Source organism: Leopardus geoffroyi, chromosome X, assembly GCF_018350155.1.
Source record: "Leopardus geoffroyi isolate Oge1 chromosome X, O.geoffroyi_Oge1_pat1.0, whole genome shotgun sequence".
NCBI lineage: Eukaryota > Metazoa > Chordata > Mammalia > Carnivora > Felidae > Leopardus > Leopardus geoffroyi.
In genome coordinates this window covers 99,711,697-99,774,527 of record NC_059343.1, presented here as the reverse complement: position 1 = coordinate 99,774,527, position 62,831 = coordinate 99,711,697, and the positions used below count along the sequence as shown (strand labels likewise).

General features: G+C 39.2%; 1 protein-coding gene and 1 pseudogene across 6 annotated transcripts; one reads left to right on the top strand and one right to left on the bottom strand.

Annotated features, from left to right (window-relative positions):
* Positions 1–4,997: 4,997 nt before the first annotated feature.
* CUL4B (cullin 4B) lies at positions 4,998–46,088 on the top strand. 6 transcript variants are annotated; one of them, XM_045470587.1, is made up of 21 exons: positions 4,998–5,226; positions 10,713–11,252; positions 13,589–13,704; positions 24,322–24,425; positions 24,851–24,920; positions 25,690–25,763; positions 26,553–26,715; positions 26,862–26,951; positions 27,243–27,325; positions 28,267–28,334; positions 29,747–29,865; positions 30,457–30,649; positions 35,418–35,522; positions 35,978–36,088; positions 36,538–36,629; positions 37,714–37,821; positions 38,920–39,033; positions 40,073–40,178; positions 41,287–41,459; positions 43,109–43,261; positions 45,992–46,088. In XM_045470587.1, exons 1-21 carry the CDS (start codon positions 5,163–5,165, stop codon positions 46,085–46,087), a joined length of 2,742 nt encoding a protein of 913 aa, XP_045326543.1. In that variant the 5' UTR covers positions 4,998–5,162; the 3' UTR covers position 46,088. The 6 variants fall into 6 exon arrangements, with proteins under 6 accessions (XP_045326543.1, XP_045326545.1, XP_045326544.1 ...); XM_045470589.1 differs by having other exon boundaries at positions 4,999–5,187; XM_045470588.1 differs by having other exon boundaries at positions 5,000–5,226; positions 36,538–36,623.
* LOC123595535 lies at positions 32,761–32,858 on the bottom strand (annotated as a pseudogene).
* Positions 46,089–62,831: the final 16,743 nt, after the last annotated feature.

The following is a 62,831-nucleotide window of genomic DNA, read 5'->3' as shown; positions in this document are numbered from 1 at the left end:
CTTTTGGTATTTATCTGCACGTTTTCGGGCTGGGTTGAAGCCTATCCCACACACCAAAAAGGCAAGAGAAGTAACCAAGGCCTTGCCAAGGGGTATCATTCTCAGTTAACCAGAGGCTCAGAGAATGGCCCAGCTTTCATGGCTGAGGTGGCACAACAAATAGCCAAAACCCTAGGTATCCAATGGAACTTACAGCCTACCAGCCCCAGAGTTCAGGGAAAGTGGAACGTATGAACCGGACCCTTAGATCAGCCATGGCAAAACTATGTCAGGAAACTAACTCGCCCTGGCCAGATAACACTACCCCTAGCTCTTCTGTGAATACACTGTGCACCCTGGGGGAAAAAGGATTCTCCCCATTCGAGATCCTACATGGAAGACCCCCTCCACTAGTCAAATTCAAGGGGGACCTGAAAGCTAGGGAATTGAGAAATACAAAAACGACTAAACGGACTAGGGAAAACTGTATTTGAGATACATAGATGGGTGACAGACAGGATGTCTATTTCCCTAGGAATAACTGTACACCCCCACAAACCTGGGGATCAGGTTTGTATAAAAGATTGGAAAAAGGAACTGCTTAAACCTACCTGGAAGGGACCTTCTTGTGCTAACCACACCCACAGCTCTCAAGGTGCAGGACTAACCTGGATCCACCATTCTGGAGTAAAGGCAGCCCACCTGTCACCTGACAACCACTTGGAATGAAAAGTAACTGCTAACAGAATGATCCTCTACAGACCACCCTTAAGGAGACAACAGACTATACGTGGCTGGCAGCCAACACCTGAGAACCTCTCTATAACCAGAAGCTTGAGGAAATCACCACGCAACTTAAATGAACTATACCAAATCGTTCTCTCCCAGATTTCATTGTCATCCCCACCTATTTCTCTTTCCATACTCGTTGCTATACTCTTTGCTGTAGGGCTGGACCTGCTAACTGCCCAAAGGAGAGGACTGTGTCTCTTCCGAAATGAAGGTTGTTGCTTCTGTGTCATCCAATCAGGGGAAGTCTGAGGTACAGTCCAGCAGTTAAAGGAGTGAATCAACAAAGGAAGACAGGAACTAGCAGATTCATGGAACTCTTGGAGCACCATATGGATGCTCCAGTTGGATTATTCTAGCTGTTGCTACTCTCCTTTGTATGATGAAGAACCCTAGCTGCCTCACCCCTTCCTTTGACGTCCCTGTCCAACAGGAGGAAGCCAGAATGGTCTTCGCCCCTCCTTTCATTCCCTGGGCCCCACAAACTGATTTTCTCTAAGTGCTACCGCAGCTGGAGAATCAAGAGGGGGGAATGAGAAGAAAAGCTTGCTAGTAAAAACAAGATAAAAGGGTCCAGCCAGATGCCCGAGGCTGGATTCTCCCCTTGCATACTTTTGGCTTCTGTAATCTTGTTTGCCTCCTGTGTCCACCAACTGCCCAGTTAGCACCACTGATAAGGGCCCCTTCCCCTTTTTCTTTTGTCTCTCAACCCCCTACCATCCCAGCCATAAAGGAGGCTGATGCCAAGGTTTGGGGCTCAGGCTTTGGAGGTGACTCCACTGGGCCGGCACCGGTGCTCAGTAAACTGTCTTTTCTGATTCCTCAAGTGCCTGTGGCTTGTCTCTTCCTGGGCGCCAAGTATATGCTGTAACAGCCACAGCTCCAAGTAGGGGATACGAGTAAGGCCTGGTGCTAAGAAGCCTAGGAATTACTGTACCATAATTGAGACTGGGATGCTGCCTTAATTCCCCTCCATAGCACTCCAGGGGGATCAGTTAGGACAAACTAAACTATTCACTGACAACTAGTTTACTTGCTGATCCTGAATATGTCTTAGTCTTTCTCACCTTTAGGATTTAAACATGCACCCTAGTTTCCTTCTTTGTGCCCCTTGCCTCCTCCCATTCTCCTTGCCGGGTTAATTCCCACTTACCCTCATGGATTTAAATTGAATTATTTTCGGGGCACCTGGGTGGCTCAGTTGGTTGAGCTTCTGACTTTGGCTCAGGCCATGATCTTGCAATTCATGAGTTCCAGTTCTGCGTCAGGCTCTGTGCTGACAGTTCAGAGCCTGGAGCCTACTTCAGATTCTGTCTCTCTCTCTCTGCCCTTCCCCTGCTCATGGTCTCACTCAAAAAATGAAATAAAATGTTAAAAAATTTTAATTAAATTACTTTCTTTGGAAGCTATTTGTAACTCCTCACGCCCACCTTTTCTCTACCCCACCCCACCCCACCTTCCTAGGCTGTGCAGGTGTCTCTCTTCTGTGCTCCTAAAGCAGCTTTTATCACTCTGTTCTCTAATTGTCTGCCTCACCCACTAGGCCAATTGAGAACTGTTTGAGGGCAAGGGTTGTCTTTGTATACTCAGTGACAGGTCCTTAGGCAAGGCTTGTTCAGTGTTTGTCTAGATTTGGCTAGGAGAAGGAACTGGTTTCTACCTCTAGTGAAGATCAGCCATTGGGCTGAGGGTCCAGCCAAAGAATGGACTGATTCTCTAGAACCAAATTGCTACTGTCTCCTTAAATGTGCATTGCTTGCTGCTGGATCCTGCCTGAACTGAATCCAAGCTTGGTCTCCTATTGGGCTCTGTTATTTGGCTCATCTCAATAAAGGAGTTATTTTTTATTCCTCACTTTTTTTTCTTCTGGTGAGTGGGACCCTGAACGTCTTTTCCTAACTTGTCTATTACTTGAGACAATTTTATGGCATGTCTCCTTACTAAACTAGAAATTACAGGAAGTACCTTATTTGGGTTTGGAGAAAAAGTGTGTTTGGTTTACGTCTGTGTGCTTCGTGTCCTTGGCAAGTCATTTAAACCTCCTTCTCTGAGTCTGTTTCTCATCTGTAAAATGGGAATGGCACCTGACCTATCTCACAGTGTGGTTATGAGGATAAAATAAGATTGTGTGTGAAAGTGCTTTGAAAAACTGTAAAATCAACCACAAATGGAATTTCGTATTAGTTCTGTATTCCCTTATGACATCTAGCACCATGCCTTGCCCAGAGTAGTTGCTCAATACATTTTTGTTGAATGACCAAATGAATTGGCAAGAAAAATGCTATTGGTGGGAATAAAGGACATTTAATGGAATCAGGAAAAACAGATCACTTGGCAATAGAAACATCCATATGGTGAATAATTCAGAGTTGGGCATTTATAGATAGTCCCAAATCTACATTCTCAATGTCTGGTCTTTGTTTTGTTTATAAAAAATATTTAAATTTCTTTGAATAAGCTTTTGGCAGCTGAGATAAACTTGACTAGATCTTAAATATGCAGTCATCACAAAGCAGGATTGGCCCCAGGCAATACTGTGAGGTCAGCAAAATGTACTCTCAGAAATCTTTCCTCCCCTGCTGGTAACTTTACCCACCCACCCCCCCCCCCCCCCCCCCACATACCCCATTGCAATGCCTTGTCCTTGTTCTGTTTACCTCCAGGCATTTAGGACTTTTGTATTATCCTTTGTTCCCCAGAACCATTCACCTTAAAGGGTCAGAAACTGAGTCTCCCTGGCTAATTTGCATTTGAAAAAGGATTCTTAGAGAAGGAGACTATTTTTATCAAAAGGAATGAATAAATAATTGTGAAATTTCGGGCATTAAAGAGTACAAAGGCTTATCAGCTTCATTCAAATCATGATGGTACTTAGTTCATCTACAGCTGTGGTCTCAATCTTGGAGGTATGTAGATTCACCCTGAGAACTTCTTAGAAATAATGATAGTTGAGGCCCTACTCACAGAGATTCTAATTCAGTTGGACTGGTTTCAAACTTGGGCAAAGGTGTGTTGTTTTTTTTTTTTAAGTCCCCAGGCAATTCTGTTGTTTACTTGGAGTTGGGAACCACTGGTTTAAGCCTAAATTGGCCTTGCTCTGGAGAAAAAGAAAAGCCAAATGCTATTGGAATATCAAACCTTGAAGCGGGACGGGGTGGGGGGGGTGGGGACTATGATAGTCATTGATAAAGTGAAGGGAAAGTTAAAAATAGGCCCAGCAACTCCACAATAAACAAGTGCATGGCAGCACCAAAGAAAAAAGTCATCTGTGGTTGATCCAGTCCCCTACCCCAAACCCACAGGGAAAATGGCCTGGCCCTAACTTTCAGTCCTGAAATCTGCTTTCCAGATGGTTCACGGTAGGACTATAGGTAAAATCTCTGTGCTAAGGGGCTAAGTCCTCAAATGTTTGATGTACCCAAGTCAGTAAGTCTTAAGTTGATGAGATAATTTTACGTAGAAGATAAATGATTTGTTAAAAATATGAGATCTGTGTTATATTTATTTACATTGCACTGAGCACCACAGGTTTAGCATTTTTTATCAAGTTTCTTGCTTTATAAAGCAACTCTAGGAGGGGTGCCTGAGTGGCTCAGTCGATTAAGCGTCTGACTTTATTTTTTAATTTTTTTTAACGTTTATTTATTTTTGAGACAGAGAGAGACAGAGCATGAACGGAGGAGGGTCAGAGAGAGGGAGACACAGAATCTGAAACAGGCTCCAGGCTCTGAGCTGTCAGCACAGAGCCTGACGCGGGGCTCGAACTCACGGACCACGAGATCATGACCTGAGCCGAAGCCGGCCGCTTAACCGACTGAGCCACCCAGGCGCCCCAAGCGTCTGACTTTGGCTCAGGTCCTGATCCCATGGTTCGTGGGTTTGAGCCCCACGTCAGGCTCTGCTGCCAGCTCAGAGCCTAGAGCCTGCTTCTGATTCTTTGTCTCCCTCTCTCTCTGCTCCTCCCCTGCTCACGCTCTCTCTCTCTCTCAAAAATAAACATTAAAAAAAAAGCAACTCTAGGATGGGCAAAGGGTGTAGAGTTGGATCATCTTTGCTTAAGCTTTGACCTCCCCAGTCGTCTCCTAGCAGCCCCTTGCTGTTGAGAGCATCACAGAGCCCTTATTATGACATTATGTTGACTACCTCACCACTGCCTGGTTTAACTTTTCTGTACTTCCCTGCTTCAAAGATGGTCCTTCAGAAAGGCCGATAGGCAGCATGGACTACGTTTTACCCACCAGTTGTCTTTTCTAGACACATTCTTAAACAATGCTTACTGCAGAAATATCTTTAGTATTCTCCTGAGCAATCACTATCTCCTATTTAAGGAAGATTCCACCTGTGGACAACAAGGCTTCCAGGGGTGTCTATCACTGACAAATCACTGCTCTGAGATGTCTGGAGAAGACACAAAACAAAGTAACTTGGGGAATTCCCGTGATCAAAAAAGGGAATCAGGTTATACTCTTTTTTAAAGTTTTTTAGAATTTTAGTTATTTTGAGACACAGAGACAGCATGAGCAGGAGAGGGGCAGAGGGAGGGAGAGAGAGAGAGAAAGAATCCCAAGCAGACTCTGCACTATCATTGCAGAGCCTGATGTGGGGCTAGAACTCACGAACTGTGAGATCATGACCAGAGCCAAAACCAAGAGTCGGACGATTAACTGACGACTGAGCCACCACAGCACCCCTCTCTTTTAGAGACATGCCTGCCAAAATAGGGGAATGGACATTAGAAAAACTTGTCCTCTGTTTTTGTATATCTTTCTTTATACATGTTTACCTTTATAAGAAGCTACAGGTTTATTTATTTGCTTGATTAAAAGAATACCAGTAGTAACTCTACTTCATCTGGCAGCACTGTAAAGTTTAATTAATGTTTCTAAGGTATGAGTTGAACTCACAAGATGAAAGATTCTATATATGGAATATGTGTTAAATGCCCAATCTGGTTTAGTCTGATAATGGCCATAATTGTATGGTGTTCTACATTGCAGTCTTGATTATTGTGGTTTCAGTGAGTTCAACCTTGAGAAATGTATTTTAATGTTGAGAATGTGTTTAACAACGGTTGGCAAAAGTTTGGGTGTACTTGATTCTTGATGTAAAAGATGTTTTACAAAGAAATATGGAAGGTTTTTCTTTTTAAATTGGTTCAAGGGTCCAAGAAGACACAAAATTCTGGTCCTCACACATCATATAGTAATATCTAAGTTGGTTTGTGCCACAAAATCTAAATGCTAAATAAAAAAAAATCATTATTAAAATTACATCTCCATATTAAGATATGCTAAATATGTGAGGATTGAGCTGGCACAAAATAAGGTTGTTAAGATATCAAAAGGAAGATTCGTGTTAATCACCAAGATAAAAAAGAAAAATATTTTTCCACAGAACTCATTTAAGGATATTTCATGGAAAACTTAAATAGTAGGTAGGACTGCTGGGTCATTCAGAGTGAGCTAGTGCTCAAGAGCCAAGGATCTGTGCTTTTAGAGCTAACATGTAACTTGGACAACCGAAGGGCTTAGATAATCTTGTCAGATTGGGAGCTATTATTACCAGAGTGTAGTTGAATATTAACAAGACTCAGCTATGCTTTATGTTAGTATAAAAGTTTATCTTTGTATGGCAAAAGCAGTTTTCTACCTTTATGTCCATTCCCTTTCTGTTGTACTAATATTTGTAATTTTAAAAATAGCCAGCACTTCCATAAACCCTTTAAGAAATATAATTACATGAATTAAAACAAGGCCCATTTTTTTGGTCTTGAAAAGTACTTGGTTAAAATGCAAATCCTTCTAGAAAATGTATCAATTTGGGCCATTATCAGCTGGCCCATCCACACACCCTTCTAAGAAATTATAACTACACAAATTGGAACAACCTTGCTCATTAAATCCGGAAAATTAGCTAATCTTCCCTTGTAAAGATGTAAAGACACGGCATTATTTTCTCATTCAATGAAATTTTCAGTATTTACTTTGCATTTACAGTTGTTCAGCATCGTGTGAAATATGAGACACACTAAAGGAAGGTTTAATGCTTTAGGATACCTTTCCTGGCTTTAAGAGTTGACAGTCATTTTAGGCAGCCAGAACAAAATGGTACATTCAAAACAGATAGGAATCCATTCCCCCTCTTTTTGGCCTCCATCTCTGTTCTCTATGGTCCTAGGGCCTAAGTTCCATTAGAGCCTTGCTCTCAGCCAGTTGTCATCAAACAGCACAAAGCTGATAGTGGTTCCAGGTGGTACCTCTTCTAGGAGGATTTGCATTTTAACTACAGACTTATGAAGATCTAAATTTTTTAAATAAATAAATAAATTGGGGCGCCTGGGTGGCTCAGTCGGTTGAGCGGCCGACTTCGGCTCAGGTCATGATCTCGTGGTCCGTGAGTTCAAGCCCCGCGTCGGGCTCTGTGCTGACAGCTCAGAGCCTGGAGCCTGTTTCAGATTCTGTGTCTCCCTCTCTCTGACCCTCCCCCGTTCATGCTCTGTCTCTCTCTCTCTCAAAAATAAATAAACGTTAAAAAAAAAAAATTAAAAAAAAAAATAAAGTGGGCTTGTATGACAGCTAGAAAATTGATTCATTCTTAGAGTTCTGATTTGTCTCTCTAAAACTATTAAATACAAACTGCTTTTACTCCACCCACAGTCCTGTTACTCCCCTGCTTTTAAAAGCCTAGCTTGCGGGGCGCCTGGGTGGCTCAGTCGGTTGAGTGTCCGACTTCAGCTCGGGTCATGATCTCACAGTCTGTGAGTTCGAGCCCCGCGTCGGGCTCTGTACTGACGGCTCAGAGCCCGGAGCCTGTTTCAGATTCTGTGTTTCCCTCTCTCTCTAACCCTCCCCCATTCATGCTCTGTCTCTCTCTGTCTCCAAAATAAATAAACGTTAAAAAAATTAAAAAAAAAAAAAAAGGCCTAGCTTGCTCCCTCCTTTCCTCGCTGTCTAACCTATCCCACAGAGTAGACCAGATTTTTGGCTTTGTGTGCCAGAGGAGAGAAGGAAACATTCTTCCTCTACCCTTCAAGGTCTTCCAGCTGGATTAAGAATTAAATTCACAGGAGACAGATTAATAGGAGGAAAAAAACCCCAAAGTTTTATTACGTGGGCACAGAGATCTCGAGAAATGACCAAGGCAGGCAGTTCTTAATACATTTTAGACAATGAGACAGTAAATTTGTGAGGAATTGAAGGGATAAAGAAAACAGGTGTTTGAGAGCTTTAATTAAATTACGGAATTCTAAGCGGAATTTAGGTTGAGGTAGATTAGAAAAACGTTGGTTTCTGCAGCTTTCTCAGCTTTACTGGTGATAAGGATGTCTTTTTCTTTCTTAGTACAGGGAGCATATTTGCCTTATGGGAGATTTGTTTCTTGTTTTCAGGGGGACAGAACAGGGTCTGCGTGTTCTTGTGCCAGTGGTTTCCCAAGTAGCTTCAATTCAAAATAATCAATATGCCATTGTGTTACATTTTGGGTGGACTGCTCTTGGCCTCTACCCAGGCACTCTTTTTTTTTTAATTTTTTTTTTCAACGTTTATTTATTTTTTGGGACAGAGAGAGACAGAGCATGAACGGGGGAGGGTCAGAGAGAGGGAGACACAGAATCGGAAACAGGCTCCAGGCTCTGAGCCATCAGCCCAGAGCCTGACGCGGGGCTCGAACTCACGGACCGCGAGATCGTGACCTGGCTGAAGTCGGACGCTTAACCGACTGCGCCACCCAGGCGCCCCTACCCAGGCACTCTTGAGCCTCATTTTCCTTACTTCTAACGACATCTTACTTGGTAGCTTCATTGCACTTTCCGTATTTCCATAAACAGGCCAGGTCCTTTCACAACTCCCTGCTTTGCCCATTTGCACTGCCCAGAATGCCTTTGACCTTCCCCCTCTCTCCTCTTTTTGGCAGTTCCCACTCTGACACCCAGCATAAACAATTCCTATGTGAAACCGATTATTCCAAAATTCTTCCCAATTTCTTGATTCACGTGTTTCCGGAGCACTTTGTACATATGTTATACAACTGTTAGGGAAATTAGTTTTGTAACCCTTTTCCCCTACTGGCTTCTCAATGGTAGGGACCTGATATCATGTGTGGCATAAAGTCTTTCAGTTGGATGTTTCTGCAATTAGAATGATCAACAGGTTGGCAGATTTAGTTTTATTTGACATTGTGCCCCCCCCCCCCCCCCCCCGCCCCATGCCCTCAGGTTAAACAAAAACTCCCAGCAGGAAATTTACAAGGTTAGTGCTGCTAATTTAACCACATTTAGAGGTTTGTTCTTAAGAGTAATCTATTTTGGAATTGGGGCTTGTGGAATATATTGGTAGAAAACATTGATTTTTGCCAATATCATTCTTCCAAAATGTGTTCTTTGAAACAGTTCTGAATTGAGATTTGGTAAAAGTCGCTTTGTTTGGTCTGTAAATTATTGGATTAATGACTGAGGTGGTCGTTGTGTATTGTGTGTGTGTGGGGGGGGGGGGTGTTAGTTACCTGCTTGTTTCTTGGACCTTAGAATGCACCCTAACTCTGGCCAGCCATCTTAGAAAATGCTCCTGGTAGGAAGGTAAAAAGACTTTACAGCTACGTTACTGAAAAAGGTATCAAAACTCAGGCCCTATTCAGTGTTGGGTCAGCAGTGTCCTTGACATAAGAGAAACAATTTATAGCTCAATCGAAGCAAAAACTCATTTTCTTTGTATCTAACATCTTTTTCCTTTCCTATTTTAACGTCAGGACATTCCTTCTTAGCAGCAGGCATAATGCCATGATCATATTTTCCTTCATTTCGGGTTACTCCCCATGCCTTACAACCCCTCCTTATTCCTTTATCTCTTTCAAAGTTTCCATTCTCGGTTCCCTTACTTTTTACTCCCTCCCTTCCTGTCTTCCTCCTCCTCTTTTTTCCCAGCTAGCTCACCCCGCCCCTCACCGTCACCACCTTCCCTCCCCTTCAGGCTCCTTCCCGCTGCTTCTCCCGCCACCTTCCCCCTACCCCGCCCGCCTCGCGTTCAGAAAGCTCCAATCAGGAGCTCGGGAGGTGTCTAGAAAGCCCGCCCCCTCCTCCCTTCCCACTTCTCTTACCCCCCTTTTCTCCCTCCCCCACCCCCCCCACTCAAGTCCTGCGGACCTGGGGGCTTCGGGATCTGGGCGCTATGAAAAGTGTCTGCCCAGTCACTTCCGGTAAGGGCGCTGCAGCGCGAAGCTTCCCGCGGGACCGTTAAGGAGGGGGTGGGAGTTACCGGCGGACCGGGGGAGGAGAGTGCTGCCAAGGAAGGGGAGCGGGAGAGGGAGGGGGAGGAACAGCGAGAGCTAGGGAAGGAGCACGAGCGTCTTGGGCGCCTTAGCTGCCGCTTTCCCGCCGCCTCCCCAGGAGCCAGCACCCCCGCCCCTCGGGCGCCTTGCAGTGCTTCTCTCCACCCCCCACTCCCGAGGACAGACGCCGCCCCTCCCTCGCCGCCGCGTGACCGGAAGTGGCGCCATCTTTAGCCTCTTGTGCTATTGACAATAACAAGCCTTGGTTCTCTCCCCCTCCCCCCTCCCCCTAACCACGGCATCTCCCCTCCCAGAGAGAGGGAGAACAGGAGGAGGAGCTGCAGCCTCACAGACTCACTGAGTCGCTCCAGCAGAAAGGGGGGAGAGAGACCGAAAAGCAGGGGAGGGGGACGGCACCGCCGTTTACCTGTCTGCCTCCTCATTCGCTCTCCCCCCTCGTTCTGCTCACTCCTGGTGTCAGCCTATCCGCCTTCCCAAACCCTCCCATTCCCCCGGTGTAGCCCCCCCCTTCACTTTCCTTCTCGTCCTCTGTGTTTCTCCTCTCTTTCTTCCCTTCCCCCTCTAGCATTGCCACCTTCTCTCCTACACGCACGCAGGCATATAAACGTAGGTTTTTGATGCTCCTCTGCCTGTTGACCCCGCTATTTTCATGTTTCCAACAGGTTTTTCTTCCCCCAATCCCTCAGCTGCTGCTGCTGCTCAGGAGGTCAGATCTGCCACTGATGGTAATACCAGCACCACTCCGCCCACCTCTGCCAAGAAGAGAAAGTTAAACAGCAGCAGCAGTAGCGGCAGTAATAGTAGTAACGAGAGAGAAGACTTTGATTCCACCTCTTCCTCTTCCACTCCTCCTTTACAACCCAGGGATTCGGCATCCCCTTCAACCTCGTCCTTCTGCCTGGGGGTTTCAGTGGCTACTTCCAGCCACGTACCGATACAGAAGAAGCTGCGTTTTGAAGACACCCTGGAGTTTGTAGGGTTTGATGCGAAGATGGCTGAGGAATCCTCCTCTTCTTCCTCCTCATCTTCACCAACTGCTGCAACATCTCAGCAGCAGCAACTTAAAAATAAGAGTATATTAATCTCTTCTGTGGCTTCGGTGCATCATGCAAACGGCCTAGCCAAATCTTCTACCACCACTTCTAGCTTTGCTAACAGCAAGCCTGGCTCTGCTAAGAAGTTAGTGATCAAGAACTTTAAAGGTAACCAAGGCCAAAATCCATAATCACCTACTAAGGATTTGACACTTGAGCGGTCACGTGCTCTGTTTATGTTAATGTATTAAACAGTATAGAGGTGGCTTATGTTTTATGCATAATCAATGAGGTGGAGGGAGGTCCTTTTTTGGGTGGAGGGTTCATTTTCCGGGGGTGGTTAGTATCCTTGTGCTGAAGCATACACCGAGTGTTTCTGGGCAGTATTTTGAGGTCTGGCTCAGCTTCTTCTATCTACTGTTACTCATTACAATACTGAGAATCGGTATGATTGATCCGGATTTTACAGGTGAGAAATTTGTATTCTAAAGAGGTTTATTTATTTCAGGTGCATAGTGAGCTTTCGTACTGGTGATTTTTATTTTTATGCTTCAGTAGGCCACATTTTCTAGTCCCTAGAAATGCAGGTAGCAATGGTGATCTTTTCATGCTCAGTGAAGATTTATAGTTAGATTTGTAATGTTGAACATTATATTCTTGAAACCCCTTGTGGAAGCAGTATTTGGAGAAAAATATTTATGATCTCTGCATTTCTTTCCAAAGGTAGGGTTTGGAAATCAAAAATACTGTGTATACAGATAAGTAGTAACTCTGTACCACTAGTTTAAAGATGGGAACGATTACTACATCTTTTTTTTTTTTTTCACTAAAATGGGTTTTAAAGTACTGACCTGCAGTTCAAATTTAGGAAAATTTGTTCATTTTACATTTGAGATATGTGATTGAGAGTATTATGAATGCACTGAAGTATATAAAATCAACAGATTTTGAGCTGAATTACTTTTTTCTGTTAACTGTGTTTCTAGTTTTCTGACTTAGTTTTTCAACACCCTTAACTGGCAGGTAATAGCTGCTAAGAGGTTTATTAAATGGAGAAGTAAATGAATGAACTTAAGTAATATTTACCAGATAAGTGCCTTGTGGGTAAATATTAGTATTCAGAAAATTAGCTTCTTGGTGCTTGTGTTTTCAACATTAGTGTGAAAATCAAGAATATGCTCTATTTTGTCTAAAGCAGAGGGTTATAGTGTTTATTTTTAACCTTCTCTTTTTTTTCTGTCATTCCTCTCCCATCCCCAGGTTCTCAAGAGTGTTGTAATCTTTCTGGTTTAATAGTATACTTTTCTGAAGTGAATGTGAATTGTAATTGACTAATGTGTTCACTGTTCCACTACAAGTATATGGATGTAATAGCCAAGGATTTTTAAAGAGATGAGCTTTATCCCTAATTTCATTTGCATACTGGTTTCAGAGATTTTGTTTGGGTTTTTTCTCTCCCTCTTAAACTAAAAACACATTAAGACATTTGAATGTTTTAATTAAAAAAATATTCCTTGCTGGTCAATGAAGTTTAAATTAAGGCCCGGGTTAAGATATTCCTTTCCACTCTGAAAATGCTACATAGGTTCTGGAGTCATTTGGATGTTTTAATTTTTAAAAATTTTACTCTGCTCATAGATGGAATTTAAGTTAAAACCTGAGTTAAGATGTTTCTTTTCATTTGTAGATGCTGCATAAATTTATGTGAGAGTCAAACAGACTTGGATTAGAATTCCAGTTTTGCCATTGATTAGCTATGATGACCTTGGGCAAGCCTTACTAAATCGAGTCTTCTGGCCTCAGTTTCCTCTGTTGCAAAATAGGGGTGATAATACCTTCCTTAGAGCGTTGTTAGGAAGATTAAGAGATTTATAACGTACTTGTACATAGTAGACATTCAGTATTTCAAATCTCAGGTACAAAATGCATGTCAACTGACTTGCTAGGTCTTACATGTCCTCGAAAAAGATCAGGATTGTTATTTTTTTATCTGTGATTCTTGAATTTTTATTTTTTGAAGCAATACAGTCAATAGAAAAAAAAAACTTCACCTAAAGGTGAATTCTAATAGGTGAGTCAAAATGACGAACAATATTCTGGCATTTCAAATTTTATTCTTTATGCTAAGCTTAAATACAGTAGTTACTTTATTTTTTATTTTTTTATGTTTATTTATTTTTGAGAGACAGAGCGTGACTGGGGGAAGGGCAGAGAGAGAGGGAGACACAGAATCCGAAGCAGGATCCAGGCTCTGAGCTGTCAGCACAGAGCCCAACACGGGGCTCGAACTCATGAACTACAAGATATGACCTGAGCCGAAGTCGGATGTTTAACCTTCTGAGCCACCCAGGCGCCTCCAGTAGTTACTTTAATATTTAGATGTAATAATTATAAAAATCAAAATTTACTCTTAAAAAGCAGTAATACTATTATTGCACTTTTAATGGATCCTTTCGTTACCATATACTATATATTCTGACATCAACTTTCTACATATTATCTAGATAAGCCTAAATTACCGGAGAACTACACAGATGAAACATGGCAGAAACTGAAAGAAGCAGTGGAAGCTATCCAGAATAGTACTTCGATTAAGTACAATTTAGAAGAACTCTATCAGGTACGTGTTAATGTGGATAGCCAGATTTGGCTAGCATATATTGAGGTGGGATGTATATGGGTTTTACTTTGAAATGAGCCCTTCTGTAGACTTTTGGTTCTCTTCTAATTACAATTTCTTGATTAACTTACGCATTCTTTTATAATCAAACCACATACTCTGACATACTCTGACATTCTGACATAAACTATGAGTACAGTCATATTGGTATATTTCGGGTTTATTTTGGACCCTTCCGATTAGGATTTACAGTAAGGAGTACCTTGGTATAATCAAGGTTTTACCTATAATGGAATCCTATAGCCTAGATCCCAAAGATGATATCTGGTAACATCATTCTGTTGTGGCACTTCTTGCTAAGTGGTGTTATTTACCTATAGGAAGGGCCTCAAGAAATGCAGATACTCTGTATTTTATCCTTCTTCCTTTGTAGTAGTAGACCTTTGCCATTTCTTTTTCTTTTGAGAGAGAGAGACAGAATGCGAGAGGGGGAGGGCAGAGAGAGAGGGAGACACAGAATCAGAAGGGGGCTTCAGGCTCTGACGTGTCAGCACAGAGCCTGATATGGGGCTTGAACTCCAGAGCCGTGAGATCATGACCTGAGCCGAAGTCAGATGCTCAACTGACTGAGCCACCCAGGCGCCCCACCATTTCTTTTTCTTGCTCTTTACGTTTGTCTTCTCTTCTGGACTGCAAGACCATCCTTAGCCAAAAAAATGAGCAGCTGATTGTAGTCCAGTGACTTCCTCTGAGGTTCAGGTTTGTTTCTTTTGCTTAACAGATGGGTCTATATTTGAAGTGTTTGGTTTAAATATACTATTAAGGGCAATTACTGATTTAGACTTCTTACTACTAAGATATTTTTCCCTACTGTATTTTTGACACAACCACTTTAAGAAGTTACTTTCCATTATAGCGTCAGCAGTTGCATATAAAAAAATATTTCAGAATCTAGTAGCTTGAATTGTTTTTTTTATTTTTAATTTTTTTAAGTTTATTTATTTTGAGAGAGCATGCACACACAGGGATGTGGCGAGAGACAGGGAGAAAGAGAATCCCAAGCAGTTTCTCTGCTGTCAGCGTTTAGCCTAACTTGGGGCTCAAACTCACAAACCATGAGATCATGACCTGAGCTGAAACCAAGAATCAGGAGCTGATCCAAATGAGCCACCCAAGCACTCTTAGAGTCTTTTATATTGATAAATACCTTGTAAGAAGTTAAGTTGGTTCAACTCATCAGAATTTGTAGTTTTCATCTATTGACTTTAGTTGCAGAGGCTGTGTAGTAATGGACAAACACTGGGTTAGGAGTCAGGAGACAGATTTGGGATCTGGTTTTGGCTGCTATCACCTTTGTGATCTTGAGCAAGAAATTAGACCTCTCTCGACTTCAGTTTGCTTCTCTGTAAAATAAGGGAAAGAAGAACTGTCCTATCTGCCTCATGGAGCTACTTGTAAGAATCCAGTAAGATGTGAGAAACACCTCGAAGCACTATGATCTAGAAATATAAAATGATAACACTAGTACAGCTTTTTCATAAGTCACAGTGTGCCTTTTTCACTTGTAATAAGCCAATTAAGATCACCAGTTTCTGTTGCTTTGAAAATTGAATGAGTCAGTGCATGCAAAACACTCAGAACAACGTCCGAACCGTAGTAATAATGTTATACAGTATTCTAATCCTTATAAAGCTATGGAAGTATCAGATAGTGGTGGTAGTAGTAGTAAGTTATTACTTAAGAATGAGCCCACCTTACTTGGCTTTGTTGGTATATTGCACATGTGGCTCCTGAGTTGTACAATACTAAAAGTAGAATTACGGAATTGGAGTTGGAAGGGCTTTAAGAGATCAGATCATGTAGTCCAATAGCTTTTTTCATATAGTGCAGGTGACAGTCTACAAAGCAGGTGCATCTTTTATTATTTCATTTAAGCATTATAGAAGAAACCTTTTGTGAAGTGGATAAGGGAGTGCTTATTATTCCTCTGTTGATGAGGAAACTGAGTCTCAGGGAAGTTAAATAATGAGATGCCTAAGTTTCAAGTCCAGTGCATTTTTACTACTATGCTGCTTCACTAATACACCACAGCTCTTTGAATACCTCTGTAGTGCAGTGTTTGAGGCAAATAAATACTTCACTTTAGGGAAAAAACTTTGTCATCAAAGAAGGTAATTTTTTCATTCGTGTACGTATATGGTGTTTATTTGGATATGCTGGTGTACAGCATCTTTAGTTTCAATAATGTTATTTTATATATTTTGTATTTATGGCAGATTGTGATTGCTAATGAAGCCTATTTACTTTACCTTGAATATTTTTCTAGAGTTTTGGGGTTCAAAAATATTTCTCCTGGGGCATCTGGGTGGCTCAGTTAAGCGTCTGACTTTGGCTCAGGTCACGATCTCAAGGTTGGTGGATTCGAGCTCTGTGTTGGGCTCTGCGCTGAGCCTGCTTTGGGTTCTGTCTCCCTCTCTCTCTCTCTGCCCCTCCCCCACTAGCACAGGCGTGTTCTCCCTCTCTCTCTCTCTCTCTCTCTCTCTCTCAAAATTAAAGAAACATTAAAAAATTTTTCCTGATAAATTGATTCTGTTAAATGTCTTTGTTTCAGGAGCTCATAGCTTACATTTTTTCTGTTTTTCCTTTCCTGTATTTCAGAATTATTACATGCTATTGTTCAATTGCATTTCTTTAGCCTAAAATCAGTGATACAGCTTTTTAACTCTTTGCATTTTTCATAGTTCTTTACTATTTCTGCTTTAATAAATTGAAAAGCATTTGTTTATAACTGTTTTTGTTTTTGACTTTAATTTTATAAATGCTCGTTTGGATCATTCTCAGAAAGTTTATTTTGAGATGTTCAAGTTCACAAAAAGATAAAAAGATAAAGGGAGTAAAGTTCATACCATCTGGATTTCAGGTGCTTGTTTAATTTTGACTGGTTGAAATGTAAATTAAAAGTACTCTCCTAAAAAAAAAAAAGTACTCTCCTAAAATTGAAACTGTAGAAGTATGCAGTATTACACCAAGCAAAAGTTCACCAAACCTCTCATTCCCCCATGCTATCCTTTGTATCTGAAGTAAACGCTTATTTGGCATATATCTATGCAGAACTTTTTTCTCTGCATGCAAACGGTTTTAAAGCTTAATCATAGAAGTCCCTAGTATGGATGGCATGTACTGCCTCCCTGAGTTTTTAGTTTCTAGAACAGAATATGTGGTTCTGAGTGCATTTGCAAGAAACAAATGTCTTTTAAGGGTGATTTTAAATGAGAATTGTACTTGAGTTTAAAAATATCTTTCCTCGACAACCTTGAAATCCTGGTAAGTGTGAGGCAGTGGTTGGTTAATGTTATTTTAGTTTGGGGGATTTTTTTTTGTTTGCTTATTTTTGATTGACTACAGATAGGAGTATGGTTAAGTGCACTGACTTTTGAGTTGATCAACCTGATTTAGATTAGAGATCTGCCACTCATGATAACTTTGGGCAAGTTACTTCTCTAAGCCTTGTTTTCCTCATTTGCAAAATGGAAGAGTAACATTATCTTTGTGTTAGGGTTGTTTAGTTGTAAACAAAATACTGCAGAAAAACTGCTTGTTACAATGTCTACTGTTTGTTGGTGTCATCATTGATAATGATGATAATAAATGAGTCTTTTAAAAAGATATCTTTATTTTTAGATTATCCTTTACTGTACAGCTCTAAAGCCACATGTTATAAAATTCTAAATCCACACTGACTCAGAACAGCTGGCTGATAAATAGATTACATTCCAGATACGTGTCAGTAGACATCATTAGCCAAATTGAAAGAATAATAAAGAGAGGAACTCTCTAGGAACAAGTATCTTTTACTTCTCAAGAATATGTCTTGTTTTTTACATGTGGTATCTTATAATAGTTGGAATTTTGGGTGTTTTAAATAATGGGATTATTTTTCTTACGTACTCAGCCTTGTATAAGTAGCTGTATAGTCTTTTAAAATCAGCTACCTTTTTTGGAGCTGGCTGGTAGTTTATATATGAAAATATAACATTTATTCTTAATATAAATGTTTATTTTATTTGAAGGCAAGTCTAGTCCATACTTCAATTCTGATGGAAATAATTTTATGTATTATTAATAATAGTGCGGGGTGGGGGGGGATGCCTGGATAGCTCAGTTGGTTAAGCGTACCACTCTTGATTTTGGCTCAGGTCATGATCTCAAGGTTTGTGGATTCAAGCCCCACGTCTGGCTCGCTGCGGACAGTGAGGTGCCTGCTTCAGATTCACATCCTCTGTCTCCATCTCTCTGTGCCCCTCCCCTCCTCATGCTCTCTCTCAAAAATAAACAAACATTTTTTTTTAAAGTGCGACTACAAATTCTTAGTCCTTGATAATTTTAGTCTTATTTAAATCCTTTTTTACTAGCTGTAAAAAGAAAAATAATTTAGGTTTCATGTCTGGTTTCCTTTCTGTAAGTTCTTAGTTTTTGATGTATTTTGAGTATCTTATTGTAGCCATTTTTCCTAAATGTAAAAAGATAAATTAGATTTTATTGCTGTATCGTTTGTTGAAAACTTGGTGGTGTGTTTTCCTTTCTTTAAATATATGGTTTGAAAAATAACACCCAACCCATTAGGCCAACGACCAGAGTTCAGCACCCTGTGGGAATTTAATATCTTTCTTGGTGTCTATCGTTGTTAAATGAGAAAAATTTCTAGATTTCCTCCCTTACTGTGTTTATTTCTGTAGTTTTTGTATTTTTTATTCTTATTTTAGTCCTCTTCATTTTTTTATTCTAGTCTTACTACTTACCCTCATTTCTGTTCCTTCTCTTGCCCCTTGTGCAATCTTATGTGCCTTTGCTGTCTTAAATCCTGTATTCCCCAAAGCATCAAATTTCAGGAACTATAGTTTTACATTTTGTTTGCTACATGCTTACGTTTCTTTGGAGTGTGTGGTTTTGTTTGTTTCAGACAAACACTTTTTTTTCAGACAAACCTGTTTTTGATGTGATATGTATGGATTTTGGAGGGGAGGGGCTGAGGTTTTGGGGAATAAAGGTTAGAAACTTGTTAGAATGTTCTATTTTATATCCGACTACATTGAAAAAGAATTTAAAAAAAATTTTTTTTAACGTTTATTTATTTTTGAGACAGAGAGAGACAGAGCATGAACGGGGGAGGGTCAGAGAGAGAGAGAGAGACACAGAATTTGAAACAGGCTCCAGGCTCTGAGCTGTCAGCACAGAGCCCCGACGCGGGGCTCGAACTCACGGACCGCGAGATCGTGACCTGAGCCGAAGTCGGACGCCCAACCGACTGAGCCACCCAGGTGCCCCTGAAAAAGAGTTTTTAAGGCAGCATATTTACCAGTAATGATTAGGAGCTTAAGTAAAAAGATAATTTTATTTAAGAGACTTTTAAAATGATCTAGAATCTGCTTGATATAAATAGTTGCATGTGAAATGAGACATAAAATGATACTAAATGCATTTCTAAGAGTTCATTTCAAAGATCTGGAATAAAATAGAGCTTATCCCAAACTTTAAGTAGTTATTTAACATTTTCCTATTCATGTTTCTATCCCAGTACTTAATAGGGTACAGAGCACTTAGTTAAATAGTTCTTGTTGAATTAGTTACTGCTTACTGTGTGCAAAGCTGGACAGATGCCATGGACATAAAAAGATCACTTAGGCCTTTTTCCTAAGGTGCTTATATTTAAGTAGCTTCATGAAATGAGTAGTTTGTGACCAACATTTAAAAAAATTTTTTTAATGTTTATTTTTAAGAGATAGATACAGCATGAGCGGGGAAGGGGCAGAGAGAGAGGGAGACACAGAATCTGAAACAGGTTCCAGGCACTGAGCTTGTCTACACAGAGCCCGACACGGGGCTGGAACTCATGGACCGGATGGTGAGATCGTGACCTGACCTGAAGTTGGATGCTTAACCGACTGAGCCATCCAGCGCCCCGCCCCCCCCGCCCCCCGGCCATGACCAGCATTTTTTAAAAGACATGAAATAGAAAATAATCAAAGAACATCACACGTAGTAACAATAAGTGTAGTTTTATGAAAATTTTGTTTAAGTTACATAAATTTATGTATAATGGATTGTGACATACAATGTGTTTCTTAACTGTGGCTTGTCAAAAATTTTTGGAAGTCCCTATTTTAGGCACACGTGATTGCTCCAAACAAACATTGCTTTAAAAAGTAAGGAAAGCAGAGTGTTTTGGGGCGCCTGGGTGGCGCAGTCGGTTAAGCGTCCGACTTCATCCAGGTCATGATCTCGCGGTCTGTGAGTTCGGGCCCCGCGTCGGGCTCTGGGCTGATGGCTCAGAGCCTGGAGCCTGTTTCCGATTCTGTGTCTCCCTCTCTCTCTGCCCCTCCCCTGTTCATGCTCTGTCTCTCTCTGTCCCAAAAATAAATAAACGTTGGGGAAAAAAAATTTAAAAAAAAAAAAGTAAGGAAAGCAGAGTGTTTAGATGATAGCATGTGTGGAAGATCATAAACAGACATGAGACTAAAATGGTAAAATTGAGCCTTGAATGCCATGCTGAAAAGTGGTGGTGGGGAAGATAGGGTTTATTGGGTAAGGCAAATATTTTAAATTTTTTGAGGACTTAATGTATTCATCTAGTTCAGAATCCAAAAAATAATACAGAACATATAGTGAAAAGTTTCACTTCCACCCTATCCTCTACCCACCCCCCCCCCCCCACAACTCAGTTAGTTCCTCTCTCCACAAACACTAGTCGTTTGGGGAGTATCTTTCCAGCAGTCTCATGTATGTAAAAACAACTGTGTGTGTGTTTTATTTTTTTTTGTCTTTTTTTACGTAAATGGTAGACCATGAACCACATGGTTTAGTCCTTTGTATATTTTTTTTAAAGATTAAAAAAAATTTTTTAGTTTAGAGAGAGAGCGTGCAAGGGGGGAGAGAGGCAGAGGGAGAGAGGGGGGAGAATCTTAAGCAGGCTTCATGCTTAGTGCAGAGTCCAACACAGAACTCTATCCTGTGACTCTGGGATCATGACCTGAGCTGAAATCAACCAACTGAGCCACCCCGGTGCCCCAAAGATAGATAGATAGATTGTTTGTTTATTTATTTATTATTTCAATGTTTATTTATTTTGGAGAGAGAGAGAGAGAGAGTGCGCGCACATGAGCGGGGGAGGGGCAGAGAGAGAGGGAGACACAGAATCTGAAGTAGCCTCCAGGCTCCGAGTTGTCAGCACAGAGCCCAACACGGGGCTCGAATCCAAAGACTGTGAGATCTTGACCTGAACTAAGTCAGATGCTCAACCAACTGAGCCACCCAGGTGCCCTGCACCAAAGATTTTTTAAAGTAGGCTCCATGCCCAATGTGGGGCTTGAACTCATGACCCCGAGATCAAGAATCGCAGTCTTCTTCCAACTGAGCCAGCCAGGTGCCCCTAAAGTTTTTTTTTTTTTTTTATTTAAGAATTTATTTTTAAGTAATCTCTGCACCCAACATGGGACTTGAACTCACAACCCTGAGATCAAGAGTCACATACTTCACTGACTGAACCAACCAAGCACCCCAGCCCTTTGTATTTTTTTATACCTATTATGGGATTTCTCCAGAACAGTACTAGAGCTTGATGAAAGGTTGTCAGGGAAGGGAAATGACTAGATCTGGTCTATATATGTTGAACAGTCAAAGTTAACTAAATTAGAGAAGCAGAGTGTTCTCTTCAATTTGACCTTCAGGACTCACCTTAGATCCTTAGATGCTCTCTTTCCTGCCTTTTTTTTTTTTTTTTTTTTTTTTTTGCCTCTTAACATTTTAAGTCACTTTTCAACTAAACATGGGGGAGATGGTAAAGCCCGGCTGAATTCTCTATTTCTCGCTATTCCCACTAGCTCTTCATTTTCTTTTGGTCTTTGGGATTCCACCTCTTTATCTCTTAGGAAGGCTTTTCTGACTTGCCCCTATCCTAAGGAGACTGGGTTAGGGCCTTGCCTCTGTGCTTATCCTTACCATAGCACCTAACAGTGTTTTGTAATTATATGTTTTCTGGTCAGTTTTCTCCTTATGCTATAAGCCCCTTCTATGTGCAAGACACATTGCTAGTTGTAAGTATGTTGGTTTTTGAATATTTACTGTATTGCCTGGTTCAGAGCTCCCAAAACATTAATAGAATATGTGGATACATAAGCACATGATCTCTTTTTCTCATTAGGGAGAATTAGGGGATAGATATACTTGAAAAGGTAAAGTATTGACTCAGTGACAGATCACTGTGTTATGATTGGTGACAGTGCCAGGTGAGGCAGTTAGGGAAAGCTTATTGGAAGAGGTGGGACCTAGTAAGTCATAAGGGAATATGATATCTTGTGTGAGAAATACAGCAGGAGGGAATGGGAGAAGGAAGAGTCGGAGAAGTACTGGAAATGGGAAATGTGCATAAGATGAAGTACAAAGAATCTAAGCAGGGAAATAAATGCTGACAAAATGAGTCATTCAAGAGGAATACCAGATACAATGAGATTACTAAAGGAGGAAGGGGGAGAATCCATAGAGAACCAATGTGAACAGAAAGGCTCATGAAATAAGCATAAATACACCCTTTAGGTATTTGTGGCCTACCCCAAGGCCACTTGGAAAGTGGCCAGGGGAGACTGAAGCTTCTTATTCAGCCGTAGCTACTGGATCTAATTGGCCTGCTGTTTCCTGGTGAGGTGCAGTGACTTTCCTCCAATGATATAAGTGGTTTTCTTTAAGGTTTCTTTTCATTTACTAATTTATTTACTGGACCTGCATGCTGGGAATGTGACTTAAAACTACGTATTTATAAAATTCCACTCCAACCAACAGAACTTGGAGTCAATTTTAATGGATTTTCTGCCTTTTGTTGTGGTGAGGAAGGAATCTTGGTGTTAAGTTATTACTAGTTGGAATTGTAGATTATATCAGACTTCATCCTGAGAGTTTTTACCATGCCTGTTGTTTTAAATTTGGAAGCCTTTGATACACATAACAAGAAACTCATTGAAATCTGAAGTTTGTCCTTTTGGGATCTGAGTAAAAAAGGAAGACTAATTCAACTATTGGAATGAAGAAAAAATACAGTCATTTTGGTTATAATTAATGTTTATTCAGTTGTGCAAATTAAAAAAAAAATCTGTATTTAAATATTCTTAGACTTAAATATTGGAGAAAAGTATTTGGTATTTACCTCATACTCTTAGAATACTGCTAGCAGTAATGTTTCTATTCTGCTTAGGATGACTTTCAAAGAAAGTACAATTAAGTTTTAATTCTTTGGTGGTCAAAGTGCCCAACTCATCTGATAAACAACTGGTGAAATTGTTTCTAAAACTCAAAATGGAGGGCACCTTGGTGGCTCAGTCATTTAAGTGTCCAACTTCGGCTCAGGTCATGATCTCAAGGTTCGTGAGTTTGAGCCCTGCATCAGGCTCCGTGCTGACAGCTCAGAGCCTGGAGCCTGCTTCAGATTCTGTGTCTCCCTCTCTCTCTGTCCATCCGTCACTTGTACTCTGTCTCTCTCGCTCAAAAATAAATTAAAAATTTTTTTTAAAATCTCAAAATGGGATTCTGCTTATGAAAACAATGAACATTTTAAACAAGAAAGCATTTATATATAGTAGTTGTTACAAATTGGATGTCTCCGTAGGGGGAGAACTTGACTTGATTCCCTGTGTCCTTAACCTGAACAGTATATAATATAATAAATACACTGGTGGGGACTTTTTTTGGGGGGGAGGGTGGTACGTTGGTTATGAAAAAGTTCACCTGCATTCATATTTTATTTTACTTTATTTTTTTAATCTTTATTTATTTTTGAGAGAGAAGGAGAGACAGTGTAAGCGGGGGATGAACAGAGAGAGAGAGAGGGAGACACAAAATCCGAAGCAGCCACCGGGCTTTTTGAGCTGTCAGCATAGAGCCCAACATGGGGCTCGAACTCACGAACCCAACTCATGAACTGAGAGTTCATGACCTGAGGTGAAGTCAGACACTTAACCCACTGAGCCACCCAGGCCTCTTCCTTTGTGTTTTAAATAGATGAATATGGGGTGCCTGGGTAGCTCAGTCGGTTAAGCGTCTGACTTCAGCTCAGGTCATGATTTCATGGTTCGTGGGCCCGAGCCCCGCTTTGGGCTCTGTGCTGACAGTGCAGAGCCTAGAGCCTGCTTCAGATTCTGTGTCTCCCTCTGTCTCTCTGCCCCTCCCCTGCTCATGCTCTGTTTATCTCTCTTTCTCAAAAAGTAAATAAATAAACATTAAATTTTTTTAATGGATGAATAAACTTTTTTAAATAAATTGATGTAAAAATATTAAAATAGTAAGAATTTGAGGGTTGCCTGGGTGGCTCAATCAATTAACTGACTCTTGACTTCAGCTCAGGTCATGAATTCATGGTTCATGAGTTCAAGCCTCACATGGGGCTCGTGCTGGCTGTAGGAGCCTGCTTGGGATTCTCTCTCCCCTCCCACCCCTCACCCATTCACACATGCTCTTTTTCAAAATGAAAAAAAATAAAAAAAAACTTTTAAAAAAGTTCAGAATTTGATGTAAGTAATCGAGAAATCCCTACCCCATTTTTCTCCTTAAACAAGTATGTGTTTAATCTTGCAGGCTGTGGAAAATCTCTGTTCCTACAAGATTTCTGCAAACTTGTACAAACAGCTGAGACAGATTTGTGAAGATCACATCAAAGCACAAATTCATCAGTTCAGAGAATATCCTTTTAAAAACCAAAAATACTGTTTTTTTACCTTTGACCTCTTTTCCTATCCCTCAACTATTTAACCCAACTTGAAGTGGAATGCCTGTGTTTTATAGATTTGTTGTTAATTTCATTTCTAGAGAAAGAAGAAACAAGTTTTTGACTTTTCAGCTTTAATTAGGTTCCAAATTTACATTGTAGTATAAGTTTACTCTTGTCCTAACAAATTTCCATTTTAAGAAAAAATAATCTGAGGGAAATCGTAAACAACACAATGCTCACTTATATGTTAGACTTGTTCTAAAAGGTATTTTTTTAGTGGGATCTAAAACTTTTTTTACAGTTTAATAGCATTTTGTTCTATAATAAGACATAATGTGCTCTTCTATTGCTTATTACTTGTACTAAGCACTTAAAAATATCCTTGACATATTTCATGGATTCATTGGATAGTGTTCTTTTTCTAAAGAAGATTGATAGATGCTGGCAAAACCACTGCAGACAAATGGTAAGCTGGAAAAATATTGTAGTTAAATACATTTTTTCAAATACATGGATGTTTTAAAAGCTTTGCAATGTTTGGGGGATAGCCTCAGTATCTGCTCTTGTTCTGAATTGAAAACAGATTTTGTTTGAGTTTTCTACTTTAAAACTGCTAGTTATAGGAAGACCATAAGTTTAGAATGATTTGCACCTTAGGATCATTTTTATTTTTGTCATGCGTAAACTAAAAGTATTTATATGACTAAAAAAAAGTAACATTTTTGTCTGTTAGTCTTGATGGATATCTCACCCACCTACTTGATTACCTGTGAAGGTGCCTGATGCATTTCAGTTTATTCAGATCAGAACTTTTTCCTTTTCCCTAATCGTATTTATTTTATACCTTTTAATCGCAAATTAAAAATCTTAAAAATCCCTGTACCCAAAACCCACACATGTAATTTAAGGCAGTTTCACTCTGAATGGGCACTGTTACTGAAGAAGAATTGCATGTGTGTCTCCTTGATTCTGTTTTTATTTTTGGTTACTTCTCAAGTTGCAGAGAAGTCATAGGACCATTCTAAGTGTCCCTTTTCTAGAAATTACAACAAGGATTAAGACAATAGAATAGTTTAACAAAAATGGCATGGGCATATTCTCAGGTAGATTTCTTTATCTGTGTGTTTGATTCTAGTAGTTTATGTATAAAAGTGAACCCTGCAATTTTATTCTTATCAAGAGCAAATATTTCAGCTTAACAAAATATAAAAATTGGTTTTCTTTTTCATTGGCAGATCATGATTAGAAGCATTTTTTTGTTTCTGGATAGAACTTACGTTCTTCAGAATTCAATGCTACCCTCGATTTGGTAAGAATGCCAGAAAAAATTACGAAAAGATTTGTTACAAATGATAGTTAAATCTTAATTACACTAATGGAAAGAGAGTAAGTGATTCTGTGAACATTCTCCTAAAAATTCACATTTGGCTTCTAGACTTGTATTTATAGCAGTTTTACCTTCTTAATTAGTTTTGCCTATGTTGGAGATAGCTCGCGTTCCTTGAGCATACGATACTTTATAAAGTTTTTTTGTTAGCCAAGGGATTAAAGTTTGCTCTGGACTATCTTATGAGTGTGCATTATTTTGTTGCTTATCAAGAGTTTGCTCATTATCTTTTAACATTGTTATGGAAAATTCCATATATGAAAATAGAATAGTATAACGAGCTCTTTCCCCCACCATGTGCCTAGTATCTGCCTGCAGTAATTATCTGGAGAGTTTACTGATTTTTGAGTACTGAAGCCAGATTACAAATGACCAATTAGCCTTCATTACCAGTACAGTGAAAACCATTTTATATCTTTGAACTAATTTTGTCTCTTGATTTGACCAAGGAAGAAATCCACCAAAGGAAATAATACAACCAAACTTAGTTACGGAGGAAGACAGGAATTTAGCTTCAATTCTCATTAAAGGCAATGATTTTCCTGTATACTTTAATTCTAATAATGTTATGTAAAATTAAATGTGTGGATTTTATCTTTTCACAATTGCTGCTTCAAATCTGGGGCCCTCATTAACATGTGGTGAGAAGTTAAGCAGGTTTCTCTAGAAGTGGTATTGTTGTCAATTAATTATATATGTTTTTTATTTTAGGGACATGGGACTAGAGTTATTTAGGGCTCATATTATAAGTGATCAGAAAGTCCAGAACAAGACAATTGATGGCATTCTTCTCTTGATTGAGAGGGAAAGGAATGGTGAAGCAATTGATAGAAGTTTACTCCGAAGCCTTTTGAGCATGCTGTCTGACTTGCAAGTAAGTTAACTTACTTCACTTACAGAGCTGATTGCTATTCCTAGTTTGATGTTTGAAAACCAGATTCATGGTGCTATTCACATAGAGGACATTTAATAAGTATTGAATAAATGAACTCGTTTGTTTTGATTCCCCCCCACCCCCAGATTTATCAGGATTCTTTTGAACAACGGTTTTTGGAAGAAACTAACCGGCTCTATGCAGCTGAAGGCCAAAAATTAATGCAGGAAAGAGAGGTACTTAAAAATCATGATTAATAAATCCACTGTGTCTCATAATAGACCTTACTTTATAGAGCATAAGCTGCCTTTTGTATTTATCTTCTGAACATTGTGACGCTTTTCTCTCACTTAGGTTCTCCTTTCTTTTCTCTCTCCTTAAAGGCCAGAATTCTGGATCGTAAACTACCTATAATTTTACATGTTTCAGTCCTGTCATTCAGGGCTGTCCCCAGGGTATTTTGGATTTGACATTTTCTGAATGATTTATGGGGAGGAAAACAATAATATGAAAAACTGTCTTTGTAGGTTCCTGAATATCTTCATCATGTTAACAAACGTCTAGAAGAAGAAGCAGACAGACTTATTACTTACTTAGATCAGACCACCCAGTAAGTATTATATGCTCAGTCTAATAGACTTTAACCAGTGTTGTTGAATCACTTAAGGCACTAAGCATCCCCAAACCTGTTAGTACCCATTTTCAGGTGTGATTTGAGATTTTTAACAATTGTTTTCTTAATGTAAACTTCAAGTTATTTTTCTCTAGTTAATTAGATTTAATCAAGGGTTGTCTGCATGTGTTAAGGATGTAATTTAAAAATAGTATTAGAGAGGTGCCTGGCTGGCTCAGTTGGTAGAGCATTCAACTCTTGATCTCAGGGTCATAAGTTTCAAGCCCCACATTGGACGTAGAACTTATTTTTTTTTTTTAATGAAAAAAATACTAGGCTGATTAAAATTCAGTAGGTATGGGGCATATGGGTGGCTCCATTGGTTAAGCTTCCAACTTAAGCTCAGGTCATGATTTCATGGTTGGTGAATTCAAGCCCCGCGTCGGACTCTCTGCTGTCAGTGGGCTCTCTGCTGTCGGCGCAGAGCCTGCTTGGGATCCTCTGTCCCTACCCCTCTCTGCCGCTCACGTGCGCATGCTCTGTCTCGCTCTCTCTCTGTCAAACATAAACTTTAAAAAAATCAGTAGGTGTTTGGAGGAGAAACTGTTTCTGTGCTTTCCTAAATATTAACCACCCAGGAGTTCCTGTAAACAGCATAGATAACTACCTTCCTAATAAAAGCAGAGAAACTTGGAAAAAGCCAGCCACGGCAAGACCATGGAAATACTTATTTAGTGATGTAAATCAAATTCTGAAATAATGCACTTTTTCTTCTTGCATAAGTAGAGTGCCTCTGAGCACCAATAAATTTAAATGTAGGATAGGAATATTAAAATTATCATAAAATAAGCTATATGTGATTTTTTCCACCCAAAGAAAGGTTTTAAATTTTCAGGAAAGTCCATTGGCGGTAATTCTAAACTTTTTCTTTCTTATAGGAAGTCATTAATTGCTACTGTAGAAAAACAACTTCTAGGTGAACACTTAACAGCAATTCTTCAGAAAGGTAATTGACAATTTATAAATAAAGAGATTACATTTTAAATGGTAGAAGCAGACAAGTAAAAAATTTTTAAGGATTACCCTTTTAAAAGCTTGATGCTGTGTGGCTGCTTTTCTGAGGATGGACAAAACCCCTTTTCCCTATTCATCATTGTAAACTTGCAGGAGGTGCTTCTTGCCTTAATTTAAAGATACAGGAACTGAGGAGGCGCCTGGGTAGCTTAGTCAATTAAGCAGCTGACCTCCGCTCAGGTCATGATCTCACAACTCACGAGCTCATGGGTTCCAGCCCTGTGTTGGGCTCTGTGCTGCAGCTCAGGCCCTGGAGCCTGCTTTGGATTCTGTGCTCTCCACCACTCCCCAACTCACGCTTGCTCTCTCTGTCTCTCTCAAAAATAAATAAACATTAAAAAACATTAAAAAAAGATACAGGAATTGAGAATGAGAGGGGTCCACTAACACCAGCAAAAAAAAAAAAAAAAAAAAAAAAAAAAAAACCGTGGGAATTCTTGACTTAATTTGTAAGACTATGGTAAGATTCCTTTTTACACTCAGGTGTTTTTATTCATAACATATAAAACCAAGCACTTCTAATCCCAGGTGATCTTGAGGGTATACCCTGAATTTTGTTTTGACAGTGCCAGAAATACACAAAAGTCTTACCTTTCTCTCCAACCACCTTTTGTATAAAATGGATATGTTTTAGAACTTCAAAGCAGTTACATATTATTTCATTCTGAAAATCAAATACAGAACCTCATTTAAACTTGGCCTATTAGGGGCGCCTGGGTAGCTTAGTTGGTTAAGCATCCAACTTCGGCTCAGGTCAAGATACCATGGTCTGGGAGTTCGAGCCCCGTGTTGGGCTCTGTGCTGACAGCTTAGAGCCTGGAGCTGGCTTCAGATTCTGTGTCTCCCTTTCTCTCTCTGTCCTCCCCTGCTCGCATTCTGTCTCTCTCTCTTTCAAAAATAAATAAACATTAAAAAAACACTTAAGCTTGGCCTATTAATGCATGGTTTTTAAAACACCACAGACTGTATCCAGTACTCTGAAAAATATGTATACTAATTAGTGCCAGATATAATATGGCTTCCACACACATGTGCGTGTTATTTATAACGTATATTTAAGTAAATCACTTACTACAAATTGGTTTATACCTCTGATCTATGCTAAATGGAACAAACTGTTGCATAATTATTTTTGTTTTTATATAGACTAAAGCTCCCTGTATTTAGTTTTCATTTGGAAAGGTGATTTATCTATTTGGATTGACTAGAAAACAAGTGTCCGTTAAAATTCATAGACTAGTAATAGTTTAGACCACTATTACATTAATAATTTAACTTAATTTTCATTAAAATGTCTGACATTTTTGGTAACTATTTTTAATGCCAAAATATTTGAAATTCCAGGTTTAAATAATCTCCTTGATGAAAACCGAATTCAAGATTTATCTCTCCTGTATCAGCTCTTTAGTAGAGTTCGAGGTGGAGTTCAGGTTCTCTTGCAACAGTGGATTGAATACATTAAGGTATTAACAATTAACCTATGTTTTTTTCAGCTATTATAATCGATGCAGAATGCATATCAGCAAGTATTTCTTGTTAGATCCAATTTTTTTTAAGTAATGGGAGTTTTGAAGGCGGTAAACCTGAGAATGATAGCTGTGTAACAGATCAGCAATAAAAGTTATCTTCCTGATGTCTGATATGATTTCTAGCTTCAGTACTTAGAATAGTGAATGTGGGGAGTGGGGGCAGGCAAGAGGATTTTTGTTTGGATCCAAAATTTCTTTCCTTTCTTCAATTTTACACTGAAGCTAGATTGCTATTTTTTAAAAAAATTCAAACCTGATTTTAAAAGCAGGAACAAAAGCCCAGAGACTTACAATAATACTCCATTATGATACCATATACCCAGTAAGTCATTTCTTATTTTGTGACTGTAGATGAATTGTATCAGTCTGCATGTTTTATCACTTTAGTTTTTTCTTTTCCTGACCTCAAAAACAGCTTTACTTTAATATTTTGATATTTAAAAATGTGTGTACCTACTTAAAATATGATTTGTGGATTGTTTTCATCAGATAATTCTGCTAAAAAGTGGTCATTTTTATTTTTAGGCATTTGGCAGCACTATTGTAATTAATCCTGAAAAAGATAAAACCATGGTTCAAGAATTACTGGATTTTAAAGATAAGGTTGACCATATAATTGATATTTGTTTTCTGAAAAATGAAAAATTCATCAATGCCATGAAAGAAGCATTTGAGACATTCATTAACAAAAGACCAAACAAACCTGCTGAACTTATAGGTATTTTCCAGCATTTTTTTTCTGGCTGTTTAATGTTCTTTTATTCATAAAATTTCAATTAATTTGAAACTTTGACAAGGTTGTAGTTGATTCAACACCTCATTTATTTGGGGTTGATTAGGTGGCAGTTTCTAAGAACCTTATTCTAAGGAATAAGTCCTTCGAGGTAAAGAACATAAGTCACATGTCAAACATGATGTTCTGTCTTGGTAAGATCGTACATTGGACCCTATTTACTTTTATTTACACTAAGCTTGATATCTGTTTTTTAAGCCTGTAGCAATTTAGAGGTGGGACAGGGTGCTACTTCTAGAGGCCCACACTTAGGGCTACAATACAGTCTAGCAAGAAATTATAGTTGCTAGTGAGAAAGGAAAATGTCCAGGACAGGGGCACCTGGGCGGCTCAGTTGGTTAACATCCAGCTCTTGATTTTGGTTCAGGTCATGATCTCATGCTTCCTGAAATTGAGCCCTGTGTCAGGATCTGTGCTGACAGTGTGGAGCTTGCTTGAGATGCTCTCTATCCCTCTCTCTCTGCCCCTACCCCATTCATGCGGGCACTCTCTCTCAAACTTAGAAAAAACGCCCAGGACAAAAATAATCTGGTCATCTGGGTCCATTTAGTGTAAGGATATGATATATGGCAGTGTTTCTCAGGTTTTCCTACCAAACTACCCTTTAGTGTCAGGAGAGGTACTCTCTGAAGGTTTAGGGTCCTCTGCCAAAGGGATGAAATTTCGTTGATCTACTATTTACCTTTAAATTTTTTGGCAGATTTTGCCTTTTACTCTGTGTCTGGTTTGTTTTCATAAGTAGCGTTTAAGATTGCTTGACATCAGTATAAAATGGACACTCAGAAGATGTGCCAGGTCTTTCAGTGGCTTTTTTTGGAGATGTAATTGCCATATGTTCTATTAGTTTCACATGTACAGCATAGTGATTCAACATTTGTATGCATTGTGAAATGGTCACCACGATAAGCCTAGTTACCATCTGTCCCCTTATGAAGTCAATACAATATTTATGGACATTATTTATATTCCCATGACTTATTTTATAACTGAATTTGTGTTTCTTTATCCCCTTTACTCATTTTGACACCCCCAACCGCCCTTCCTCTGGCAACCACCAACCTGTTCTCGTATTTGAGTCTGAATTTTGTTTTGTTTTTTAGATTCCACATATAAGTGAAATCCCATGGTATGTGTCTTATTTCTGTGTCTTAATTTCACTTAGTGTACAACCCTCAAGATCTGTTATGCAAATGGCAAGAGTTCATTCATTTTTATGGCTGAATAGTATTCCATCACACACACACACACACTCGCTCTCGCTTGCTCTCTTTCTCAACCTTCTGTATCCATTTATCCATTGATAGGATATTTAGATTGTTTCCCTATCTTGGCTGTTGTAAATATGCTGCAATGAACATAGGGGTACATGAATGTTTTTGAATTAGTGTGTTCATTTTCTTCATGGTGGAATTGTTGGATCATATGGTAGCTCTATTAATTTTTTGAGGAACCTCCATAATATTTTCCATGGTGGCTGCACCGGTTTACATTCCCACCAATAATGCCCGAGGTTACCTTTTCTCCAAATCCTCACCAACACATTTTTTTGTCTTTTTGATACTAGCTATTCTGACAGATATAAGGTGATATCCCATTATGATTTTGATTTGCATTTCCCTGATGATTAGTGATATTGAGCATCTTTTCATGTGCTTTTTGGCCATCTGTATGTCTTTGGAAAAATATCTATGTAGGTCCTCTGCCAATTTTTTAATTGGATTTTTTTTTGTTAACTGGGTTGTAGGAGTTCTTTATCTATTTTGGATATTAACCCCTTGTTGGAAATTGGTTTTTCTGTATGGTGTAAATCATGGTCCAGTTTCATTCTTTTGCATGTGGCTGTCCAGTTTTCCTAATACCATTTATTAAAGAGACTGTCCTTTTTTCCCATTGTATGTCCTTGCCGCCTTCATGGATTAATTGACCACATAAGCATGGGTTCATTTCTGGGCTATTTATTCTATCCCATTGATATGTGTGTTTGTTTTTATGTCCACATGATACTGTTTTGATTAGGGATTCTTTTGGTTTGTTTTTTAAATATGGAACGCTTCATGAATTTACGTGCCATACTTGGGCCATGCTGATCTCTGTATCCTTCTGATTTTAGTATATGTGCTGCTGAAGTGAGCATTGATTACTGTAGTTTTTTTTAATGTTTATTTTTTAAAAGAGAGCATGTACGGGCATATGCGTGTGGTGGAGGGGCAGAGGGAGACAGAATCCAAAGCAGGTTGTGCACTGACAGCTGGATGTGGGGCTCAAACTCATGAGCCGTGAGATCATGACCTGAGCTGAAGTTGGTTGCTTAACTGAGCCACCCAGGCGCCCCTGATTAATGGTTTTGCAGTATAGTTTAAAATCAGGAAGCATGATGATACCCGTGGCTTTGTTGTTCTTTCTCTAGATTAGCTATTTGAGATCTTTAGTGGTTCCATACAAATTTTTAAATTTATTTGTTCTAGTTCTGTGAAAAATGCCATTGGAATTTTGGTAGGGATTTCATTGAGTCTGTAGATTACTTTGGGTAGTATGGATGTTTTAACAATAGTAATTCTTCCAGTCCATGAGCACAATATATTTTTCCATTTATTTGTATCATCTTCAGTTTCTTTCATCAGTATCTTACAGTTTTCCACATACAGGTCTTTCACCTCTTTGGTTAAATTTATTTTTAGGTATTTTATTCTTTTTGTTACAGTTGTAAATGGGATTGTTTTCTTGAGTTCTCTTTCTGATAGTTTAGTATTAGTGTATGGAAACACTAGACTTTTCTATATTTTGTGTCCTGCAACTTTACTGAATTCATTTGTTTTAATAGCTTTGTGGTGGAGTCTTCAGGGTTTTCTGTATACAGTGTCATGTACAGACAGTGACCATTTTACTTCTTCCTTTCCACTTGTATGCCTTTTATTTATTTTCCTTGCCTAATTGCTGTGACCAGACTTCCAATATGATGTTGAATGAGACTGGGAATAGTGGGCATCTTTGTCTTGTTCCTGATCTCAGAGGAAAAGCTTTCAGCATTCACTGTTGGGTATGATACTAGCTCTGGGTATGTCCTATATGGCCTTTATTTTGTTGAAGTACATCCCCCTACACCCACTTAGTTGAGAGTTTCTATTGTAAATGGCTATTGAATTTTGTCAAATGCTTTTTCTACATCTAATGATGATCATATTATTTCTCCTTTCATTTTGTTAATGTGGGTGTATCATGTTGATTGGTTTGTGGATGTTGAACCGTCCTTTCATCCCTGAAATAAATCCCACTTGATCACTGTGTATGATCCTTTCAGTGTATTGGGTTTTTTTTTATTTTAACAGTTTTTATTTTTTTAATGTTTATTTTTTGAGAGAGTGCAAGTGGGGGAGGGACGGAGAGAGAGAGAGACAGAATCTGAAGCGGGCTTCAGGCTTTGAGCTGTCAGCACAGAGCCCGACATGGGGCTCAAACTCACAAACCGTGAGATCATGACCTGAGCCGAAGTCGAGACTCTTAACTGACTGAGCCATCCAGGCACCCTTCAGTGTATTGTTGAATTCAGTTAACACATGCAAGCTCATCTACCTGTACTAGTGAGCTATGTGGAAAGTGCAATGATGATTCTAGCACCTTGATCTTCAGGGAGTATATTACCTGTATCTCTTTGCCCCCAGATCAGCAAACCTATCTTCCACGTATAGTCTAGGTGCTTTTCAAAAGGCTGTTTTTTCATTGGGTCTTGAGGTGAGCCAGGCTACAAGGGAGCCCTCCAAGAGGGGAATCCCCATTTCCTAGAGTACTTTGGGATCCCTGGAAATCACGTCTGTTGGTTATTTATAATGTTTTAAAATGTTTATTTTTGAAAGAGAGACAAAGCACAAGCGGGGGAGGGGTAGAGGGAGAGAGAGACAGGATCTGAAGCAGGCTCTAGGCTCTGAGCCGTCAGCACAGATCCCAACGTGTGGCTCGAAGCCACAAACCGTGAGATCATGACCTGAGCTGAAGTCAGTCGCTTAACCCAACTGAGCCACCCAGGTGCCACAAAATCTGTTGGTTTTTTAAGTCAGGTGTTCCCGGGGCTCATCTCTCTGCTGCAAATCACTGAGGCCAGGGTGCCCGAAGTAAGGCACCAATCCCTTGTTCCTCCAAGAGAAGCACGTGACTGGTGAAATCTTTCCCTATTGTGTGTTACAATATCGTGTCTCTGCCTCTCCTACCCATCTTGCTGTGATCCTTTTATCCTTTGTTGTAGAGAGCAGTTCATCCAGTTTTCAGATGTTTTTCAAAACAAAATGCTCCATGGAGCTGTAGCTGGGGTCTGTTCATGGGAGGAAGTGAGTTTAGGCTGTTATGCTGCCATCTTGGACCCCCCCTCCCCACCGTCAATGGTTTTGATGACTCCAGCATGGTACTGTATACACTACCTCCCCCAGGATACATATACCCCATTTTACTAACCATCAGGATAGTGGAAAGTACATGAGATATGGAGCCAGAAAACTTGGGTTTGAGTTCAGGCTCTGGTATTTATTAGCTCTGTGATGTTGAATAAGTCACCTGATGTCCCTGACTTTGGAGACTTTAGAAATGCATGTATATCTCTGAAGCATTGAAAAATTCAGTGTACCATACTCCTATTTGGGTGTATATAGTGCCTAGTATCTTACGGATACTAATGATCACTAAACAAACTTTCCCCCCATTTTAGCTAAGTATGTAGATTCAAAGCTTCGCGCAGGCAACAAAGAAGCTACAGATGAAGAACTTGAAAAAATGTTGGATAAAATTATGATCATATTTAGATTTATCTATGGTAAGTGTTTTTGCCTTAAAATTTATCTTTTAGAACAGAGCACTCAACCTGGAGGGAGTATTTATTTGGGAGTTAGATATTTAAATTTGTATTAGATTTGTTGCATTTAATTCATTGGGGTACTTGTGGAATATTACTTAATTGCCTTGTGCTTTGACTTTTCCACTTATTAAGAGCCTTGATTTTTGCTACTTTTTTTAATCTGTTAATGCCAAAGCCACCAGTTGACTAAAACTTTTTTAAAGAAAAGTTAATGTAGTCTTCTTTACAGCAAAGAACATTTGAAATGTCCAGCATAAATATGTACCTCTAATGTCTGTTGCATTTAACGAACTTGGGTAAAATGTATAAATTTAAATAACCTGGAGTAATGGTATGATTTATTAAGCACTTGGGAGCAATTGTGTCAGAACTTTTTACTGGAAACTTAGCTGTATTTTATTTTTTTAACATAGGTAAGGATGTTTTTGAGGCCTTCTATAAGAAAGATTTAGCCAAGCGCCTGTTAGTTGGGAAAAGTGCATCTGTAGATGCTGAAAAATCAATGTTGTCCAAACTTAAACATGGTATGATTGTCATTCTTTCTATTCCTTTTCTTTGATTTCTGAGGGACAATGTTACCTTAATTTTTATTTAATTACTTGCCTCTTTCGTTAATCATTATTCAGATGATGAAAATGTAAATTGAGTTAAGTTTATGAGGTTTCCATCCTATTGTACATATCCAAAGCGGTTGCAGTTTTTTAGAAAATAAAGCATTGTTCTTGTTTTTATTATTTGTATAAATATTTTCCATTTATCTTATGCCTAAATAGTAGATAAGGTTACTACAGGATTAAAGAGTTTGGCTCTGAATTAGTGGGGCATACACTTTGGGGTAAGGATTTTTTCATTCTTATGAACAGTTACAGATCATATTTCATGCTAAAATACATTTTACATTTCATGTTTTCAATTTTCAATTGTTTGTTTTCACCACTTTAAAATATTATAAATGTATAAACATCTTTAATAGAATGTGGAGCTGCTTTCACCAGCAAACTTGAAGGAATGTTTAAAGACATGGAACTTTCTAAAGACATCATGATTCAGTTCAAACAGGTAAAAGTGAGTTAAACTCTTACTTAATTTCTCAAACTTAAGTGTATTTAGTTATTTCCTTTCTGTGGTTTGCACTGAAGAGGATAAATAGGAACCTACATTTGTTGTAAATACATCATAGCAGCTTAGATGATGTTCACATTAGAGAAATCACCAATGGAATATATTTGACCTACTTCAGAATTTATTCCCAGTATACACCCAGGGTAACACAAAAGCAAATAAAATGCATCGAACTGAAGTCGGGACAAGAAAAACTGTAGCTAGATCGTGAGAATGGGGCTTTCTCTAACATCCAGTCACTGTTAGTGATTTATATGTTCAAAGCTCGCAATGGGGAGAGAGGAGATTCAATAAAATGGTTGTAAAAGGCCTTTGGAGCCATTGGGAATGAAAAGCTTAGATCCACGGTTTTGTAGATGTTGGTTAAGATGATTTTGAAACATTTAAGAGCATAGGTAATAGTGATAGCAAATTAAATTTTCCTCTCAGGGTTTTTGTAATGGCTTCTTTACCACTATATTGCTATGGTGGGAAATGATAGTGGACAACGCAAGAGAAAGAGCAGCAGGATCACATTCCCATAGTAGTGGCAGAATAGGGTTTATTTGTTTTGCTCTTTCCCCTTCCTCTTCCTTCACCACTTCAGGTTACCCCCTGCAAGCAGGCAGTGGAGCACGTGAAAAACTGGATACTTGGGCTGGCTGGTGGGGTGAGGAATGGGGGTTGCTACAAGTTGTTCAGGTCACATTAGGCGTCTCCAAAGGTGGGGACTGCAGGTGGTAGGGGGAAAAGAATGGACATGAGATTCTACCTATAACAGCCTAGCCATGAGTGAGAGATTATTGAAGTCGATAATGCCTCTAATGAGGTCACATGATCCTTGTGTGCCTTTGTAATAAAATGTTAGCTAATGCATTTGATAGAGGCTTCGTTTATAGTCCTTTTATAACAGTTCCCTTTTATTTTAAAGATGGTCAGTGTTGGCATGTAATTTTATAATGGGGAACTTCTTGAATGGGCTATTATTATGACATGAAATGTATGCACTTTTTTAAAGACCTCATTGTGTGTGTTGATCTTATTGTAGTATATGCAAAACCAGAATGTACCTGGGAATATTGAATTAACTGTGAATATCCTGACAATGGGTTATTGGCCAACATATGTGCCTATGGAAGTCCACTTACCACCAGAGGTAAGAGTTGCTGTTCAGGACTTGTGTTATAAGCACAGAAATACATAATGCTTCTATTTTGTTTGTCATTGAAAAATAGATACTTTTTAAAGGTTTGTGTCAGCATGCCAACACCAAATGCCAACTATTTTAATATTTTGCTCTTCCTTTTATTATTCTTGTACTTAAATCGTTAGAGCATAGTTAATGATGTCAAGTTTCTGGGTCCAGAGCCAATTTTCATGACTCTTTTTTCAGTTTTCCAGATTGCACCCATCTTTCTGCCCAGCTCTCAAAAATTCTTGCCCATATATCACCTGGGGGTTGGATTGCTGAGTCAATGGGCTTGAGTAAATCCATCCTAAATTCTGGGGAAATGTCTTAACTCAGGACTGAAGCTTAGAAGCGGGGTTAAAGCTAGAGATAGATATTGAGAATCCTTCATGGAGATGATCATGGAAGCCAAGGGGGTCGAGATCTCCCTCATTAAGAGGAAAAGAATGTAGAAATAGAAAAAAATAGGGCTGAGACAGAACATTGGAAAAGGTTCACATCTGGCAGGTGGTAGGAAGAGGAAGGAAACCAACAAAAAAGCAGTCATGAGGTAAAGGAAGCAGCATGATATGGAGGCACAAAGCCACCGGAGGGCAATGTTGCAAAAGAGGGGGTGTTTATTTATTTTTTTTATTTTTTTCAACGTTTATTTATTTTTGGGACAGAGAGAGACAGAGCATGAACGGGGGAGGGGCAGAGAGAGAGGGGGAGACAGAATCGGAAACAGGCTCCAGGCTCTGAGCCGTCAGCCCAGAGCCTGACGCGGGGCTCGAACTCACGGACCGCAAGATCGTGACCTGGCTGAAGTCGGACGCTTAACCGACTGCGCCACCCAGGAGCCCCAAAATGTTGCAGAGAGATCGAAGCATATAAAGGCTGATGAATGCTATTAGATTTGGTAGTTAGCAGATCATTACTTTACATCAAAGTGATCAGTGGACCTACCAGGTATAAAAACTGATACTAAAAGCTTCCAGAAATTATTATACATGAGGTGAATAGAAAGAATGGTGAAAGCGATACTGGATACAGAGCTTAAATAAAGCTGTATTTTATTTACTGTAGATGGTAAAACTTCAGGAGATTTTCAAGACATTTTACCTAGGCAAACATAGCGGCAGGAAACTTCAGTGGCAGTCAACCCTAGGACACTGTGTGCTAAAGGCAGAATTTAAAGAGGTAAGTAGATGTTCCCATAACTTAGTGTTCATCTTCATTTTTGTTGTTGAGGTCATCCTTTTTTCTCCTTTAAACACTTTTTATTTGAGTATAGTTGACACATGATGTTACATTAGTTTCAGGTGTACAACATAGTGATTTAACTTCTCTATACGTTATACTATGCTCACCACAGAGGTCATTCCTTTAACTTGACGATTTGTTTTACAAGTTTATCCTAAATATATAACAGTGACTGCTTTGTGTATATTATTAAGAATGTGGTCTTCATGGTTGAATTGGCTCTGCTGCAAAACCACAAACAGTAACCCTTTTGTTGCCATCCTTTCCCCACCTGTGGAGACAGGATTCCCATTTCCACTTCTTGACAGGAACCTTCTTGTTTCTGGGAGCTAGGGAATAGAGTGGATGTAAAGGAGAATAGTTCCCGTATCTAATTTCAAAAAATTCCTGCAACTTTTCATGACTAATTTGAATCTAACAAGTTGAAAATGCATTTGAAATAGTGATTTCTTGCTGCTTGTGAAAAAAATCTGTAGTGATGCAATAAGGCCAAGTTATTAATGTTTGTTTTTTTTTGAGAGATAGGGACAGAGTGCGAGCAGGGGAAGGGGAGAGAGAGGGAGACACAGAATGTGAAACAGGCTTCAGGCTCTGAGCTGTCAGTACACAGCCTGACGTGGGGCTCAAACTGGGGAATGGTGAGACCGTGACCTAGACCGAAGTTAGATGTTTAACTGACTGAGCCACCCAGGCAATAAGGCCAAGTTATTAATTTTCATTACTTTGTTGTTCTGTTTTAATTACAAGACATTTTTAAAAAGACCCATAGAAAGGTCACCCAATCCTTCTTTTCTATTTCAGGTAGGATCACACCTAAACCCTACACTGAACGTACGGCTTTTCTGTATAATGTTAATCCACGTTTCTAAATCCACTGAAGGAAAAATGCTTTTCCTGTTAAAGATTATTGATGATTTGATTAATTTTCATGTGTTTTTTAAAAAATGATGGCTAAACTCTGCTGTTTCTCCAACAGGGTAAAAAAGAACTCCAGGTCTCTCTCTTTCAAACCCTGGTGCTGCTAATGTTTAATGAGGGAGAGGAGTTCAGTTTAGAAGAGATCAAGCAGGCTACCGGAATAGGTTTGTGTTGAGTCAATCAATTAGCAAGCATTATTCAGTGTCTGCTGTGTGCATTCCACTAAGGTTAAGAGCTCTGGGGGGATACAAAGGAATAATCCCTCTTAGCACTCATAATCATGGGGAAAGGGAAAAATGACATTTGTAATAATTTCACAGCCAATAAGTATCAATCTGTGGGGCTGACTAGGACTGTGTTAAGAGTTTAGTGAAGCAAGAAACGTCTGTGGGCTGGCATAATTGGGAAATCCTTCATGAAGGAGGTGATATTTGAGGTGGCCTTCAAGTTTTAGTTAGGGAGGTGGCATATGCTGCCAGGGGAGATAGTGTGAGAAAAGTCTTGGTAAGAATGAGCACAGTGTGGGCAGGATTCATGAAGAATGTAACTGCAGCATCGAATAGTGAGATAAGGGTAGGTAAGATGAATAGAGCCTGATCATGGAGAGCCTTGAAGATCTAGCAAATGAAACCTGCATTGTAGGGTCTCAAGTATGAGACATCATGAAAGTGGCTTATTTACACAACTTACCTGGAATCAATAGACAATAGGGCAGCTTGGAGGATGAAGAGATGCCAGTCCAGAAACTAGTCAGGGTAATTCAGGCTTAAACCAATAAGGGGCTTTGATTTGAATGAGGCCAACGAGAATGGAGAAGAGGCATCTATCTCTAAGGAAGCAGCTACTAGGTACATGAAGGAAAAAGGAGAAGGACAGTTAAAAGATGATGCCAGGGTTTCTCACCAGAGTGGATTGGTAGTTTCAGGACTAACAATTAGAATATACAGTTTTATGGGGAAGATTATGAATAAAATTTTAGACATATTGGAGTTGATGATAGTTAAACAGCCAAGTGGAGGTGTCTTTTGAATGTGGGACTAGAAGGAAGTGAGATGTCATTTCTGAAGATTTGGTAGTTATTCACATGGAATAATTGGAGCCTTTAGAGAACCACAGGAAAAAGGCCATTGGATAGGGCAAAGAGGAAGACCTTGACCTTGGGGAAAAAAGGAAACAGTTTTAATCGAGGGATGGGGTAGAAGCTAGATTGAGATGAACGTAGCTGTTTATGTTGATGAGCTAGTAACAAATAATCCACTATTTCTTCTTCAGAGGATGGAGAATTAAGGAGAACACTGCAGTCATTGGCCTGTGGCAAAGCTAGAGTTCTGGCAAAAAATCCAAAGGGCAAAGATATTGAAGATGGTGACAAGTTCATTTGTAATGATGATTTCAAACACAAACTTTTCAGGATAAAGATCAATCAAATCCAGATGAAAGAAACGGTATCTCTTTTGCATTCTCCTTGTCCTGATGCACTGGAATTACATGTATTCATAATAAAAATGTATAAAGAAGGTTTCATACCTGTACTATTGGCACTAACGTTTTCTGTGCTTATATTTAGCTCAGTATATTTCAGTACTTGATCTTGCAGTTTTTTGGGGTGGGGGGGAAGTACACACAACTGGGCCTGATACTCAAGATAGTTCTGTATTCTGCTTTTTTTGCTTAACATTAAGTCTTTAGAATATTCTATGCCCTTAAATATCTTCATAAAATGTCAATTGGCTACACAGTGTTCTTTTACATGGCCATTATAATTTATTCAACCAATGCCTGCTGGACGATTAAATTCTTAATTTCTTAGTGCTGTAAACAAAACTGCCGGAAATATCTTTGTACTTTAATCTCTCTGAGACTTTATGATAAATTCATGGAGGTACGTATTTTTTGGGTTAAAGAGTATGAACAGTTTAAGAATCTTAAAACTGATGTTGTATTGTGTTCTAGAAAGACTGGACTAATTTATACTCTTGTCTAGCAACAAGAATGCCTGTCTTACTGGTGCCCTCACCAGCAGCACTAAAGATTGTTTTACTTTTTTTTTTTTTTTTCAATGTTTATTTATTTTTGGGACAGAGAGAGACAGAGCATGAACGGGGGAGGGGCAGAGAGAGAGGGAGACACAGAATCGGAAACAGGCTCCAGGCTCTGAGCCATCAGCCCAGAGCCCGACGCGGGGCTCGAACTCACGGACCGCGAGATCGTGACCTGGCTGAAGTCGGACGCTTAACCGACTGCGCCACCCAGGCGCCCCAGATTGTTTTACTTTTTAAATCTGCACCAATTTGCTGGGTGAAAACTCTGGATGATTTAGTTAGTATTTCTTTGATTAACAGTGAAGTTTTTGTTTCTGCTATTTGAATTTGTAAGGGACTTGTATTGTGGAAACAAACAACTGCGGCATTTCCTGACATCATTTGGTTTCAGTTCCAAAGGTTTAATGCAGTACATGAGGAAAAATTTTAATGTGAGACAGAGGGCAGTATCTCAGACAAGTTCCTGTTTTATTAAAACACATTCACATCAAAGGTGTCATATTCCCTTAGAAGATTACTGTGTCCTTTTACAGCATTTATGCTGTGTCAGAAAGAAATGGGCTGCAAGAAGCCCAAACTCTTAGGTGCTAAAGATGAACATTTTTGCCTTAGCATTAAAATTGATAAACTGACTCATAAACAACCTAAATTTCTGGTGGTTTTGAACACTATAATAACTTAACACTGCATTTCTGATTTATGTATTATAAAATAATTTTTAAAAAGTTTGATTCCAGTTAGTACTATGCTTTAAGTCAGAGATCAGAGTCCATCACTTCTACGGAAAAGCTAATGTCATACAGAAATCTGGTCAATAACCCCTTATGACACATTAACCAATATTGGCATTACTTCATTGGTACAGGACAATATAATTAGGACAGAAAGGTATTGTTTTTACTGTCATCGTCTGTATTTATAAGCATTCTGTAAATAATTAAATATATTTAAATCATTAATTTACAGTATGTCATGGCCCTAAAATTTTCAGTTTGTGTAAGCAAATTTCACTTCAGGTGTAGTTCCTAAGTTTGAAAAAATTTTGTTGTTAGGTTGAAGAACAAGCAAGCACTACAGAAAGAGTATTTCAGGACAGACAGTACCAAATTGATGCTGCAATTGTTCGAATCATGAAGATGAGAAAGACGCTTAGCCACAATCTTCTTGTTTCAGAAGTGTACAACCAGTTGAAATTTCCAGTAAAGGTAGGTACTTGTATATTTTTGTATTGAGCTTGTTACATAAAAAGAACATGTTAGATTTTCAGACACGAATCTTTTCTTTTAAGTTTATTTATTTTGAGAGAGGGAGAGAAAATCCCAAGCAGACTCCGCACTGTCAGTGTGGAGCCCAGCGTGGGGCTCAAACTAACAGAGATCGTGACCTGAGCTGAAACCCAAGAGTTGGACACTTAACCAACTGAGCCACCTAGGCGTCCCCAGACATGAATCTTAAAAACATAGATTGATTTCTACTGCTCATATATCTGTGATTCCCCCCCACAAAAAAAACCCTTTGTTATCATATGTGGATAGCTGTGACAACAGGGAAAACTATAAGAGCTCTTCTTATACCTGAAAGTTTAGCTGCTAAATGCAAAATTTTCAGGTTCATTCACATTATTTCTTTTGATCTTGTTTTATTTTTGTTTATATTTTCTTTTTGAACTACTTTGATATTTTGACAGATTTGGTTATTTTCAGTTATATCTTGTTTTATTTAGCTTATGTAAGTGTCCATTAAAAACTATTGAGACGGGTTCCTGGGCGGCTCAGTCAGTTGAGTGCCTGGCTTCAGTTCAAGTCATGATCTCACTGTTCATGAGTTCAAGCCTCGCATTGGGCTCTGTGCTAACAGTGGGGAGCATACTTGAGATTCTCTCTCCCTCTTGTCTGCCCCTTCCCACCTCAAAATTAATAAACTTTAAAGAAAAAATTCTATACAGATAACTAGCCATCATTAGGCATCTTTTTGAAAAGTTTAGCAGTTCTGGCAACCTGAAATTGGTCATTAAATGGACATGTTCCAGTGTAGATGTTCAATATTAAAGAGGCTTAGACAATGTGGTGTTTTACTGGCCTATTTTTCAATTTTTTTTTTTTTTGAGAAGATTTCCAAACCTTTGTTATGATAAAGACTTCATAGAGTTTGGATAAACTCTTGACTCTTGAGGTTCTCATGACCTTTAGGCTTAGGTAAATCACTTCGTCTTGTTTTGTAAAATGGGGATAATCTATTTAAATCGTAGGTTTAGGGGCGCCTGGGTGGCTCAGTCGGTTGGGCGTCCGACTTCGGCTCAGGTCAGGATCTCGTGGTCCATGAGTTCGAGCCCCACGTTGGGCTCTGTGCTGACCACTCAGAGCCTGGAGCCTGTTTCGGGTTCTGTGTCTCCCTCTCTCTCTGACCCTCCCCCATTCATGCTCTGTCTCTCTCTGTCTCAAAAATAAATAAATGTTAAAAAAAAATTAAGAAAAAATAAATTGTAGGTTTATTGTGAGGCTTAAATGAGGTATGATATATGTACAAAACTTATTAGCTTTGGGCCTGGCATGTAGTAAGTGCTCATTAGCAATTAATGCTAATAAGACAGGCTTTCTCTCTTCTCCAAATCTAATACTGCCTTCTCGTTATCACACTCTTACCCATATGCTCTGCCTTACAACCATTTCACCTCCAGCCAAAGAGATCACTGGTGCTACAGCAATTAAAGGATTTCTGTAATACTGTTTTTTAGCTTCCCCATCAGACCACTTTCCTTCTTCAGCCTTCTCAAGTGGCCATTTTATGCAATCTGAAAAACTCTATTAGCAAGATTACATTTTTTTTAATAGGCTAGATACAAAAAGACAATGAGATTTTGTCATCCAAGAGCGAAGAATGCAAACATGAGAACAAGTTATAAGCTTTCTTGATTTTTCAACCATAGGTAGAGTTCAGATATCCAAATTGTTTATAGTAGATAACAGGTAAATCTTAAACCTGAAATACAGAGACCTGAATAATGAAATGGTAATTCACTTATCAGACCATTTGTTGTAGTATTTTTGTAAATAGTGTTTTCTGCAGCACATTTTTTAAGTATTAATTTATAAAAATACAACCTGACTTTGAGAACTACCTTTTGCCCAAATTTAAGGTCTACTTAGTCTTTTCAGACTCTCTTAGCAAAACTAAATAGCATTCTGGTTTCCTAAACTGTAATGTATTCCTCCTGTGAAGTTACGATAAGTTAGTCTTTTGTATTTGTGCAGAGAATAGCTGGTTCTTTTTTTTTAAATGTTTTATTTATTTAGAGAGAATGCAAGCAGGGGAGGGGCAGAGAAGGGAGAGAGAATCCCAAACCCGTGCTGACAGTGCAGAGCCTGATGCAGGGCTTGAACTCATGAACCGTGAAATCATGACCTGAGCCAAAATCAAGAGTTGGACACTTAACCAATTGAGCCACCCAGGCTCCCTGAAAATAGCTGGTTCTTAAAAGACTTCCTTTGGGTTGCCTGGGTAGCTCAGTCTGACTCCAGCTCAGGTCATGATCTCATAGTTTTTGGGCCCCGTGTCGGGCTCTGTGCTAACAGTTCAGAGCCTGGATCCTGCTTCAGATTCTGTGTTTCCCTTTCTGTCTCTGCCCCTCCCCCACTCGTGTTCTAGCTCTCTTTCTCAAAAAATTAAACATAAACATTAAAAAAAATTTTAAAGCTATCTTTAAAATAGAAAAGTAGCAGTATTGTATAATGATACGACAAGATGTGACAGTATATGTATAGTATAAAAACATTTCTTAATCTGGTTTTATTTTCTTATATTTTTTCTCTTTAAAAAAGTAAGGAGATAAAATACATTAAATTAGTCAGCCAAAAAAAATTTTTAATGGGGTGTTGGTACATGGGCTTGAGCCAATGATGATGAGGTTTGCACTGAAAATTTGCCTTCTTTTACAGCCTGCTGATCTTAAGAAGAGAATAGAATCCTTAATTGATCGGGATTACATGGAAAGAGATAAAGAAAATCCAAACCAATACAATTATATTGCATAAACATTGGCCTCTGAGTATTTGGTATCATATACAGTAGCAGTGGATAAACTAACCTGTTGATCCTATATTATTTGACTTCTTTTATACTACCAATGACCAAATGAAGCAGTGTAATGGAAATAGTTGAGTCGACTTTTTCAGTGGTTAACATGCCCATTTAAAGAGTTAATACTTAACCTTTAAGAAGAATGTTGTTGAACTCTTTGCATGTTATTTAGTATGATGTGCAGAAAATTCTTAAGAAAGTACCTGGTCTTCATGATTCCTCTTTGGAACTGGGGAAGAGGTCCCTAAGGCTATTAAAAAAAAAGACGGGGGGGTTCTTATACACCATTAATTATGAAGCAAAAGGTTTATTTGCTTAAAATGTCATTTAAAGATACTTAAACTGCATGCAAACTTTATTTACTGTACAGAGTTCTGGATGTATTTATCAAATAGAAAAACCACCCTGGACTTGGTTGTTCACATGTTTTGTGATTTCCCTTGAAAAGAAAAAGAAGTTGTCGTAGCTATTGATATTTTACTAAGTAATGTTCTGTTACACTGAAAGGGATGTTTAAAAAAAACGTATTTGGAAACAAGTTTTCAAGTAGAGGGACAGTTGCTTATGTAATCTCTTGTATATACACATCCTAAGGTGTTCCATCTATGACTGTGGGATGTGTGTATATGGCTTAGCCCTGAGTTTACTGTTCTGATTAACAGGTACTTATAAAAATAGCTGAAATAGAAAATTGCTGATCAGCTGTACTGGAAGATATGGTAAGAGAGAAAAAAAATCCAACTCGTCATATGAAAAGTGAATACAATATGAACATTGCAAAAGAGACCAAAACCCATGTGTTTTGTAAATTTTTACAGAAGCAAAAATCATCAACTAGTTTTCAACTTCCTTTAGACTTTAATGTTGTTTGGACAGTTTTATCTTTAACTTGGACCAATTGTTAGATTGTTACAGGCTTCCTAGGATTTAGCATTCCTATTTTCTCTACCAAAGTTTTTTTGGGAAGCACCCCAGCTCCTTTTTGTTCCTAAATAAACCTTTCATCCTTCTTCTCACTTCCTAAAGACCTAGATATAAAGGTCCTCTTCCTTTGTTTTCCCTATATACCTCCTAGTCAGGAATTCCAAAATCTGTATTATGTTCATCTTACTCCTTTCAAAATTTCTTGAAGAGTTCTCATAGCCAGCCACTGGACATCTACTTTTCAGGGGAATGTCCTAGGATTGTTCATACATAGAAAATAGCAAAAGTATTGTTATTCAAATTGGTAATGTGAGTAAAAAGGCTTCTCTGTAGCATCGGTTGGTTTTTTTTGTTTTTGTTGTTTTTTTGTTTTGTTTTTTTTTTTTTGTTTTTTTTTTTTTTTTTTGCTTGTTGGTTTTTCCTTGAGAATTGATCTTGGAGGAGAAGCAGAAAATTTGTTTGGATTTTTAAAAATCAGAATTGCTTTGATGTTTTTGGCAACAGTAGATTTCCTTGACTATTTGGAGCCATTAGAAAAAATACCTAGATCCTAACCATCAACTGAGGAGACATTTGGCTCTTGTGTCTACTATTGTTTTCTTGAGTTCTCAAGACCTGTGACCAGCTGTTATTAAAAAGTTGCCTGTTTCTCTGATTGCATCAACTTGCACACTGTTAACAATATGTGGTATTTAGAATGCCTTCCTGATTATTTTTGAGTGTGGCCATTGTCTATATTTTCTCAGCTTCTCCCTGGTTTCCTTGCATGAGCTCATCTGACAAGGAAATGCAGTTATTTTGTTTGTCCTCTCTCCACACTGGACCATCTCTGTCAGTGTTCTAACTCATCCCAGGTGGTCTCTGAGATATACAGACTATCCCACAAGACTCAATAGTTACTCTTAGGGAATTTCTAGGTAGAATTGGTCCCTGTTAGGAGGAGACTCTTGGTGTCACTTTTGTTATCTTGAAAGCTGGTCCCTTCCTTGAGGCTCTTAATTTTTTGAAAACTTGATGCTGTTTCAACTGAAAAATTGGCAAGACTATTAAAAAAAAAGTTGAAGGGAGCTGTTTAAGAAATTGACAAGTAATTGCAAAAAACATTGGGTAATTGTGACTTTCAGTTGTTCTGTATCAGTTAAATTTTTGTGCTCTTTTCCCTGTGTACGTGGTGGTTCTATTTTTCTCCAATAAAACTTTTATTTAAAAAAAGTTTCTGGAGAAGATCTTTAAAACTGAAGTATTGTAAGAAAGTTATGAAACCACAGAACTTTGCATCTTCCTAATGACTTCATGGATTCACATTTGTCAATTTTGTTATTTAAAATTTTCTCTTTTTTATGTTTGTGGTGGTTTGGTGATAATGCTATAGGAATGTGAAGGAGGGTGAGTCAAATTCTCAGGAATTCTCAAGGTGAGTATTTATTCTTAAGTGTCAGTATTGTAGAAAAATCAAGTGCAAGTATAAACACGGTTTCATTCAAATTCTCAAAAGTTTAATAGTTTCATAAAGTCACCATGAAACTAGATTTACATTGAGGGAAGAATAAAAGATAAAATACTTTGGTTTTTAGTAACGGCACTTGATCTTCCTTTTCTATTCATAGGAATTCTAGGTCATATACTCTCACTGTTAAGATGCTCCTCAAGAACCTTACCAAGCCAGGAATCAGGAAGCTTTTTTGAACCCAGTTTGTGAGTCTGCTGAACAGTCTTAACATGAGGTCTTGCCATACTCTTGAAAATTCTTATCTTTGTACATGTGTGTACAGTTCAGGAAACTAGTTGATGCTGTTTAGGCAACTGTGTCTCAAGATTTTCAAAAGCTTGTTTTTTAATCTTAGTATCCATACATCTTTTTTTACATTAGCTGTTTTTTTTTTTTTTTATTTTAGTGACCATTCTGATTTATACTGTGAATGGCAGGACGTGTTATAAATGTGTTCTGTTCCATCATCTACATAAAATTGCCAAAGTAAATTGCCCATTAAAAAGAAAAGAGCAGGGGTGCCTGGGTGGCTCATTTGGTTGTGTCTGACTCTTGATTTTGGCTCAGGTCATGATCTCACGGTTCGTGAGGTCAAACCCCTTATTGGCCTCTATGGTGGCAGCGTGAAACCTGCTTGGGATTCTCTCCCCCCACTTCTCTCTGCCCTTCCCTCACGCTTGCGCTAGCATGCTCTCTATCAGGATAAACGAACATTAAAACGTATTTCTATGTATTTTGTTCTTTTTGATGCTCTTGCAAATTGAATTGTTTTCTTTATTTTTCAGATTGTTCATTGCTAGCACATACAATTTTTTTAAATCTTATTTTTAAGTAATTTCTACACCCAACATGGGACTCAAACTCACAACCCCTGAGATCAAAAGTTGCATGCTCTACTGACTGAGCCAGCCAGGTGACCCATACACAATTTTTTTGTGTGTTTATCTTACACCCTATAACTTCGCTGAATTTGATTATTGGGTCTAATATATTTTTGTGGATTTTTAAGGATTTTCTATTGTCTGTGAATAGAGTTAAGTTTTTGCTTTTTCCTTTCCAGTGTGGGTGTGTTTTATTTCTTTTACTTGCCTACCTACTATCTCTGTCTGGAGCTCCCAATATGATGTTGAATAGAAGTGGCTAAAGCAGGCATCCTTGTCTTGTTCATCATCTTAGGGGGAAAGCTTTCAGTCTTTTGCTGTTAAGTATGATGTTAGCTGTGGGTGCTCCACAAATGCTCTTTATCATCTTTTATTCTTAGGTTTCTGAGTTCCTATCATTAAAGACTGTTGAGATTTGTCCAGTGCTTTTTCTGCATCAACTCAGACAATTGTGACTTTTTTCCTTTGTTCTATTAAATTGGTGTATTACGTCTATTGGTTTTCATATGTTGAACCACCTTTGCATGCCTGACATAAATCCCACTTCATCATGGTGTATAATCTTTTTAATATGTTGTCATTTTGGGTTGCTAGTATTTTGATGAGGATTTTTGCGTTATATATTCATAAGGGATATTGATTGGTCTGTAGTAATCTTGTGTCTTTGGCTTTGCTATCAGTTGAAATAGTTACACAGTGTTATTTCCTCTTCTGTTTTTTGACAACTTTGAGAAGGGTTGGTGTTAAGTCTTTAAATATTTGCACCAGTGGAGACATCTGGTCCTGGGCTTTTCTCTGTGGAGAAATTTTTAATTCATTCAGTCTCTTTGCTCATAGATCTGTTCAGGTTTTCTGTTTCTTCTTGAGTCAGATACAGTGTTTTGTCTCTAGGAGTTTGTTGATTTCATTTTGGTTATCCAATTTGTTGGTGTACAGTTGTTCACAGTGGTTTTTAAAAACTTTTTTTAACATTCATTTATTTTTGAGAGGTAGAGTGTGAGCAGAGAAGGGGCAGAGAGAGAGGGAGATAAAGAATCTGAAGCAGCTTCCAGGCTCTGAGCTGTCAGCACAGAGCCCAGCACGGGGCTTGAACTCACATACTGTGAGATCGTGACCTGAGCCGAAGTTGGTGCTTAACCCACTGAGCCACCCAGGCACCCCTGATTGTTCTTTTTGATATATCGACCCTTAATATATATTGTCGTTCCTTGTCTCTTGTACAGTTTTTTACTTAAGAGTTCATTTTGTCTGATAGTAGTAGAGCCACTCTAGCTCTCTCTTGGTTACTGTTTGCATACAATATCTTTTTCCATTCTTTCTCACAGCCTTTTTTTGTGTTTGGGGTCTAAAGTGAGTCTCTTGTAGACAGCCTGTAGTTAATGTGTTTTTAATCCATTCTTCCAGTCTCTGCCTTTTTAAATTGGAGACTTTAAGCCATTTATACTTAAAATAATGACTGATAGGACACCTGGGTGGCTCAGTCATTAAGCATCTGACTCAGCTCAGGTCATGATCTCATGGTTCCTGAGTTTGAGCCCTGCATCAAGCTCTGCTGACAGCCTGGAGCCTGATTTGGATTATGTGTGTCTCTCTCTGCTACTCCCATGTTCACACTCTTGTCTGTTTCTTTCAAAAGTAAATAAAACATTAAACATTTTTTTAGGGGTGCCTGGGTGGCTCGGTCAGTTAAGCTTCCAACTTCAGCTCAGGTCATAATCTCACAGTTTGTGAGTTCCAGCCCCCATAGGGGTCTCTGCTGTCAGCGCAGAGCCCGCTTTGGATTCTCTCTCTCTCTCCACTCACTCACTCTTCTTCCTCTCTCCTGATCACGCTCTCCCTCTCTCTCAAAAATAAACATTAAAAATGTTTTTTTAAATTTTTTTACATGACTGATAAAACTGCCATTTTGCTGTTTGCTATATATCTTATACTTCTGTCAACACCTTTATTACTGTTTTTTGTGTTTGATTTTTTTTTTGTAGTATACTGGATCGATTCCCTTCTCATTCCTTTTCTCTGTCATTCTAGTTATTTTCTTGGTGGTTAGGGGTTTGCAATTGACATCTTAAATTTACGACAGTCTAGTGTGAATTAATACAAACTTAGCTGCAATAGTATACAAAAACTGTATACAACTCTGCCCTCCTCCTTTGTGTAATTATTGTCACAAGTTATATCTTTATACATTGTACGTCCACTAACATAGAGGTAAAATCCTTTTCATGTTTCTTAAATCAGTCTTAAGTAGCCAGTTAGGCATGAAGTTGAAAATAATTATCAAGGAGTGAGTTGTTTCACGTATTTAAAAGTATTTTGTGATAAGTAAAAGTCCCTGCTGTACATAAAAGTATTTTCTTGCTGTTAATTACTATGTATCAGAAGTTATTTTTTAAGACATTTTCCAGACAATTTTTAATATTATGTGTATCTATTTCATTGTTTGTTTATTTTTTATTTATTGTCAAGCTAGCTAATGAGTGTAGTCTTGGCTTCAGGAGTAGATTCCCATGATTCATCCCTTACATATGCTACCCAGTGCTCATCCCAACAAGTGTCCTCCTCAATGCCCATCACCCATTTTCCCCATCCCCCCAACCCCCACTCCCATCTCTGTATTTAAGAATCTATTATGGTTTGCCTCCCTCTTTGTATCTTATTTTTCCTTCGCTTCCCTTGTGGTCATCTGTTAAGTTTCTCAAATTCCACATTGAGTGAAATTATGTGATACCTGTCTTTCTCCGCCTGACTTATTTCGCTTAGCATAATAACCCTCCAGTTCTATCCACATTGTTAGATAAAGATTTCATTCTTTATCGTCGCTGAGTTTTCCGTTGTGTATATGTAGAACATCTTTATCCATTCATCAGTTGATGGACATTTGGCCCCTTCCTAATTTGGCTATTGTTGATAACGCTGCTATAAACATTGGGGTGCACGTGTCCCTTGGAATCAGCACTCCTGTTATGCTTTGGATAAATTCCTAGTAGTGCGATGTCTGGGTCATAGGGTTATTCTATTTTTAATTTTTTGAGGAACCTCCACACTGTTTTCCAGAATGACTGCACCAGTTTGCATTCCACCAACAGTGCAAGAGGGTTCCCATTTCTCCACATCCACGCCAGCATCTGTTGTTTCCTGAGTTGTTAATTTTAGCTGCTCTGACTGGTGTGAGGTGGTATCTCCATGTGGTTTTGATTTGTATTTCCCTGATGATGAGCAATGTTGGGCATTTTTTCATGTGTCTGTTAGCCATCTGGATACCTTTTTTTAGAAGAAGTTTAGTAAGTTCTTTATAGATTTTGGATACTAACCCTTTATCTGATATGTCATTTGCAAATATCTTCTCCCATTCTATTGATTGCCTTTTAATTTTGTTGACTGTTTCCTTCACTGTGCAGAAGCTTTTTATCTTGATGAGGTCCCAGTAGTTCATTTTTGCTTTTATTTCTCTTGCCTTTGGTGACATGTCAAGTAAGAAGCTGCTGCAGCAAGGTTAAAGAGGTTGCTGCCTGTTTTCTCCTGTAGGATTTGATGGTTTCCTATCTCACATTGAGGTCTTTAATCCATTTTAGATTTATTTTTGTGTGGTGTAAGAAAGTGGTCCAGTTCATACTTCTGCATGTTGCTGTCCAGTTCTCCCAGCACCATTTGCTAGAGACTGTCTTTTTTCATTGGATACTCTTCCATGGTTTGTTGAAGATTAGTTGGCCATACATTTGTGAGTCCATTTCTGGAATCTCTATTCTATTCCACTGGTCTATGTGTCTGTTTTTGTGCCAATACCATACTGTCTTGAGGATTACAGCTTCCTGGTAGAGGCTAAAGTCTGGGATTGTGATGACTCTCGCTTTGGTTTTCTTCAACGTTACTTCAGCTATTCATGGTCTTCTGTGGTTCCATACAAATTTTAGGATTGTTTGTTCTAGCTCTGTGAAGAATGCTGGTGTTATGTTGATTGGGGTTGCACTGAATATGTAGATTGCTTTGTGTAGTATTGACATTTTAACAATATTTGTTCTTCCAATCCATGAGCATGGGATGTTTCTCCATTTCTTTGGGTTGTCTTCACATTCTTAAGCTTTCTATAGTTTTCAGCATACAGATGTTTTACCTCTTTGGTAAGGTATATTCTTAGGTATTTTATGGTTCTTGGGGAAATTGTAAATGGGATCAATTCCTTTCTATCTCTTTGTATTGCTTCATTATTGGTATATAGAAATGCAGTCTATTTCTGTACTTTGATTTTATATCCTGCGACATTGCTGAATTCATGTATCAGCTCTGGCAGTTTTTTGGTGGAGTCTTTTGGGTTCTGCATGTAGAGTATCACGTCATCTGCAAAGTGAAAGTTTGACTACTTGTTTGCCAATTTTGATGCCTTTTATTTCATTTTGTTGTCTGATTGCTGATGCCAGGACTTCTAACACTATGTTAAACAACAGTGGTGAGAGCGGACATCCCTGTCATGTTCCTGATCTCGGGGGGAATGCTCTCAGTTTTTCCCCATTCAGGAGGATATTAGCCATGGGCCTTTCATATATGGCTTTTATGATGTTAAAGTATGTTCCTTCTATCCTGGCTTTTTTGAGGGTTTGTATTAAGAAAGGATGCTGTATTTTGTCAGATGCTTTTTCTGTATCTGTTGACAAGATCATATGATTCTTACCCTTTTTTTTTTTTTTAACGTGATGTATCACATTGATTGATTTGAGAATATTGAACTAGCCCTGCAGCCCAGGAATGAATCCCACTTGAGCATAGTGAAAAATTCTTTTAATATACTGTTGAATTTGATTTGCTAGTATCTTGTTGAGGATTTTTGCATCCATAACATCAAGGATATTGGCCTGAATTCTCCTTTTAATGGGGTCTCTGTGTTTGGGAATCAAGGTAATGCTGGCTTCACAGAATGAGTCTGGGAGCTTTCCTTCTGTTTTTAGGAACAGCTTCAGAGTAGGTATTAACTCTACTTATATGATAGAATTCCCCTGGGAAGCCATCTGGCCCATGACTTTTACTTGTTGGGAGATTTTTGATAACGGATTCAATTTCTTCACTGTTTATGGGTCTGTCCAAATTTTCTGTTTCTTCCTGTTTGAGTTTTGGTAGTGTGTGTCCAGGAATTTGTCCATTTCTTCCAGATTGTCCAGTTTGTTGGCATATAATTTTTCATAGCATTCTCTAATTGTATTTGTGGTGTTGGTTGTGATCTCTCCTCTTTCATTCATGATCTTATCTTTTTGGGTCCTCTCTTTTCTTTTTGAGAAGTCTGGCTGGGAGTTGACCAATTTTGTTTATTCTTTCAAAAAATAGCTCTTAGACTCCTTGATCTGTTCCAGTTTTTTATCGTATATTGCTTATTTCTACTCTATTATTTCTTTTTCTACTAGCTTTGGGCTTTCTTTGCTGTTGCCTTTTAGTTCCTTTAGGTGTGAGGTTAGGTTATGAATTTGGGACCTTTCTTGCTTCTTGAGGTAGACCTGAATTGCAGTGTATTTTCCTCTTGATACCACCATTGCTGCATCCCAGAGAGCTTGGATTGTTGTGTTTTCAGTTTCATTTGCTTCAATATATTTTTTAATAGCTTCTGTAATTTCCTGGTCGACCCATTCATTCTTTAGTAGGATGTTCTTTAACCTCCACATATTTGGGGGCTTCCCATATTTTTTCCTGTGGTCGACTTCAAGTTTCATAGCATTGTGATATGAAAATGTGATGGCATGATCTCAGTTCTTTTATATTTATTGAGGGCTGTTTTGTGACCCAGTATGTGATTTATCCTGGAGAATGTTCCATGTGCGCTTGAGAAGAATGTGTATTCTGCTTTGAAAAGTTCTGAATATATTTGGTAAGTCCATCTGGTCCAATGTGTCATTCAGAACCATTGTTTCCTTATTGGTTTTCTGCCTAGATGATCTGTCCATTGTAAGTGGAGTGTTAAAGTACCTTACAATCACAGTATTATTATCTATACGTTTAATTTATGTTTGTGATTGATTTATATATTTGGGTGCTTGCACGTTGGGGGCATAAACATTTACAAGTGTTAGCTCTTCTTGATGAATAGACCCCTTCATTATGATACAGTGCCCTTCTTCATCTGTTGTTAACAGTCTTTGTTTTAAAATCTACTTTGTCTGATATAAGAATGGCTACTCCAGCTTTCTGAGAAGTCCAGTAGCATGATAGATGGTTCTCTAGCCTCTCACTTTCAATCTGCAGGTATCCTCAGATCTAAAATGAATCCCTCCCTCATAAACAGCATCTAGATGGATCTTGTTTTTTTATGCATTCTGATAGCCTGGGTCTTTTGATTGGGGCATATAGTCCATTTACATTCAGAGTGATTATTGAAAGATGGACCTAGAGGAGCACCTGGGTAGCTCAGTTGGTTAAGCATCTGACTTCAGCCCAGGTCATGATCTCACAGTTTTGTGGGTTTGAGCCCCACGTCAGGCTCTGTGCTGAGCCTGGAGCTTGCTTTGGGTTCTGTCTCCCTCTCTTTCTGCCCCTCCCCTGCTCACGCTCTCTCAAAAATCAATAAACGTTAACAAAAAAACTTTCAAAGAAAAAAGATGGATTTGTTCTCTTTTGTGTTATCTGTAGGTCTCATGCTTATGGTGATGCCTGTGGTCCTCTGTGGTCTTTGCTGCTTTCCACTCACAGAGTCCCCCTTACAATCTCCTGCAGGGCTGGTTTAGTGGTCATGAACTCCTTTAGTTTTTGTCTGGGAAAGCCTTTGTCTCTCCTTCTATTCTGAATGAGAGGCTTGCTGGATAAAGGATTCTTGGCTGCATATTTTTCCTATTCAGCACATTTAATATCTCCTGCCACTCTTGTAGCAAAATTCTTGCACAGAGTTTTGACACCAAGGCTTTTCTTTCCAGGAAGCAACTTTATTCATGCCAGCACTGCTCAGTTGGGTTCGTACCTGAAGAACTGACCCCTGAACGCCAACTGGCGTAGTTTTTTATATATTTTTTTACTTCTTTGTCTCCCATATATGGTAACATACAAACATGTAATCTAAGTGGTCTCATGTTACAAGGTCGTGAGGGGTGTTGTCACACACGTATAGCCAGGTTGCCTTGAAGTTTTTTTTGCTTTCTTTATAGGGAGGGGACCCTACTACACTCCATTCTGGCCTGCCAAGTTTCAGTGCATAGGTCTGCTACTACCCTTAATGCGTCTACCCTTGTAGGTCAAGGCCCATTTGTCTCTAGCTGCTTTCATAATTATCTTTCTATTGCCAGTTTATGATGCCATGGTGTTGACTTGTTTTTGTTGATTTTGAAGGGAGTTCTTCTCTGTGCCTCTTGGACTTGGATGCCTGTTTCCCTCTCCAGATTAGGGAAGTTCTCAGCTGTAATTTGTTCAGTAGACCTTCTGCCCCTTTCTCTTGCTCTTCTTCTGGAACTCCTATCATATGGATATTATTTTGAGTTCATTGAATCACTTAGGTTTCTCATTCTCCGTTTGTGGTCTAGTAATTTCATTTCCTTTCCCTCTTTTTTCCGACTTCGTCATTTTCCATAATTTTATCTTCTATTTCACCTATTCTCCCCTCTGTTTCTTCCATCCTGGCTGTCACTGTATCTGGTTTATTTTACATTTCATATATAGCATTTCTTAGTTCAATGTGACTATTTCTTAGGTCTGGTCTCTGCAGCAAAAGATTCTCTGTTTTCTATGCTTTTTTCAAGCCCAGCCATTAGTCTCATGACTGTTATTCTTTTTTTTTTTAATTTTTTTTTCCAACGTTTATTTATTTTTCGGACAGAGAGACACAGAGCATGAACGGGGGAGGGGCAGAGAGAGAGGGAGACACAGAATCGGAAACAGGCTCCAGGCTCCGAGCCATCAGCCCAGAGCCTGACGCGGGGCTCGAACTCACGGACTGCGAGATCGTGACCTGGCTGAAGTCGGACGCTTAACCGACTGCGCCACCCAGGCGCCCCTCATGACTGTTATTCTAAATTCTTCTTCAGATATATTGTTTTGTTCACATATATTGTTTATATCTATTTGAGCAATTATCTGGCTGTCATTTCTTCCTGGAATTTCTTTTGAGAATTCTTCTGTTATGTCATTTTGGCTAGGTTTCTGTGTTTTACATTTTTTAATAGCTTGTTATGTGTACTACACCTGCGAGAACTACTATATTAAAAAGGAGTCATACTGGGGCACTGGGTAGCTGAGTCAGTTGAGCGTCTAACTTCGGCTCAGGTCATCATCTCGTGGTTGATAAGTTCGAGCCCTGCGTCAGGCTCTCTGCTGACAGCTCAGAGCCTGGAGCCTGCTTCGGATTCTGTGTCTCCCTCACTCTGTGCCCCTTCCCTGTACATGCTCTGTCTCTCTCTGTCTCAAAAATAAATAAACATTAAAAAAAGGGGGGGTGGTTCATACACTGTCCAGGGCCTGGCATTTCAGAAAGTGTTGTATGTACTCTGTTGTTGTGTATTTGGCTACTCTGTCCCACTGGTCAGTCCTCTGCAAAAATCCTCCTTGCTTGTAGTGGTGGAATGTTTGGACCTTCCACCAGGTGTGCTTTGATTTGTTTAAGTAACCCTGGTAAAAGGGATATAGGGTAGGGAAGCTAATCCCATACAAAGAGAAAGTTGAAAGGGGCAAAAAAAAAAAAAAAGACCAAGCAGAGAATCAAAGAAACTATAAGGCTTACTCCAGAGAGAATGGAAATAAAGAAGGAGAAGGAGATACAGGAAAGGTGTAAAAAGAATAGAATAAAAATGGCTAACCAAACAAAACAGAAGAAAAAAGTGTGTGTATGTAATTTTTTATATATAAAAATCAAATCAAAAATTATCCTGATTCTAAAAGGAAAAAAAGAAGAGGGTAGAAAGAAAAGAAAAAACATACTAACCTACAAAACCACAGGACAGTTGTCTGTTGGTGTCTGGGACCAGTGGCTATGATGGCCTGGAAGAGAGGCCCTCTGGTTCACCCAGTGTCAGTGTTCCTCCAGTAGATAAGCAGTCACCAGACACAGAGGGGTGGGGTTTGGTGTAAGCCGGTCTCGCCTCCCCTGGGGGCCGTTGTGCTGCTCCCTGAAGCCCCAGCGTGTTGGTGTCGGGGAGAAAAATGGTGACACCCCAGTCTTCTCCTCCCCAGACCCGGTGTCTCGAACCACGCTGTTCAGGCAGCCCTCACAGAGCAGCGCGGGCGGTCAGCTTGTCCTGCTCCACAGTCAGTCTCCTGCTCCTCGGCTGGGATTCAAAACCTGACGTCCTAAGGATCCTGTCTGGCGCCCACCTGGTTCTGGGGTGGTGTCACTCTGCCCAGCGACAGAGGGCCTCTGGCTGGTGCCTGCAGGGTCTTTTTCCTTGGGTGGAGAGCGATAAATGCTCTACCCTCTTCACACAGTACTCAAGAGCGGGGACTATTCTCTCTCAGTGCAGCCCTGAGATGCCTACAGTGCCCTGGGGCCAGCTTCCCTCCCCCGAGGCACATGCACACAGTGGCCACTTCCATCAAGAGAAAGTTGGTACACTTTTGAAAACCGATCTTCGGCTCCTAAGGCTGTTTACAAAGAAGAAATGAACAGTTCCTATTTCTCATTCCTCAGTCCGTGGTCCAGAGAAGTTTTTCTCTTAATGATGGGGTTTGTGAGCAAACAGCTAAGAAAGCATTTTTGAGACATCTTTGGTAGAAAATGATTTTATTAAAGTGCTGAGACAGGACCCATGGACAAAAAGAGCTGCACTGGGGTTGTGAGGAGTAACTATATACTTTTAAGTTAGTGCAGGTTAGGGAGAGTGTAAGTCCAAGGAATTTGAAAGTAAGGTTTTCAGGACCTTGGGGCTAGCTAACACTAAGATAAGGTTACTTTTAGTCTTTAATAAAACAAAAAAAAAAAAAACAAGGAAATGAGGTAGCCATGAGTTCCTTGAGTAAGGTCACACTCTGTGTTTCAGGTGTCTATCATTGGGCTGTAAGCTATAAGGAGATTTAATTTAAGCTACATTTCTCTTGCCTTTGTTTCCCTCGTCACTAATACAGTTCTGTAGTCCACAGCCTCTCTTTCTTTCCCTTTTGTCTCTCCACAGAAAGGGTTCCATCACCTCCATGGCCACACTGTTGTATGTCCCCCAAATCATACACATGCACCTCTGTCCCACCAAGCTGTCTCCCTCCACCTGTGGAGACTTTTCTGTCATCCTGCTGATTGATTTCCTGGGTATTCCAAGTGTTCTGGCCTCAATACAGCTGTGTTTGAGGGACAAGGGAAATCCTGGTCCCCCTACTTCTCTGCCATCTTAATTCCTCCTCATTGTTGATTTATTTAAATCACTGGTGTATTAACATCTTGTGAAAGGATTTTTATTTTTTATTTTTTTAATGTTTATTTTTTGAGAGAGAGCACGAGTGGGGGAGGAGCAGTGAGAGAGGGAGACACAGAATCCAAAGCAGGGTCCAGGCTCTGAGCTCAGAGTCCAATGCGGCAGTCAAACTCAGGCACAGCGAGATCATGACCTGAGCCAAAGTCAGATGCTTAACCAACTGAGCCACCCAGGTGCCCCCAAAATTTTTATTTTTTAACTAAAAGCATTTAAAAAATTTTTTTAATTTTTTTTTTAACATTTATTTATTTTTGAGACAGAGACAGAGCATGAACAGGGGAGGGGCAGAGAGAGAGGGAGACACAGAATCTGAAACAGGCTCCAGGCTCTGAGCGGCCAGCACAGAGCCCGACGCGGGGCTTGAACTCATGAACCGTGAGATCATGACCTGAGCCGAAGTCGGACGCTTAACCGACCAAGCCACCCAGGCGCCCCTAAATTTTTTTTTTTAACGTTTATTCATTTTTTTTTTTCAACGTTTATTTATTTTTGGGACAGAGAGAGACAGAGCATGAACGGGGGAGGGGCAGAGAGAGAGAGGGAGACACAGAATCGGAAACAGGCTCCAGGCTCTGAGCCATCAGCCCAGAGCCTGATGTGGGGCTCGAACTCGCGGACCGCGAGATCGTGACCTGGCTGAAGTCGGACGCTTAACCGACTGCGCCACCCAGGTGCCCCTGTTTATTCATATTTTGAGACAGAGACAGAGCATGAACGGGGGAGGGTCAGAGAGAGGGAGACACAGAATCTGAAGCAGGCTCCAGGCTCTGAGCTGTCCACACAGAGCCGATGCTGGGCTCAAACTCTGGAACCATGAGATAATTACCTGAGCCAAAGTTGGATGTTTAACCAGCTGAGCCACCCAGGTACCCCGTGTGAAAACATTTTTAAAAGATAATTGGAAATTCTTCACGGTGGTTAACATACCTAAAAGGGCAATATGGAATTTGCTAGATTTTAAAAAGATAACACACCAAAAAAGCAAAAGCAAATTTTCCTAGTATCAGATCTACACGATACTGTAAAGCACTAGTTGGAATTCAGTCCTGGAGTGGGCATTTTTCAAAGATTTGGGTCTAATTACTCTTTGAGTTAAGGAGCTTTGATTATGACATAGGTATTATACAAACATTTTTCCCTTTTGTCTGACTTTCATAAACTTAAAATACTTTATATGTTTAGGAATATTAAGTTTTGTGCTTAACATGTCTTGTATTTGATTAAAAGGAAATTAGATCTACATGGGCCAAATATTTTAACAAAAGACCAGAATAGCATGAAAGTTTCAAGTCTCTTGAAATGAGGCCCCCACGGGCCCCATGTTAGCCTTCTCGCTCTACTCTTATGTAGGCAGTAATAAGTAGAGGGTCATTTCCTTATAATTAAAGTGAACTAGAAAAGTTGATAGTTCCGAACCAATGTTTAATATCCTACATAAAATAGATCGTCAGGTTCTGTCATCCAAGAATATGTATTTTGGGTATATCAGGTTCTATTATCATACTAGAACATTCTGTTCACTTAGTTTCCAATTTATCATTCCAAAGCAGACCATTAAAATGTTCTTTTTAGAAGAAATCAGTGGGATGCAAGAAGGAATGGTGACCCAATTAATTGTTGAAATGTTCATATATTTCAGCATGGACTAAAAGTAAAAATAACTAATTTTGTTGGGTAAGGTAAAAATAAGATTGGCACTAAACTGCTAAACAAGCTAACATGGAAGATGGAAGGAGTTTGGAATATAAGTGTATTTGGGTCCCTGTTCAGAAGAAGGATAAAGATACTAACCTTGGACTCTTTAGTATGCTTAAAATTAAGAATACCTAGAAATCCCATCCCTAATCTACCCAAGATGAATGAAAACTTACATTCACACAAATGCCTGTAGGTAAATGCAGTAGTTTTATTTATAATTGCCAAAACCTTGAAACAACCACACTTCCCTTCAGCTGGTGAAAAAAACAATTATTTGGTACATATAGTTGTAGTGGAATACTACAACTACTCAGCAATTTAAAGGATCAAACTATTGGGGTGCCTGGCTGTCTTAGTAGAGCATGCAATTCTTTTTCTTTCATTTTGTTGTTTTCTGGTGCAAAACCCCATGGGCAGGAAGAGCTGCACTGGGTTTGTGAAGAGTGACTGGTTACATAGTATGTGGCTGGGGTAGGTAAAGTCAAACGGGAAGTTTCCGAAGAGATTTTCATATGCTAAAGACTCCTAGATTACTGGAGGCCCGGGTATTGTCAAGCTAAGGTTTTTCCCTTTAGCGAAGCATTAACAATATAGTAGGGAGTTCCTGGACTTCAGACTATTGATGGGATTTTCTTTTTCTTGTAAACTGGTAGAGACTCTTACCAGTTTAACCATTTGTTTTTTGTCCTTTTCCTGTTTTGAGGTAGCCCAGAGTGGCCAAGGAATATCACACATGTCCCACCTGGGGGGCGGGTGTGCTAACTTGTGCTTTGCCTTCACCCTGTCTTATGCTCCCTCATCATATCCCCCCTGAACAATTTTGACCCTTAAACCTTTAAGGTTGCTGAAGGTGGAAGGTCTCATATTCTGTAGCTTCTTTCTGCTGAGTAAGGGCGTAGAGATGTCTCTACCTGTATGGGTCAATAGTGATCAGTCAGGGAACATACAGGGGAGTTAAGGTGGAGGCAGCAGAATCCAAGGCGGACAACGTGGATGAACCTTCTTGAGTAGAAAGGATCGTCTGTTGGCTTGAAGTTCCTCCAGTGATGGAGTCTTGGCACCAGGCAGAGAGACAGAGACATGGGAGAAAACAGCCAAAGATAATTAGAATAACTAGAAAGATTAGCCCAAATAAAAGTCCCTTGGTGGTTGACAAGAATCCTCTAGTCTAGGAGTTTAACCAATCACTAAAGGGAAGAGAGGGATTGTTTAAAAGCACCAATTTGAGTAAATGGCAGAAATCCAAAGATTTTTTTTTGTGGTAATGTGGAATGTATACACAGTATTTTGTTTTTATTTAAAAAAAAAATTTTTTTTTAATGTTTATTTATTTTTGAGACAGAGAGAG

Coding starts and splice junctions, on each gene's coding strand:
- CUL4B (XM_045470587.1), top strand. CDS start 5,163: ATGTCTGGAGAAGACACAAAACAAAGTAACTTGGGGAATTCCCGTGAT. Junction 27,326..28,266: donor TACTTAGATCAGACCACCCA/GTAAGTATTATA, acceptor TCTTTCTTATAG/GAAGTCATTAATTGCTACTG. Junction 43,262..45,991: donor AGTTGAAATTTCCAGTAAAG/GTAGGTACTTGT, acceptor CTTCTTTTACAG/CCTGCTGATCTTAAGAAGAG.